The 71,477-nt window shown below is 45.8% G+C and overlaps 2 protein-coding genes across 13 annotated transcripts in view; both read right to left on the reverse strand.

Annotated features, from left to right (window-relative positions):
* Positions 1 to 2,788: 2,788 nt before the first annotated feature.
* On the reverse strand, positions 2,789 to 41,409 carry Kif3a (kinesin family member 3A). 3 transcript variants are annotated; one of them, XM_075992639.1, is made up of 18 exons: positions 41,247 to 41,399; positions 38,081 to 38,354; positions 29,708 to 29,852; positions 29,521 to 29,605; positions 27,188 to 27,293; positions 23,304 to 23,443; positions 22,567 to 22,764; positions 22,123 to 22,297; positions 20,078 to 20,176; positions 18,191 to 18,262; positions 13,116 to 13,272; positions 12,555 to 12,735; positions 12,273 to 12,383; positions 11,546 to 11,671; positions 9,024 to 9,077; positions 8,683 to 8,751; positions 8,106 to 8,230; positions 2,789 to 6,023 (listed from the first exon to the last, which is right to left on the reverse strand). In XM_075992639.1, the coding sequence occupies exons 1-18, from the start codon at positions 41,250 to 41,252 to the stop codon at positions 5,975 to 5,977; spliced, it is 2,172 nt and encodes a 723-aa protein (XP_075848754.1). In that variant the 5' UTR covers positions 41,253 to 41,399; the 3' UTR covers positions 2,789 to 5,974. The 3 variants fall into 3 exon arrangements, with proteins under 3 accessions (XP_075848754.1, XP_075848756.1, XP_075848755.1); XM_075992641.1 differs by lacking the exon at positions 18,191 to 18,262 and having other exon boundaries at positions 41,247 to 41,409; XM_075992640.1 differs by lacking the exon at positions 8,683 to 8,751.
* Positions 41,410 to 50,652: 9,243 nt separating this feature from the next.
* The window catches only part of Septin8 (septin 8), a 26,922-nt gene continuing 6,097 nt past the window's right edge, over positions 50,653 to 71,477 (reverse strand). For 3 of the 10 annotated variants that reach the window (XM_075992645.1, XM_075992642.1, XM_075992652.1), the window contains exons 2-10: positions 64,224 to 64,344; positions 62,807 to 63,002; positions 62,302 to 62,488; positions 61,303 to 61,464; positions 60,745 to 60,841; positions 60,167 to 60,335; positions 59,849 to 59,981; positions 59,545 to 59,735; positions 50,653 to 51,609 (exon numbers count right to left, since the gene is read on the reverse strand). In XM_075992645.1, coding sequence (XP_075848760.1) covers positions 51,444 to 51,609; positions 59,545 to 59,735; positions 59,849 to 59,981; positions 60,167 to 60,335; positions 60,745 to 60,841; positions 61,303 to 61,464; positions 62,302 to 62,488; positions 62,807 to 63,002; positions 64,224 to 64,344 — 1,422 coding nt within the window. In that variant the 3' untranslated portion in view covers positions 50,653 to 51,443. Of the gene's footprint in view, positions 51,610 to 56,527; positions 57,188 to 57,269; positions 57,370 to 59,544; positions 59,736 to 59,848; positions 59,982 to 60,166; positions 60,336 to 60,744; positions 60,842 to 61,302; positions 61,465 to 62,301; positions 62,489 to 62,806; positions 63,003 to 64,223; positions 64,345 to 71,477 lie in introns of those variants that run through there. The other 7 variants (XM_075992646.1, XM_075992644.1, XM_075992643.1 and 4 more) reach the window with 6 other exon arrangements.

Raw genomic sequence — 71,477 nt, forward strand, 5'->3', positions numbered from 1 at the left:
AACCGGGAGGGTTGTGAGTGAGCACACCACAGGGATGCTCGTACATTCACGATTGTTGTAGCTCTGTGAAGCATGGAGATATGGAACCAAGATATCTACCGACAGATAAACAGATAGAGGATATGCTGTTCGGACACACAGTGGATTCATGCTTAGGCATGAAGAATGAAATCATGGTGTTTACAGAAAGCAGATGTAGCCCGAGATTATGTTAAGCAAAATAAAGCCAGATACAAATTTTTCCGTTTTATGCAGAATCTGGATTTAAATCTGTGTGTATTCAGAGTGTGTGCACATGTGTAAAGTGAAAGGGAATTAAGGGAGGGGGGACCTACAGGGGTGGGGTGACGTGTGAGAAGCATAAGCCAGGACTATTTGGAGGAAGGATGGAGGAGAGGGCGATGAGAGCTAATTAATCACATTATGACGGTGTTTGAGCACAAGGGTGCTACATAGAAACCAACCATTCTGTATGGTAACTTAACAACAGAACGGAGGCCGCCTGTCCAGGGGGGGTGGGTGGGGCAAGACTCTAGGTGGAGATCAGAAGTGAGGCCAGCATAGGGTTTCTGCAGCCTCTCTGGCACTTTTAGGTTGGGTTAGGCAATATCCTCTTTGTTCAGATTGGTATCAGACTCTGAGAAAATTTTATTCAGTTGTAAAGTCCCAGTTAAATTCTTAGCTACAATCGGAGAAACACAGCCTTTGATTACAACTCAAATTTCCCCAGTCCTCTGAGAGGCTGGGGGAGGGGAGCAGGTGTGGGAGGACATCTGATCTGTCCCAGGCTTCAGAGAGCCACACCGTGTCTGGGTGAGACAGCCCGATGTTCTGATAACACTGATAAAAGTAACCTGAAGGTTGGGTCGCAGGAAGCCCAAGATAAATGCTGAGAGGAAACAGGTTGTTTTTGAAGTAGCCTCTTCACCTCCACTTTCCCACACAAGGGCTCAGCTTCCGAAGGAAGACGGAATACCTGATTTGCTTTGCAAATCAAACGGTTTAAGGAGCAATTCTGCTAGTCCACTAACAAATGTGCCTGGAGGCCCTGCCCCTCAGCCTGAAGCTCAGACCCCAAAGGCTTCAGAGCCCCTGGACTGTTCCTGCTGGACTTGGGCTCACGGTAATTCCCACTCGTTCAGATACTGCCCGGTTTTACAATGGAACTGAGTGATTCACTGGAAAAGATGAGGGCAGGAAACAGCAATGGTGGCTAGCCTTTGGTGTCTACTGCCCGTGATCTCAGCAACCAGGTGGAGTCAAGATGATCAGAAGCTGAAGGTTACTCTTGTCTCTGTACAGATTTGGAGGCCAGCCTGGGCTAAACAAGACTGTCTCAAACAAACAAAAAGCATTGGGGTGGGGGGCCCCTAAGAGATGGCTCAGCGGTTAAGAGCACAGACTACTTTTCCAGAGGACTGGCATTTAGTTTCCAGCACCAATGCTGTGTGGCTCCCAAATGTCTGTAGCTCCAGCTTAAGGGGATCTGACGCTCCCTTCTGGCTTCCACTGGCAATTCCATTTATGGGCAAATACCTCCCCACCCTCACTCCCACCAAACACATAAATAAAAATAAAATCTTAAAAGCGGAGAAGGGACATGGCTGAGAAGACAGCTCAGCAAGTGAAGTGCTAAGTTTGGCCCAGCACCCATTAAGAAGCAGAGCATAGCAGCATCTGGCCTGGGGAGGCAGAGAAAGGACCATACCTGGGACTCCCGGGTCCACCAGCCTGGCCTAACCAGTGGTCCCTTGGAGCGTAAGAACACTGCACCTGCACACACGCACACACGAGGTGTACTCATGTGCCTCCCCCCAAACTAATGCTATTCGTCTCAAAGAAAGGAGTAGGGAATGGTCAACCAGGCCAGAGATAGGGAGGCCATTAGATCATCTAGTTCATTAAATTATCTAATTCATTAGATCATCTAGCAATCGGAAGAATTCTTGAGGGCTGTGCAGACAGCTTGGCTGGGCAGTTAGGAGCACTGGCTGCTCTTGCAGGGCTGGAATTCAGCTTCCAGGACCCAAGTTCTAAGGGATCTGATGCCTTCTCCTGGGACTGTAGGCACCAGGCGCATTTACAGTGCGCAGACATAGATGCAGGCAAACATGCAAACTCATAAAACAACTTAGTCCTTAAGAAGGAAACCGTGAAGCCATCCATTCCTAGAGGACATCAGGCTTTAGAGAACTTCGCTCTTGGGGCTTGTCCTGGAGTCCTCTCAAGTGCCCAGTCATTGCCTCCCTCCCATAACCAAGAGTAATTCTGCCCTAGTTGTCTACGGCCTCAGACTCACTGGGGAAGTATGAGGGGAGATGGTGGCATCGGCACAGCCATAGAGAAGCCGGGACCCCAGTTGGGGGCGACATTCCCTGCACCTCCTTTCCAAGCTGGACTCCTGAAGATGGCCGCAGTCTGGCGCAGAGGGGGGCTCTATAAAAGCTAGCAGAGAGAAGATTATCTGGGTAGAAAAGGGGGCCACCGAGGCAAGCAAGGGGGATGAATGTGAGCAAAGCCTAGTGAAATGCATGTCTGAAAATGGCAAACAACACGCAGTCACTTTGTATGTTAACTTGGAATAAAAAAAGTTCTTTAAAGTAATCATTAAGTCAAACCTTCTCAAGGCCCATGTTGAACTTCTTTAGCCTGTCTACCACACACATGGCAACTCATAACTGTAACTCCAGTTCAAAGGACCCAACACTCTCTGGTCAACACAGGCACACAGCACACACATGGTGCACACATGTGTAAGCAGACACAACAAAATAAAAATCTCTTAAAAGACAGTAGGCATTGGGAGGAATTTTATTTCTCATCTTATCATGCTGCATGTGCACACAACACTGATATATACAACTTAAACAAATACAATTTATACATAAAATACAACCCAAGTGTGGTTTTTGAATTAACACAGCCAACTTATTATACAGTTTGTGTCCTGGTTGGTAACAGCAATACAGCAATGCTGCTCAGGTTTTCACGAATTCTAATTAGTCAAAACTGCAGGGTCAGCTCAAAGGCACTAGGAAAAACTGTGTTTTCTAGTAGTTAAAAGAAAAAGAACAAAGAAGAAAACAATTCTATATATTAAGACATGGGGGAGAGGGGTTGGGGTGTAGTGGTGCATAAATGTAATCCCAGCAATTGTGAGGTGGAGGTAGAGGAGGATCAGGAGTTCAAGGCCAGCCTGAGCTACATAGAGGGTTTGTGGCCAGCCTAGGCTAATGGGAGTCTATCTCAGAATGAAAGGAGGGAGGAAAAACTGGGTGGACACGGTGTGTGCAAATGTAAACATCGCCCATCCATAACTCACAGCTCTATAGGAAAGAGGGTGTTCCTTGTGTTACGCCTTAAAAGGGGGCAAAGAGGACGGGACACATTCTAAACCTAAGATGAAAACAGAAACATTAAAACTGTAATCATGACTTTAAAACCATGTCGTAGATGAAGCAACACTTTCCCCTGCAAAACAACCTTGATATTCCAACTGCCAAAAACACAAACTAGAAAATCACCTTCTCCAGAATGTAAACATCTTGTGAGAGGATCCTGTTGTCAGGGAAACACTGGCTGCACAGCCTTCCCTCGGCTAAGCCTGAACATCACAACAGACAGAGTAGAGAGCCTGGCTGTCAGAGCCAACTTCCTACTAGGGTTCCTTTCAAGTAAATAAATATTACTTTATAAATTAAGGGGAAAAGGATACTCATCAATACCCTATTTATAGGTCTGTCCCACTCATTTAAAATCTGTACATTTATTTTAAACATTAAGCAAGTTTGTTCTTCATCTCTATCCATTCAAGAAATCATCACTGAAAATACAAACTCCTCCTTTGTGGACAAAGACACAGGAAGTGAGGAGCAGTCAGTGCTGCTGTGACAGAAGTGGGTGTCCTACCGTCTTCAAACGGACCTCCCAACCCGGCAAGAATCTAACACGGTTTTCAGGAAATGAACCATGTCCGCCTGGTCAGAGCAAATGCTTTCATGAACACACTGTTTGGTATTAGGACATCACCTGTAATCATAGCACCTGGAGGCTGAGGCAGAAGAATCCTGAGTCCCAGGCCAGCCCGGGCTAACACCGAGAGATCCTATCTCAAAACAAGAAACAAGCAAGCAAACAAAATTTCTAAGATGTTTAGAGAATTTTCTCAATATTTTCAGTTTTTATGGAGTTATTTTGTTATTGTTATAGGTTTTAACACACATTAGAGAATCAACATCTCTAATGTTTTAGTTTAATTCACAGCAGATATTCCTTCCAGGCCAACTAAACTGTTAGATGATAGAAGCACAGACTTTAAAATGAGAGCACATAGATTAATTTTCCTTACAGGTTAAATTAAGATTCTGTCATTACTAACAGTTAAATTTACACCATGAAGAAATTAGACATCACCAAGACGCTTGGCTCACATGAGCCTTTATGAGACACACACTCTGCTCAGTGTGCCACAGTACCCAGGCCACTCACTACCTTGAGGACACTGCCACCGTGGCTACGGTCACATCAGCACACACTGCACATACAGGACACTCTCTTTCTGGAAGACTCCACATTTTCCATCACCTCACCAGGCTGCACCTCTACTCAGTCAATCACAGCCTACACACAGCTCTGTAATTATAAGCCATTATTTACCCAAACTACTAAAATCATACTAACCTAGTTAATCCTAACTTGGGAAGTCTCAAAACCGTTGTAATCAAGAGCTTGGAGTGGTCGCACAATTTCAAACTTAGAAAGCATGATAGGTTTCCAAAGCATAAGAGCTCATAACCTTAAAAAAGTTTTATCGCCGGGCAGTGGTGGCGCATACCTTTAATCCCAGCACTTGGGAGGCAGAGGCAGGCGGATCTCTGTGAGTTCGAGACCAGCCTAGTCTACAAGAGCTAGTTCCAGGACAGGCTCCAAAACCACAGAGAAACCCTGTCTCGAAAAACCAAAAAAAAAAAAAAAGTTTTATAAGTAGACACCAAAAAAGTAAAAACATTTATTATAAAAATTTATTATAACTTATTTTACTATATATTGAATATAACTTTTTCGGAGAGGAATATGGCCTAAGTGGATTAACCAACAGAAGAAACTCAGAACAGCATTTTCTATGTATGTAAATGCTATAAAGAAAATTAAAAGGTATTCTTCTGGTTTAGCTTCATTTTCTGAAAAATGAGACTGGTTTCAATTTGTATACAGTCATTTCCATCAAAACTTAAAATGCAGCAATAGAGTGTCTGTAAGCCGTATGTCCAGGGAAACCTTTAAAAACGTGTGTGAGCAAGGGTAGGTGGTCAGTGTTAGCTTTGGGAGGGAAACCAAGCCAGCAACAACAAGAAAGGCTAATGTGGGTGGAGTTAGGGTGAGAGAAACTGGTGGAGGGTGGCCAGATGAAGCACATGCTCAAACTGTACCTTTAAAATGCAAACTGCAAAGCTGTCAAATTATACAATTTCTACAGGAGATCCATAAAGTCAGTCATCTCATACCTAAATGCAACGAACATCAGTATAAAGTCAGAATGCACTGAGACAGGCCTACAGGTATTAGGAGAAGTTACTGTTTAGATGAGCCCCCAGGCATTTGCACTGTGTGCAAACAAGACAGACTTTCTTCTACTCTGAGATTCTACTTATCTAGATACACAATAGCTGAGTACAAAGCTAAGAGACACACATTCACGTACAACCACAATGTTCTGTAAGAACTGCGCCCTTCCTTCCACAGAGCATTGCTGCACAGCGTGGCATCCCCAACAGTCATGACCTATGCACACTTATATGTTACAGAAACTTCAAAGTCTAAGAATTATTAGGAAAATTACTATTTCCAGCCTCACTCCATAATTTACAGCTTACATTATATGAATTACACAGGTGTCCTCAGAGTCTTAATTAAGGATTTCTGTCCAGGCATGAGAATATCGCTCTTTTTTATTGTAACCTTAATTCTGTAACATTTACTGAAGTAAAGAATCAATTACGGTCTCAGGCTTTGCAGAACGCTTTCTGTTAAGAGAAGAAAAAAAATGCAAGGTGAGTGCTCTTCCCTAACAGACTGTCAACACATCACATGGCCGGAGTCCACAATGGACCAACACTGGCCATGCCTGACCACAGCAGTTTGATCAATACCCAGAGTAGGTAAGGTTACCAAAAGCAAATACAAGAACAAATTGCCACAGTACAGTGATCCAGAGTGGTGAGGAGCTGAGCACAAGGTCAGGCAAGGTGCAGACAGGTGTCCACTAAGCTTATCAGGGATGTCCCTTGGTCATCTCCTCCGAGGCTAACAGTACAGAGAGCCTCAGAGAAGCAGGACTCCCAGTGTCTGAGCCTACAGCACTCTCATGTGCCTTCTCTGCTCTGTCAGCACACTGACCTGCACGCCTCTCACAAAGCACTGCATGGGCCCTCACAGAGAACACAAGCACATCATCTAGCGCACATATCTGCTTCTTTCCCACGAAGACTAGTTTTTGATTCTGTTACAGAGTTGAGTCTGGATCACGTTGGCCCACAAATATTTTCTTTAAATTAAGCTAAACAAAAAGCGTATTTTATAGTGGTGCACTATAGAAACTATATCTAATAGTTTATCAAATTATTTGTTTTAAGGTCTATACAATTTAAAAAATGTAGCTGAACTTGAGAGACCTCATGAAAGCAATCTGGATTCTCTTTATAAAGACACTGGCCCAGTAATAATGGGGCCTCTGTTCCTACACTAATGAGGGACAGAACCACTCACCAGCTTGCTCCACTGCCCTTCTCTGCCTGGCTCATTACCATCTGCCACATCTGAAATGCATCTTCCTAACGACCACAGAGCTCAGAGGAGGATCTACTAACCCTCTAACAGGGAGGGACCACTCAAGAGCTGTTTTTCAGGACAGATTACTTTGTTCCCTGATATTACACGTGTGGGGTTGCAGAGATAGCATGACACTTAGAGCACTGTTGTTCTTCCTTAGGACCCGAGTTCACACCCCAATACCCATACTGGTGGCTTACAACCAACTATTCCGGGAAATCTGACACCAGTGCACATATAAACATGCAGGCAAAACACTCACATAAAGATAAAATAAATACTTATATATTATAAAGATTCCATGTGAAGATTCGGCTAGCATATGAAAATCTTTAAATCACTTCATCTAAATGCTAAAAAATGCAAAAATATTATTATACATCTTAGCATGTAGCTGTTTCTTTCTAGCCATAGTTTAATGACTCCAACATTTTTAGTGTTATATTACATCTAAAAAACTATGTAACATAAAGACATAAAACCCATTAATGTCACCTTATATGTAAAGCAAAAGTCTTGCAACTGGTGCAAATTAGCTCAGTGTAGGAACACGAGGAGCACTGCCAGCCCCGGCTTCCCATGCGCTGACGAGATGAAGCACTGACTACTCGACAGTCTCAAGCGGTGCTAGAGAGAAACACACGCTTCCCTTGAGAAATCAACGTCCCTGAGGCAATATCTTTGTCAGAAAACCACCCGGATGAATATAGTATTTGAGGAGCCTAACTAGGCAACTTAGTAGGAGAATTAGTGTGAAAATTAAGACCCTAGACAAGACAGTAGGTGGTAGGTAAACTCTAGGAACGAACAAGGCAAGCTGAAACTAGCTCTGCTCCTCCCATGGGCAGAAGTCTGAAAGAATGCAGTTCTGTTTCTGTTTTGTTTGAGATAGGGTCTCATTTTGCAGTTTTGGCTGTTTTGAAATTTGAAATGTAGACAAGAGCTCTGCCTGCCTCTGCCTCTCAAGTCCTGAGATAAAAGGTGTGTGCCACTACAACGGTCCCAGAATGCAATTCTTTTTGTTTGTTTTTTGAGATAGGGTTTCTCTGTGTAACAGCTCTTGCTGTCCTGAAATTTTTGCTCTATAGACCAGACTGGCCTTGAACTCACAGAGTACAATTCTTTATCCATATTTTGCTTATCAAATTGTAATTGCATAAGAACGTAACTTCAAACCACGCATCATGTTAACTAAAGTTTGGCTTCCTTGAGATATATCTAACCATAGTATCACAACACAGTCACTTTAGGACTTTAGGCCTTGGGGCTGTCCTCACCTTCTCCCAGTCTTTGGCCTTGCTTTCCCCTTGGAGGTCCGTGGCCTTTCTAGCTTCATCAAAGACTGACGCAGACTCTCCTCTGTATAGGCGAGGTACACGTGGGAAAGATCTACTTCAAAAGGCTACAAGAACGAACACACGAACACACACACATGAAGTTAAATCAGATTTGAGGAAGATTTAAAACACAAACTGACACTGGGCAAAAGACAACAAAATCAAATACCCTTTTGAAGAGAGTCTTCTATCCTACCCTGTAAATGCACTCTAAGCTGGAGAATTACGAGCCCAGACGTAAAGAAAACTGTCTTCCTTTCTCTAAAACCAGCAGTTTGGATGACCTGAGACTGAGGGAAGCAAGGCATCCTAGTCTCCCGCCACATCCCACAGCCCAGACGGTGAAGAGGGCACAAGAGAGTGACAACAGCCAGGAGTGACTTTTGCTAAGTGCATGCCCAAGAGCAGACCTGTCCTAACAGCCCCACCAAAGAACGGCTCAGCCCACACACTAGGAACAAGGCAGCAAGCGACCCCCATTCTAGTAAAGACAAACAAGTGTGTAAAGTGCTCTCACGTCTCTCTCCTTCTTGTCAGGCACTGGGGTTTGTTTCCTCATGTTATTTCCTGTGTAGGCCACACATTTCTCAAAAAAGGAAAAGAGGGAAGAGAAATGTCTAAATCAATACTGAGAACTGGGAAGGCCGCTGTAAGCCATCCTGACGGCTCACTAGCAAACATGATGTGAACCCTGGAGCAGAAAGGCTCCAATGTGCTGCCCAGCACCCAGAAGCACCAGGCCTGATGCACTGCCACGAATGGTCCACCGAGTTCTGATATGATCCACCCAGCACCACCTTCCTCCACAGCAGCCCGCACAGGCTCCACGCCATAATTTCATGCAGGGTGAATACTCACCAGCTGCCATTCTCCTATGTCTTCATTCCAGTGGACATAGTTTTCAATCATTTCCTTTAGAAAGAGTCAAAGCCAACTTTTAGTCAACAGTTACAACACTGAAAACTAGGACCAGAACTGACAGTAGAAATGTGTGGCTCTCCTGTATCTGTCACTAATATTGCTCATGAGAATCCCTCTGACCTCCCCATGCCTTCAACTAAGCTCTTTTTAAGGGCACTTCTCTCTCTCTCTCTCTCTCTCTCTCTCTCTCTCTCTCTCTCTCTCTCTCTCTCTCTCCCTCCCTCCCTCCTTCCCTCCCTCCCTCCCATACACACACACACACACACACAGACACGCATGACAGGGGTAGGGACAAGTCATGGAAGTCATGGTCCTTATGTGGCGGTCAGAGAACAACTCTATGGAGTCAGTTCTCTCTTCACGTGGGTTCCGGGGATCAGACTCAGGTCATAGGTTTACAGAATAAGCCTTTATTGCTGAACAATTTGACCCATTAGACCTACACTTCCATCAGTGTTAAGTGAAAAAAGCTGTTTCTAAACATGACATACTGCATCAAGCATTTAAAAATATACAGTCCTTGGGCTGAAGAGTTAGCTGAGTGGTTAAGACCAACTTTTCTGGCAGAGGAAATAGGTTCAGTTCCCAGCACTACACAGTGGCTCACAACAGTATGTAACTCTAATTCCAGGGGACCCGACACCTCTTCTGGTCACTGTGGGCACCAGGCATGTGCATGGTACGTACATACATACATACACACACATACAAGGAAAACATCCATATGCATAAAATAAAAATAAATTTAAAGACACACACTTCTTAAGAACACATGTGGATACTATTCAACTACATAAAAAAAAAAGCCAAAGTTGAATCCTGGCAATCAGGAGGACGGGCAAGCTGGGCTGGAAGAGGCCAAGGGTAGAAAGGCTGGGAAAGGACTCAGCTAGAAACAGGTCACAGTCTAGCTTTCAGCTAACTTGGGTTATCAGTCACAACATGGAACTGGGACATCCAGGAGTGTACCAGAAACCCAGCACAGACTCAGGGAAACTGAGGTCTGAAGGGAAAATTTCAGAAAAATTTCTCACAGCTTTTCTGAGATTGACAACATTGTGAATCTACTAGAAGGTGGGATGGAGAGATGGCTCCAGGGCCGAGTGCTCACTGCACTTGCACACACCTGTGGCGAATCCCAGCATCCACACTCAGCAGTTTGAGGGGACCCAATACTCTAGCCTAGACTCTGTGCACAAACTCACATTCCCATATACTTAAAGAAAAAGATAAGATTTTAAATTATGCTAGTGGTCAACAACTGCCCCGTTTGAAAACGACTAGTGCTGACGGCTGACTGCACAACCAAGTCAGTGTCTTCAGTGTTACTGAACTGTAAAGATGACTATAATGAGCATTTTCATGTTCTATTTTATGCACACACAGAGAACAGCAGCATATTCTGATTTTTTATTTAAGAAAGTAGCTATGCATATACTCCATGTACATGAGTGTTTTGTCTGCATGTGTGTCTGTGCACCACACATCTGCCTGATGCCTGTGAGGACAAAAGAGGGTGTTGGATCCCCAGGGCTGGAATTACAGATGGCTGTGAGTTGCCATGTGGGGTTAGATCTGGATCTCTGAAAGAGCAGGCAGTGCTCTTAACCACTGCCACCTCTCCAGTTCCATCTCTACTTTCTAATAAAATATGTCAATAAATCAACAGGACCTTCACCTAGATTTCATGCATTTACATGAACCAAGATTCTTCCTTTCAGTGGACTGACACATTCTTATTTAGATATTTAGATACTCACAAAGAGAATTGCATTTTAAAGAAAACTAACACCTTTTGGGCTGGCTCGTCTTATGTCAACTTGACACAAGCCAGAGTTATCTGAAAAGAGAGAACCTCAGTTGAAAAATGACTCCGTATGATCCAGCTGTAACACATTTTCTTTGAGACAGGGTTTCACTGTGTAGCCCTGGTTGTCTTCTCAAACTCACTCACACAGACCTGCCTGCCTTTGCCTCCTGAGTGTTGGGATTAAAGATGTGTCCCATCACTGCCTGGCAGGTATTTTTCTTAATTAGTGATTGATGGGAAAGGGCCCAGCCCATTGTGAGTGGTGCTATACGTTGTTTGGTGGGCCTGGATTCTATAAGAAAACAAGTTGAGCAAGCCAGTAAGCAGCACTCTTCCATGGCCTCTGCATTAGCTCCTGCCTCTAGGTTCCTGGTGTGTTTGAGTTCCTGTTCTGCCTTCCCTCAGTGATGAACTTAATGTGGAAGTGTAAGTTGAATAAATCCTTTTGTCCCCAAGTGGCTTCTGTTATATTGTTTTAGTACAGCAATAGTAACCCTAAGTCACTTTTATATGATGGCGTTAGTTCAAGAAAGCTTTACAGAGGACAGCTGCAAAGTGAACATGTAACATCTTAATTAATTACACGGGCATATTCTTTATTCTTTAGCCCTTGCCAATGACCAATGTCTAAATCAGACTCTCCCCTCACCTGGTAATCCTGAGGTATGAAGTTATCAATAATGAGCATCTGAAGCCGAAGCTCACGGCTGAGCTGCCGAATGTTCTCCAGGAGGCCTTCAATTTCTCTCTGATGCTCTTGCTGGAGATCAGCCATCTACCAGAGAACCCATGACAGTATAAAGCAAACAAGATTTTAAGCAATAAGTCAGGCGGCAGTGGCACATACCTTCAATTGCAGCACTTGGGAGGCAGAGGCAGGCGGATCTCTGTGAGTTCGAGGCCAGCCTGGTCTACAGAGTGAGTTCCAGGACAGGCTCCAAAGCTAAAGAGAAACCCCTATCTCAAAAAAACAAAAAACAAAACAAGATTTTAATCACAAATACTGCACCTAGCCCAGGACAGGGGTCTATAAGGCCTGGTGAGAACTGGCCAGTTCGTGCACAGACCGACACTGTCACTGGCTAGGCTGTGTCACTTAGAGCCGTGCAGGACAACACTGCAAACACACAGAAAGGAGTGTTTTAGTGCTTTACAACTGTAACCACACAAAGCTAGGTTGTGGGGGCGGTGGTGGCAGCAGGCAGTAGTCACACTTTTAATCCCAGCACTCAGGTGGCAGAGGCAGGCAGATCTGAGTTCAAGGCCAGCCTGCTATATAGAAAAATTCTGTCTTAAAAAACAAAAACAAAACAAAAAACCCATAAGCTCACATTAAGATTCTCAACTGCATTGTGGGCAGTTTCTAAGACACAAACCTCTGACTTTGCGGCCATCAGCATGGTCCAGACTTTCTTTAATTTCTTGGTCTTTCCCTGCGCCTCCTCTTGCAGACTGGTATATTTTTCCTCAATGTCCAAGCGTTCTTGCTATGATAAGAACAGGTTAAGTTCAGAAAGTTTCAAGTCACAAATTCAATGCAACAAATGATCTAGATGTTTCCTAACTACTGTCTTCAAGTCTGCTTCCACCCTATTTCTGGAAGTTTCCCTCTGGAAAGGGCAGACATGCCTCACACACCATACTCAACATGGCGTCACCTCTTTCTCCTCGAGTTCTTTCCGAAGTTGCTCAGCTCTCTTCCTCCTCTCCTCCAGCTCCATATTGGACTCCTCAAGAAGCTTCTCTTGCTCCTCAGCTTTGGCCAACAAGTCCACACCACCAACAATGACCTTCTTCTCCAAAGCAGAGAGTTTTTCCAGCAAAGACTGGTGCTCTTGTCTATAAGGAAGAGGAGAGCACTCTAAATTCCTGTCTGCCGCTCTAATCTCACTCCCCCATTGAAGGAGAACTGAAGATGCACTTAGAAAAACTCAGTCATGTGATTTATCTCTCCAAATCACACCACTACATGGCATTAATTCATCAGCTAAGGTATCATTCACATGGGCCAATATTTTCTCCTACAGAGATTAAATGATCAGAAAGACCCAAGCTTTAAAAATATCACACACGATGGACCCTCTACCCTAAAACAGCGATCTTGGAGACAAAGATCAAGCTTTAGATTATTTTTTAATTGCTTGACTTTCCTGATGCACAGTCCTATGAAGAACACAGAAACTGCAGCCACGAGCCTGTCTGGACCCCACCACACTCACTGGGCTTTCAGAAGGTCCTTCTCCCGTCTCTCCAGTTCAGCTCTAGCCTTGTTTCTTTCTTCTTCTTCCATGTCAAGTTTTGTTTCCAATGCTTTTCTCTCCTCATCAATTTTCGCTTGCATTTCCACCATCTTATCTGGGGAAACTTTCTTTTTACCTATTTGAGTCATGTAATTGCAGCAGTCACTAAAAGCAGTCAATGTTTCAGACATAAGAATTAGCTTGGTATAACACTGTCTATACCCAGTCAGCAAATGTTAAACTTCCGTTTCTACTTCGTAGTTCCTAGACTTTTTAAATTCATTAATAAATTCAAACTGTTGTCCAACTGTATAATGATATGTAAGGGGAAAACAAAAAAAAAGAGAGAAACAAAGTAGATGAGCAGAAAAATAGGGAAAGAAAGTAATAGGAAAGCCAAATAAAAAAGCAAAGCTTGTGGGTCCCCAAATGGCAGAGAGGCTAAAAGGGAAAATGATTCTTCAATCATTTTCACAGCCAGTATGTAAGTTACTCATTTACAGCAGGTGTTTTACACTGATAAGCTGCACTGGTAAATCACATATGAGCCTCCAAAGTAACTTACTATGTCAAACTAGACCACCAAAGTCCCTAACTCTGATCAAATATGCTAAGAAACAACAGTCAGTAGAAGCAAAACCAACTAATAAGATGGAATGCAGCTTCCAGCTGACTGCAATGCCCAAGCATGCGTAGGTGTATGGACGTAGCCTGCTCACACAAAGCTCATCCGTGAACCTCAACGCCATCAAGTTAGATGAAAAAAATCAGAAAGAGAAAACAAACACTAGCTTATTAAAACGGTTCTGAAACTGAGCCAATGACAGTTCATTTCTGGCTGATGCAAGTTCTTAGAAACGCGCTCCCTCGGAACAACAAGCATTTCACAGAACTGTCAGACCTGAGGCTCTGCTGAGAGTCTGCCATTCTCAACTTCCTTCCCGAGGGACGAGGATGGAGGATTACAGATTAACGTCTCCACCCCAAACCCAGCTCCTCCTGCTAAGAAGGAAAAGGGACTGAAAAACAATCATGATTGCACCACAGATCTGAGTATATTCTTGTAGGAATCATGAAAGGCAGGGTCATGCATAGGCTTTTTCAACTCAACACAAAATCTCATTAGGAACTCAAGGGTTTAATGGCATCCTTCCTTCTACAGAACCAAAGTCTAAAGCAAAATCTAGGCACAAAACCAAAGAGGAACTAAGAGCTGTGATCCAGGCAGTTGGTGTGGTGTGATTCACTGCACTCCGTGTCAGCGGTGGGCCTCGGTCTACTGGCACAGCCACCTGCCTTTAATGTTCTAAATTACGCTGTAGAAGAAAATTTTTCATAAATAAGTTAACTTCTATTCCCAATTGAATTACTTGAAAAGATTTTTTATCCATAAAAATTTGAGGAGAAAAGTCTAAGTTGAGGTTTTCAGGAAGTATATGCAACAATAAAACATGTATGTAACCTCCACCTCAGGATTACAAATGTTTAGAGAAAAATTGCAAATACATTAAAACCAAAATAGTGTGTGTAGAAGGCATGGGTACTAAAGGTACAGACAGGTCAATAAATGAATTTTGGACTTTTAGTCTTTTGTTTTGCTAGTGTTATAAAGAGCTCCAAAAACCCATCAGGAGGGAGTAATACAAAAGGGTTGCCCATAAAAATATATAAACACTGTCTCTTGATGAACTGATTGCCTTACATAGTAATCCCTTCAAACCCATGTTTTAGAAGCAGGTGTCTCACTGTGCACGAGGGTTTCACAAAGACACTCTCTACACATCTAGGGTCAGTTCAAAAGTCCACACATTCAAGTCCCATGTGGCTCTAGGCAGAAACACCGTGACAAGCCATGGTATTATTTTTCAAATAACACTTTAAGTTAAATGTGACTGCGTAAAAAGTAAAAATTTGGTGACCCATAGTTACTTGTAAGGTACCTTGATGCCTTAATCCTGAGCCTGTGCTCCCCTGTGTACAAGTCTTAGCCTCCACTGGGAAGGAGCTGCAGGAGCCTGAAGTGGTCTGTGCCCCTGTGCGCCACTGAGCATGTCCATCCCTCCAATGGGATAAGAGACTACATGTGCTTCTAAAGACATTTTTTTTTTTTTTAGGAAGGCTGCCCCAAGTTCAAAGCCAGCCTGTTTTTTTTTAAACTTTTTATTTATTTATTTATCTAACTTTATTATGTTTGTTGGTGTGAAGGTGTCAGATCTCATGGAACTGCATTTTCAGACAGTTGTGAGCTGCCATGTGGGTGCTGGGAATCGAACCCGGGTCCTCTGGAAGAGCAATCAGTGCTCTTAACCGCTGAGCCATCTCTCCAGCCCCTCTAAAGACATTTTTAAAAGGAGATGGGGGCGTAGCTCAGTCCTTGGCCACCAGGTGCAAAGCCCTGGGTTCCTTCCCAGGACAAATATATACATACACAGTCTCCTCAACCAAATCAACTTAAAAAACAAAACAATCTCAGAAACTTTTCTAGTTCCCCATGATAAAACTTTGCACAAAAATTTTAAGTAAATAAATCTAAAAAGGCAGCTGGGTGATGGTGACACAGACTTTTAACCCAGCATTTGGGAGACAGAAGCAGAAGGATCTCTGTGCGTTCAAGGCCAGCCTGGTCTACAAATTGAGTTCCAGGACAGCCAGGGCTGTTACTCATAGAAACCCTGTCTAAGGAAAAAAAAAAAAGAAAGAAATCTAAAAGGGCATTCTGATGTCAAAGGGAGGTAGTGAGCCTTTCCCTTCCCCTTTCCCAGGTGCTACCTGAGTGAAGGTGACCTGGCAGGAGGGTGTAAGGTAGCACTAATGTACCGGCATCACAAGCACCCGTGGTGTGGACTCTTGGCCTGAATGTCAAATCAATTATAAGTGTATTTTCAAAAATTGGTTTAGTAGATCATTAAGGATTTAGGGGAAAAGTTTTTTAAAATAGTTAAAATGGAATTTTAAAAAAAAAGACAGATACTTACCTTGTAAAAATTATTAAATTAAAAAAAATGTGAAGAACTTAAATAAAAGGTCTTGAGAGAATGAGTAGCTGCACCACGTGGAGTGCGAGCCAATCACACCAACCTGCTTGGTCTTGCAAAGAAGCGGTAAGCGAGTCGCAGACAGGAAGCATGTGCACAGAGATGAGGAGGGAAGAAAGGAAAACATTATTTCCTTTGTAAAACAGAGAAAACGTGTAACAGCATTCACTTGGCATGAGCAAAGACATGAATCAAATAATCAAAACTGAAATAGAGTCCACAGAAAAAGAAAGCATGTTCCATAAGAAGACACCACGAATGCTAGACGCAATCAATCCCCTCTGCGGTTCCCACACAATCCCAGGTGCCCACAGTGCCCCTGCAAGTGGACCAGCTCAGTGCATATGCTGATGGATTACAGACATGGAATTGGGAACCTACTGAGACCTGCAAAAATATCTAAAAGGGCAAAAACAAAAATGAAGTCAATTTTTAAAATTTGCAAGTTAAAAGCAACAAAGCTCTCACTGTCCATCTCCAAAACTTCCCAATTCAATGTTTCTCCTATAAAGACAAATTACAGGTGTTCCCCATTTTAAGAAAATCCACCAGGTAGACCTGAAGCAACTACACAGATAAACTATTTTGCACAAGTTTATACTGGTCGTGAGATTAACAATAGGGTTAATGAATTTTAAAGGCAGTAAGTTCACAATATTTTATTTCCTAACTTGATTTGTAAGCAGCCCTCTCTAAATACGTAAAATGAAGTGCACCTGTATAGTAGCAAACTTACATTCAGCCTACGTGTTGATTGTTCTGGGTGATTAAATAATGACTAGATAAATAAATGACAGCTGATGATTCAAGCAAGGGACATTGAATGGCCATTCATATTTAATGGGAGGGTAATACACACAAGTTACACACAGCAACCACATGCTGGGACGATAATCTCTCCACCTCCCCAACGCATCCCTGTTATGACAACAAAGTTAAATGCTAGGTATGAAAACAGCAATTAAAGCTTCTTGAATTGGAAAAAAAAAGTCTTGAATTGAATAAGGTACAACTCATTTTGTAACTTACTTTCATATAACTACTCTCTAAGAATGGTAAGTGTTAGAACAGAAAACTAAATTACAATGCTTCCTCTCATATATTTTCTCTCATTTCACAGTTTATAATACAAAACTGTGCTTCTATGTGGTGTCTGAACAATGCCATGTATTTTATAAATTATCCGGTGAGGTCAGCTGTTCTGGTAATTTGCTTCAACAGTGTCAACAGACACAGTGTCTTGAGATTCCTGAGATTTTCCCTAGTAAAGCTAAAAGCAATGGCCTTTGCCATTAGTCTGGAAAAGGTAAGGACACAGATAATGCTTTAAGAGACAGCAAGCTGCAAGGTGGTGAAAGCAAGCATCACTTCCATTTTCTTCTGAAAGTAGAAATAGACAAAATTAAATAATGCTTTTTAACTTACAGTTAAAAAAATATCTAAGACTAAAGAAGTCTAGACAGACTTTATGCACTCTGTGTGACTCCGAATTTTCTAATCACAGAAAAAGTCTCAAAATTGACCGATATCAGGAGTGGGGAAGCATCCAGTTGGGATGAAGCGCTACTCGGTCTTCTTCACCTGCCTCAGGCTTCGCTCATCCTTTATTTGGAGCACACACGGCCTGTTACACTGGGCGCCGCTGCACCAATAAACATTAATTTGTACTCGTAGAGATTCAAGATGTGTTGTTCACATCTCTTACACTGACCAGAATTAAAAACATATAATGAAGCATAAAATAGAATCCTGAGAATTATTCTTTCACACAGCTCACTGGCTCTCTTGACATTATCTCAGCAGCAAAAGCATGAATCTTTCTTCTACTGTCTCAAACATAGGCTCTGGCCTATGTTTCACAGTTAACTGAAGCCATGGCAGGGTGGGGCCACATGCTTTCCTCCTGGGAGCCCAACATGAACCAGTCATGACAGGGAGTGGGGCAGCATCTCTCAAATGAAGCCCATGAGTGATGGAGAAGCCAGAGCTCTGTTAGAGAAGGTGAGGGCCGCCACTCACGAGGCAAGAACTCATCCAGAGGCTTCTCTATGACAGAACATGTGGAGTCTGAGCTACTGCTGCTGCTACTGCCTGGAAGACAAAGAAACGAGCCCACGGAACCAGAGAGAGGGAACAAGAAATGAACAAAAATACACAGAGAAAACTTGAGTTCTGTAGGAAGAATTTAGAGGACAATCAAGCTTTGCATTCAAGAGCGACTCACTCTAGCTTACAACTAAGTCCAGCTGCTTCCTTGTCACAAAGCCATGCGGGATTATAACTGCATTTCTTTACAGATCTGCAGTAGTGCAAACCCCACTACTCATCTGAACATAATTATTCAGAGGGTTGAAATGACCAAAATGTCACCTAGTGACATGCAAGTCTGTCTATACACACTGCTAAGAAAAAGAAACAGCTTTAAAATGTAAAAAATCACACAATTCACATTACTGAAATCAGCCGCCCTTTATTATAGACAAGGCACTGTCTCCAAGTCCCCATCCCCCCAAAACACGCTACCAGATTTTACTTATGTCTAAAGCTTGACAGCATAATTAACAAGGCTCAGAGAAAAATGTTAAGCTTCTCAGCACAAGTTAAAACATATTTAAAATATTTTAATATATTAAACCGTGGCACTTTTTTCTATATAAATTTATTTTTAGTAAATCTACTCTCAGTTCAAGTCAAAAAAAACATTATTTTACTCTGAAAAACTAGCTATGAATAAAAACACTTTTTTTTGTTTTGTTTTGTTTTTTATGTTTTTTTCGAGACAGGGTTTCTCTGTGGTTTTGGAGCCTGTCCTGGAACTAGCTCTTGTAGACCAGGCTGGTCCGAACTCACAGAGATCCACCTGCCTCTGCCTCCCAAGTGCTGGGATTAAAGGCGTGCGTCATCACCCGGTTAAAAACACTTTTTAAGTCAGGGACTGATAAAGAGTTTTTGTAAAGGACCAGGTCAAGTGTTTTGATGTGAAAGAGCCATAGATCACACGTAAACAAATGATTGTGGCTGCTTTAAGAACACTTTAAAAAAAAAAAGGCTCCACATGGATTTGGCCAGCACACTGTACTCTGCCAACTTCTGCCCTACTTGGTGCTTTTTCTGTCTTCTGGATGTACAAAATCTTCAGTTTTTAGTTTGGGCTCCCACCGAGCAGTGATGGGCTTGTTTTCACCAAGACTGATTAACTATGACTGTGCAGCAGCCTGCAGGAGCTGAGGAGCGCTCGGGGTTTGAAATGAGGCAGGGGCCTTCTTTTCTCTATGCCCTCTGTAGCCTCAGCAAAGCAGTTCATGCTGGAAGCTGCTCCAAAGGGTGAGGATGCCACACAGTTTACAAAGAAAGAACTTGGGGGGGGGGCAGTGGTGGCACACGACTTTAATCCCAGCACTTGGGAGACAGAGGCAGGAGGATCTCTTTGAGTTCAAGGCCAGTCTGGTCTATAAGGGCTAGTTCCAGGACAGTCAGGGCTGTTACACAGAGAAACCGTCTCAAAAAAACCAAAAAAATTAAAAAAAAAAAAAGGATGGACTTCAGTGAAAAACTGTATTCCTCACACAAGCTCACCACCTGCAAATTATTTTTAAAGGCTAACATCACTTTAAGAAAAATCTCACGTTATCCTAGTTTCAAAAACCGATAGGGACCTAACACAGATGTAAAACTGGAAGACAGTATATCTCCTACCACAGTTTCACAACTTAAAATTTTACAGGAGACGATATGGCATCCTGGGTAAGCAAACCTAACCAGAGAGAATGTTTACAAAGTTAACCATATACAGCATAAGTTCCCTGCTGGAACCAATACCATAGTTAAAAATGCCAATATAAAGTGGACATCATCAGGGAACAATTCTAGCCAGCTGTGAGCGATCAGAACATGAAGAGAACTTACCCCTTCTCTTCTTCCTCTTCTCTCCATCTTCTCCAAGTTCACCCTCCTCATTATCATCCTCCTCCGACCCACTAACGTCAGAGCCTGAAACTTCTTCCCCTAGGACAGAAATTTAACCATTTTTAGTCTGTACCAAGTCCCTGGCTATTTAGAAAAGGCCTATATTCATTCAATTCATTACATTTTTGTTGCTCAAACACAAATTGAAAATCTACCTAAATGTTCACAGTGTACCTGACAAGCAGGTGTACACTGGTGATCTCTGGGGTTTGCTCACAGGCCAGCCCAGCCTACTTGGGGAGTTCCAGGTCCATGAGAGAGCCTGTCTTCCCCTTGCCCACCGAAACAATGAACAGTATTTGGACACATTCTGTTATCGTCTCTAAGCATGCACACATGCACATATTCACATGCAACCTCACACACATGTACACAGAAATTTTATTTTACTTTCTTAGAAAAATTAATTTTTTTTTATTTTTTAGACTTTTGAAATCTTTTCAAAAACAAAACAAACAAAAAAGTCCTTTAATGCCTTTGCCTACCGAACATAGGGTCAGAAGAATAAAAATGAAGTCAAGCACATCACAGAGAATATGACGATACGACTACCTCTGGCTGCGTGCCCAGCACATACACAGGGACTAGAACATGTCCACCCAATGTGCACAGCCACACCATCACAAGGACTAAGAGAACTCCTGGCGGTGGTGGCGCACGACTTTAATCCCAGCACTTGGGAAGCAGAGACAGCACGTGGATCTTTGAGTTTGAGGCTAGCCTGGTTGGTCTACATAGTGAGTTCCAGTACAGCCAGGGCTACTGAGAGATACCCTGGGGAGAAGGAGAAGGAGAGAAAGAGGGAGGAAAGGAGGGAGGGAGGAAGGGAGAGGCAGAGAGAGGGGAAGGAAATGAAATCATCAAAATGAAGGCATGCATTCAGCACTAACTACCCCTAAATAAAAGATCTTAAAAACAAACTGGCTACAAATGCCACCTAGTGGCCATTTAAAAACACAACTTTACTATCTGTGAAGTGGTTCTCAGGCTTTTTCCCCAGACACACCAGTGGTCTCTGGGTCTTCCCCCAGAGACTCCAATGGCTTAGACTCCAGGCCCTTCACCTGCTGTACAGGGAGTCTATACCAGTCAGAGAGGGTTCATCCCCCTGTTAATGGCGTGGGAGTTCCAGAACTGATCAGGAAGCTCCTCATCACCATCCGTCGGACTTCAAACTTTCCTGTTTTTGTTTTGTTTTGTTTTCTCAAGACAGAGTTTCTCTGTGTAGCATTGGCTGTCCTGGAACTCACTATGTAGACTGTATATGTAGACTGTATATGTCCTGAACTCACTATGTAGACTTGGCTGTCCTGGAACTCACTCTGGCCTCGAGCTCAGAGATTGGCCTGCCTCTGCCTCCCAAGTGCTGAGAATAAAGGTGTGCACAGCCGCCACCACCATTAGGAGCTGGGACTTCAAACTTTGTAATCTAGATGGTCTTCGAAAACATTTTCTTGGCGGGCAATAGTAGTGCATGCCTTTAATCCCAGCATTCAGGAGGCTGAGGTAGCAGGCGGATCTCTGTGAGTTTGAGACCAGACTGATCTATAGAGCAAGTTTCAGGACAGGCTCCAAAGCTACACAGAGAAACTCTGTCTCGAAAAACCAAAAAGGAAAAAAAGGAAAAAACAAAAAACATTTTCTTAGAAGACTCATATTCCTCAGAAATAGTATTTTTAAATGTCAATGTTATAATTTAACAAAGGGCTCAGGAGGTAAAATATTTGCCCTCTAAGTCTGCCATGAGTTCAATCTCAAAAACCATAATGCAAGAGAGAATCAGCTCCCACAGGCATCCTCTGACCTTCACACATACACCATGGCATGAATGTGCTTGCACTCACACATGTCCAACACACACAGATGCACATGCCTAAGATACCTTAAGTGTCAATGCTAGAGGCTAGTGCTTGGCAGGTTGTTCTGGAAGTAAATGCAGTGGTCACCAGCAAGCCTCAACTACAGTAAGCTTTGTGAGAAGTTACCTTCCTCAAGCTTTCTCTTCAGCTCTTCTATTTCTTTCTGGAACTGACGAAGCAGAGCGTCCTTAGGGTCTTCGTTAATTCTCGCTTTGTTTTTAATGTTCTTGGCTCGGTTGGCATACCGCAAGGTACTGATGGTTTCATCGTAATTATAATCTGCTGGCCCAATATTTGCACACTGTTGAATTAGAAACGTAAATCATTCTACACAGCTACTAATATCATCATTACTAAAACAAATGCCCAAACTAGATAGACGGTTTAGTCTTCGAAAAACCGGTATCAATCATATAGGTATGGAAACAATACAACCACAGGCAATTACATTTTGTAATACACAAAGAAAAGGAATTGATTTGTAAAATGCTATTCACATCAATTATAGAAATAAATTAGAATCTTAAATTTGCCTTAGACAAATTAACTATGCCATGACTGAAGTCTTACCATCATGGTTTTTGAGTTCCCTCCCAAGGAATCCTGCAGAAGACGCGTCAGTTTAGAGTTCCGATATGGCACATGCGTGCTTTTTCCATCCACCAAGGCAGAGATGACATTGCCCAGGGTGGAGAGTGAAAGGTTGATTTTTGTAGCTTCCTTGAGGCGCTGTCCCGTGGCTCCAGTTTTCGCTTGTCTTTCTGACCCCTAGCAATAAACAGATAAAAACTAAAGTTTTTTTTTTTTAAACCAAGAAGTACTTTTCTAAAATATGGGTTTTTAAAAGTAATTTAAAATATCCCATGTAGCATCTGGAATTCACTTCAAAACAATAAGGGAAGAAGGAAGAATAGACAAAAAAAAGTCTAGGCAGTAGGTGAAAAAAAGCGCAGTCATAATGCTACTGTGTCTACTGTCAGATATCCCACAATAATAAGCAATTTAAAATCACATGTACACCATGCCTTTTGGCTTTAATTTTTATTAGCAGATAACTGGAGCACAAGAACAACTCTCCCTTAAGTAGTAGCATCCTGTGGGCTAGAAAAATGGCTCAAAGGTTAAGAGCACTGAATGCTCTTCCAAGGGTGCTGAGTTCAATTCCCAGTGCTAACACAGTGGCTCACAACCAGGTGTAATGAGATCTGGTGCCCTCTTCAGGTCTGCAAGCACACATGCAGGCAGAACACTGTATACATAATAAATAAATCAATCTTTAGGGGAAAAAGTAGCGTCCTGTTACTTACAGCGAGATCCACAAGATGGAGCTTCCCCATCCTGACATGCATGTTTCCATCAACACCTTTCTCGCTACACTCTATAGTAATTGTAAAAATAGCATGGGACCTTGAACTGTGCTCATTCATGTTAGTTGCACCAACAGAACCTTTAACAAAGAAAAGAAACCCTTAAAAACTGTAACAGAATGCCTTTACGTTTACTTTTTTTTTGTTTCCACAGGGTGTTCTGTAGCCCAGGCTATCCCTGAACTTTGATCTCCTATCTCTCTACCTCCTGCACCACCACACCCAGCTTAAGGAGTGCTGGGGATTGACCCAGGACTCTGTGCATGCTAGATAAGCACTCTACCAACTGAGTTATCCTCAGCGATCTACAATGAGATCTGGCACCCTCTTCTGGCCTGCAGGCATACATGCAGACAAGAATACTGTGTATATAATAAACAAACAAACAAATAGATAGATAAATAAATGGGAAAAGAATTGCTGACAACTCTTTCCAGAGAGAATTTTGTTTGGGACTCTAAACCACAGACTGATTTGCACACACACATTAGAAATCAGTACAACACTATTTAAAACAGTGAGACCAGAAAGATCCAATACAATATTGTTTAATCTACTATAGAATAGTTAAGTCACTAATCGGTCATTAAAAACATGATGTGGGGTTGGAGAGATGGCTCAGAGGGAGAGCATTGTCTGCTCTTCCAGAAGTCATGAGTTCAATTCCCAGCAACCACATGGTGACTCACAACCATCTGTAATGAGATGTGGTGTCCTCTTCTGGCATTCAGGCAAACATGCAGACAGAACACTTCATATATAATAAATAAAATAAATCTTTAAAACACACATACACACACAGGGTAGATCCATATCCACCAGTATCAAAAGATGCCAATTCCACAGGAACTTTGTTAAACCATGAAGAGTTTGGCATGGATAGTGCATGTCTTTAATCTCAGTGCTTAGGAGGCAGAAGCAGGTGGAACTCTGTGAGCCAGGTTCATCTAGATATCAAGTTCCAGGCCAACCAGAACTACCTGTGAGACTTTTGCTAAAATCAAAAGTAAACAAACAAAAATTTTAGCGCAAGCTAAGCAATCAGTGTAGAGGTTCATTCTTTTAATTTAGTACTTAGGAGCCTGAGGCAGGAGGATCACAAGCTTGAGGCCAGTGTGGACAAGACAATTCTGTCTGGTCTAAAACTCCCTCCATAGACAAAGCTGGCCTCAATCTCAGAAGCCCATCTCCTCCGCCTCCTGAACACTGGGTGTGGAAGGCCATGGGAATGTAGAGCAGCGACAACTAACTAGTGTTTAACAAGCCAACTCATCTAGAAAGGCCATGGGAATGTAGAGCAGCGACAACTAACTAGTGTTTAACAAGCCAACTCATCTAGAAAGGCCATGGGGATGTAGAGCAGTGACAACTAACTAGTGTTTAACAAGCCAACTCATCTACAAAGGCCATGGGGCCACCGGCTCTGGAAGCCAATGCTCCTGTCTGTAGTTTCTCATGAGTCACTTCATTTCTTCCCTAAGAACAGCTCTGGGTGCATTCCCACTGCTTGTGTGTTTATCTCATGAAAATATTCCATCCACTGGGCACACATAGCTGTGGATGGTCAGGAAGATGACTTCTACTATTGTATAATTCTGATGAACAGAAATAATACTAGAATATTTTACATTACTCAGACTGACACAGGGTTCTCAGTCACAAAGACAGCCTTTTACACAGTAACTTTAGACTTCAGAGCAGATTCAAAGCAGGCTAGCTGCCCCTAGAGACTATCTGGTTGTCCCTAGAGACAAATACATGAGGTCATTTTCCCAGGTGTTGTTTTACTGAGTCAAGACCAGAGCTTGAAGCAACTTTGGTCTGCATGTACTCCCCAGCCTCAGGGTTCAGTCAACTGTTTACTGTCTGGGAACCCTCACCAGCTTACAGCTACGTGTAAGGCCACAGTTGTTCACTGGCCAGTCACTGTGACATTCTAGCCCAAGAGAAACTACATGACTTATCTTGGGTTTTGAGTATGAGTCGGGCCCTGAAAATGTAACTTACAATTAACTGTCCAGAGTTTGTCTGTGGGAGAGGAGAGGGCAGCAATGCAGAGAGAGAAAGAGGGCTGAGAGAAGTGTGAGGAAATGAATGAGTGCTGAGTAACGAGCGAGCGAGAACGATACAGAAGTGTGTGTGAGTGAATGAGTGTGAGAGTGGGTGTGTGTCAAGAGAAATATGCAGCAGTAAAGAGATGTAACTGAATATAAAATATGTAACTTAGCAGGACAGGGACATATTATGTAAAGAGAGACTGTCAAAAACAGATTATTTAAGTTGAAGTTCCTTTCTTATTAAGCTACCAGCAGAAAGCTGGTGTTTCCCCAGATAGAAAAGTCTAGCAACCCTCAGATCAGAATCTTTCCTATGTCCCTGCTACTCTGAGGCATTCTTTTGGCTACCCTGAGCAGATCTAGGAGCTGGCCTCCCACAGTCTGCGTCAACTGGGATTAAAGAAAGGTATATGCCATCATACCTGGCAAGACTTTTATTTTTTAGATGAGAAATCTATAACAATTATAGAAGAAAATGTTGGTTTAATTTTGCTTTTCTTTTCAACAGAAGGGAAGTGGTATATATTCTAGCTAACTCTCACATTACCACGTAGCGAATTCCTTAGACATGGTATTTAAACTACATCTCAGTTTCCTCATTCATAAAGGAGGAACTTTATATCCCCACAGACTACAGTGACGATTGATCATCCCGATAAAGCACACAGCACAAGCACTTCCTACTAAGTGCTCAAACAAAATGCTTTAACTATCAAGCTCTGACAGTATGACAGCTTCAAAGTCTGGCACTATTAAAGGCTGGTGGCACACACGTTTTATACTAACACTTAGAAGGTAGAAATAGGCGGATCTCCATGAGTACAAGGCCAGCCTGGTATACAGTGTATATACAGTGAGTTCCAGGACGGCCAAGGCAATGTAAAGAATCCTATACCAAGAAAACAAAAAAAATGGCCGGGCGATGGTGGCGCACGCCTTTAATCCCAGCACTCAGGAGGCAGAGGCAGGTGGATCTCTGTGAGTTCGAGACCAGCCTGGTCTACAGAGCTAGTTCCAGGACAGGCTCCAAAGCCACAAAGAAACCCTGTCTCGAAAAACCAAAAGAGGCTGGAGAGATGGCTCTGCAGTCAAGAGTATCTACTGCTCTTCAGAGGACCTGCGTTTGGGTCCCAGCACTAGCACAACTGATCACAATTATCTGTAACTCCAGTGCCAGGAAATCTTTTGCCCTCTTCTGGCCTTTGTGGGTAATGCATACATGTGGTACACTTACATGCATACAGGCAACATACTCATATACATATAATAAAAATAAATAAAGTCACTGGGTGGTGGTATTGCATGCCTTTAATCCCAGCACTCAGGAGGCAGAGGTAGGCGGATCTCTGTGAGTTCGAGGCCAGCCTGGTCTACAGAGTGAGCTCCAGGACAGGCTCCAAAGCTACACAGAGAAACCCTATCTCAAATAAACAAACAAACAAACAAACAAACAAACAAACAAACAAATAAGTCTTATTAGGACAGTAAGACCCTGCCTCTAAATAAATAAATAAGGAAGGAAAGGGAAGGGAAGGAAGAAATGAAGGAAGGAAGAAAGGAGAAGACTGGTATTAATGAAAAGAAAGCTTCAGTCAGCATAAAAACACTATATGCTATTGTTCACTCACATATGCTCCCTGGATAGTAAATAAAAAGAATGGACTTTAAAAAAAAAATTCAACCTCTACTGGACAAAGGCTGTGTTTATTTGCTTCTTAGCCAGCATTAGAATACAGGCATTTCATCACAGTTATGTAGCACACTTACGATTTTTGTGGCCCAGTGTCATGATTCTATCCATATCGTCAGCATTATTGACCACATAAGCTGACAAATCTTTGATATACACTCCCACATCAGGCCTTTCTTTAACCTAAAAAGCAAACATAAATCATGCCTAAGACTGTATTTATGATGTAAAATTTCCAGTTATTTACATGGGAAGAAAGCGAAGCATGGCTATGAACGGGGACCACACTCACACAGATGATAATGCAGCAGCACAAATGAATGCTGCACACAAAGTACTTGTGATGCCATGAATAAAACACAAGACAGCATGAGACGATAGTTTACTAAAAACTGTACGCGTGTGTGCGGTGCACACCAGGGCACACGGGTCAGAAGACAACACGTGGGAGTTGGTTCTCTCCTTCCACCATGTGAATCCTCAGGCTTAGAGGACATACCTGTTGAACCATCCTGCCACTCTGGGAATGTACTCAAGGACAAGCTAGTAAAAGGCCCAGGGTAAGCTTCAGCAATGTGATCTTTAACCTAAAACTTGCAAAACTAGAAGGCAGACTGGTTTGGGGTAGGAGAACACTGGCAAGGATCTTCAAATAGGAAAATCAAGCCAGGCACTTACAAAATTAAAAAAAATATATCCAATACTAGTATTTAAACGGTTCATTCTTCCTTGTTTGTCTTGTATCTTAAAATATTTTTAAGATGGCACTATCCCCCAAATTTACCACCTGACTCAGCAGCTGTGCATCAGTGACTTATACTCAGATGGGTTTATATTTGTGGCAGATGCAGGTAATTTTTGTTAGTTCCCTTTGTACAAAAAAGACCTTAGTCTGGCAAGCACTCTATTCCAATTTGTTTTCATGTTTCTTTTTTAGTTTTTTCTCATACAATACATCCCAACCATAGCCTCTCCTCCCTCCACTCCTTCCAGTCGCTACTTCCCACCTCCTCCTGCCCCTGAATCCTCCCTTCTCCTCCTCCCTGCTCCCACTGTTCCTCCCTTTCCCTTCAGAAACAAAGCAGGCCTCCCAGTGATATCAACAGAACACAGCACAAGTGTGGTTGTTTGAAAGAAAATGCCCCCCCAAAGGGAGTGACACTATTAGGAGGTGTGGCCTTGCTGGAGGAAGTGCAGCACTGTGGGTATGGGCTTTGAGGTCTCTCAGTGTGACTGTCAGTCAAGTCAAGATGTAGCCAGCACCACATCTGCCTGCATGCTGTCATGCTCCCCAACATGACGATAATGACTGAACCTCTGAAACTGTAAGTGAGCCACCCCAATTAAATGTTTTCTTTAGCCAGCTGGTGGTAGCGCACGCCTTTAATCCCAGCACTCGGGAGGCAGAGGCAGGCGGATCTCTGGGAGTTCGAGGCCAGCCTGGTCTACAAGAGCTAGTTCCGGGACAGGCACCAAAGCTACAGAGAAACCCTGTCTCGAAAAAACAAAAAAAAAAAATGTTTTCTTTATAAAAGTTGCTGTGGACATGGTGTCTCTTCACAGCAATAAAAATCTAACTAAGAGATGCAACAAGACTAAGCACAAACCCTTATATCTAGGCTGGAGAGGCAACCCAGTAGAAGAAAAAGGATCCCAACAGCAGATAAAAGGGTGAAACATGAGCTGGAGAGATGGCTCAGAGGGTAAGAGCACTGGCTGCTCTTCCAAAGGACTCAGGTTCAATTCCCAGCACCCACATGGCAGCATAACCACCTGCAATTCCAGTTTCAGGAGATCTGACACCTTCATACAGACATACATACAGGCAAAACCCCAATGTACACTAACTGAAAGCTTACTTGTGTTACACCTCCACTCTCACTCCCACGAACACCCCAGGCTAAACTAGCACAGCGTGTGTGAAGAAGACCTAGCACCCATGCAAACTCCTTGATTGTTGCTTCAGTCTCTGTGAACCCCTATGAGCCCAGCTTAGCTGATTCTGTGGACCGTGTTCTCCTGGTGTCCTCAACCCTTCTGAATTCTATAATCCTTCCTCCCCATCTTCTGCAGAGTTCCCCAAGCTCTGTCTAATGTTTGTGTGGGGGTCTCTGCATCTGCTCCCATCAGCTGCTGGAGGAAGCCTCTCTGGTGACAACTGGACTAGGCACTCGTCTATGAGTGCAGCAGTCTGTTCCAATTTTTTTCCTTTTTTTCTTTTTTTTTTTTTTTTCAAGACAGGTTTCTCTGTATAGCCCTGACTGTTCTGGAACTCACTCTGTAGACCAGGCTGTCCTCGAACTCACAGAGATCCATCCGCCTGCCTCTGCCTCTTGAGTGCTGGAACTAAAGGCATGAGCCACTATACCCCACACTCCAATTTTTATCTTAACTCCAATTTCATCGTTACCTCTAAGCGTTGTGTCTGATCCTTGCCCAAAAGGTCTCGAACTTCTTCATTATATATCTCCAAGTATGACACTCGAACCAAAAACCTGCAAGTACAAAAAATATTCAATGTAGTAAGTGTGTTTATAAATTTGATGCTGTTCCCAGGTCTGAACCTTTCAATATTAGGAGAGGAAGCACTCGCTCACCTTGTATCTCCCTCTGCTTTTGCAATGTGACCAAATATGTGAGCAAATGAGTTGGGGATGACTCCTCTGAGCCCTGGCACAGCACGGACACCTTCCATGGTGAAAGTCTTGCCTGTCCCAGTCTGTCCATATGCAAAAATGGTCCCTGAAAAAGGTGCAGAAAGCCTGTTACTTCCAGAATCTAATGATCTAGAACAATGAATCTTAAAATTAAGCTGTTGACACTGTTATGTAATGTAATATTTCATGTGTATTTTAATAAATAAAGCTTGCCTGAAGATCAGAGAGTAAAACAGCCCCACTGGTCAGCCTCACAGTTCAGGCAGTGGTGACACACACCTTTAATCCCAGTAGACACACTAGTTTGCCATAGAAACCAGGTGGTAGTGTTGCACGCCTTTAATCCCAGCCCTAGAGAGGAATATAAGACAGGAGGAGACAGTTCCCAGTCTCATTCTGAGATTCTTGGAACCAGGATCATCATTTCAGACAGAGGTAAGAGCTAATGGCTGGCTGTTTTGCTTTTCTGATCTTCAGGTTGAACCCCCCATATCTGTCTCTGGGTTTTTATTAATCATGCTACAATGTAACATACTCCCTCAACTAAAACTTCATTCAAAAGATAGGCACATTGGCACACATCTATAATCTCAGCACTGGAAAGGAAGAGTGATAAGATCACTGAAAGACTGAGGGCAGCTTGGGCTACATAGTGAGACTGTCTCAAAAAGGGGGGGGAGCTGGTTGGTAGTGCATGTCTTTAATCCCAGCACTTAGAGGCAGCAGCAGGTGGACTGTTGTGAGTTCCAGGACAGCCAGAGTTATACAGAGAAACCCCGTCACAAAAACAAACAAACTGGGCAGTGGTGGCAAGTAGATCCTCCTCCTGCTTCCAGCCTGAGCTCTCTCTTTTCCCCACTCTCTCCTGAAGAGGTAGCTTCTCCTCTCCTCCCTCCCGTTTCTCTCTCTCTCTCTCTCTCTCTCTCTCTCTCTCTCTCTCTCTCTCTCTCTGTGTGTGTGTGTGTGTGTGTGTGTGTGTACTTTTCCCTCTTCTCCCTCCATAACCCACTAAATAAATATGCAACCTCACTCTGCATGGTGTGCCTATCTATCTTTCTCTCTCACCCGCCGAGGTCTCTCACCTGCCCAGGTCTCTCATCCACCACCGGGCTCCCTACCTGGGACCCGCTGCCCACTACTGCCCCTTGGGGAACGGCGCCTTTTTATTTTTACCATTACACTAAGTATTGTTGAAGCACCAGAATCAACAAAACACTTCTAATAACTAATCTTTAGAAAGTATCCTAAACCCTAAATGCAAAATTCTTATGTTGGCTGGTTGAGGTAGCCCCTGCCTTTAATCCCAAGGAGAGAGAGGCAGATGGGATTTTAAGGCCAGAATAGTCTATATAGTGACATCCAGAATGGCAGTGGTTACACAGTAACACCTTGTCTCAAAAAAAAAAAAGGAAAATTTACATTGTAGTTAATTCTAATTAAATTGGAGGCCATTAAATTACAGGCTGTGAAGGACAGCAAAAGCATGCAGAACACAGGCTACAGAGAGGAAGCATCTGTTTGAGTCTACCACATCTAATGCCTGACATTAGATTAACTTCCAGAGAAGTCTGCACAGTAGTAAACAGGGTGAGACGGCCTATTCTACACAGAATAAGAATCAAATGAAGACTTTTACAACCTCTGGTATTGTGGTGAGAAACAAATCTAGACGAAGGAGGGACATAAACCAGGCTTGGGGATAGCTGGGAGAGGAAGAGGACAGAGGTCAAGGAGAGGTGAGTTTACACTAAGATTCAAAATGTACAAGAAAGAACCAGAAGGGAGACAAGGAGAAGAAGAGAGACTTCTAGGAACTGAAGCCACCAGGATGGAAGAAACAGAGATGGAAAAGGAAGATGGATTTACAGAAAGTCAGAAAAACCGGCAGACCCCATCACACAAGTTTATGGAAGCCATGGCCTAAAGCAATGTAAAACCAGAGAGGCTGTTCTCTCAGAGTTGCAGCTTCCAGATAACTGTGGCTCCAAGTGCCAATACTGGAACAAGCAAGGAAGCTGTGCAGACATCAGTGAGAGAGCAGAAGGCCAGGACAACATACAGAACCTGAATGTCAATGAGGGGTTTTAGGTGACGATGATATGGTAAAGCTAGCACACTGGCTTCCGTGCATTTATTTGCATTTATTTGGCTCTGGTGGAGACAGCTCCATTGAGGAGGCTCTGCACAGTTCCACCAGAGAGGTCTATATTTTGCTGTGAACCTAAAACTACTCCAAAAATAAAGTCTATTATTATTTCTTGATAGGGTCTCATTGTGTTTCCCAGGTGAATCCTGAACTTCTGGCTTATGTGATCCTCCTATATTGGCCTTCCAAGTAGCTGGTACAGGCATGCATTAATGAACCTAGCTAACAGCATTTTAAAACAGGTAAAGATTAATACCTGCCCCCCAAAATCCAAAACATTATACCTAAATTACATTTCAGCAATGGAGAACAAACTGCACTAAGTGTTACAGCATTCCTAAGTGTTATCTCTTCCAACTTGTTCTACTGTTATTACAATTTCCAGAGCTGGCACAAGACAATGGAAAATAGGTGCAAACTCTTGATAGTCAAACACCATTCTTCATTATATTTATTTTTTAAAGTACATAACTTTGTTAACTCAAAATTAAAGCAGTGACACTTTTTATTTCAACCAAGAAGGAATAACAAGGACTAAATTAACCAACCACACTGGCTAGACCTGAAAGTAGAAAAAATGAAAGCAACAGTTTTTAAATCAATTAATTAAAAAACTACCTAATCCAGGTGTGGTGGCGTACATCCTTAGCTCAGCACTCAGGAAGCAGAGGCAGGTGGATATCTGTGAGTTCAAGGTCAGACTGATCATAGTGATTTCTATGCAGTCAGAATTATATAGAAAGACTCTGTCTCAAAAAACAAATAAAATCCTGGTCTCCATGCTCCTGCCCTTAACTGAAACCCTGAGGAAACTTCCCAATCGTGTTATATATATATATATATATATATATATATATATATATATATATATATATATATATTTGGTTTTTCGAGATAGGGTTTCTCTGTGGCTTTGGAGCCTGTCCTGGAACTAGCTCTGTAGACCAGGCTGGTCTCGAACTCACAGAGATCCGCCTGCCTCTGCCTCTCAAGTGCTGGGATTAAAGGTGTGCGCCACCACCGCCCGGCTCCCAATCGTTATATTTTAGTTATGTTTTAATAAATAAAGTTTGCCTGAAGATCAGAGGTTAAAATTAAGCCACTAGAGGCCAGGCAGTGAAGTCACACACCTTTAAACCCAGAAGACAGAGGCAGGTGGGTCTCTGTGAGTTCAAGGCCACCCTGGGCTAAACAAGACCAGTGCAGAAACAGAGCCAGGTGGTGGTGACTCACACCTTTAATCCCAGTACCAAAGAGGAATATAAAAGGGAAGAGGATAGAGGCTCAGGGTTCAAGCGGCACTTGTCCAGTCTTGGTAGAGGTTAAGACTTCTTTAGTGGCTGGGTGTTTTGCTTTTCTGATCTTCAGCTTGAACTCCAATATCTGTCTCTGTGTTTTTATTATTCATGCTACACTTCCCCATGCTGAAAGCCAGGAACTGGCCTGGGCCTCAGTGGGTTTATGGTAGGAAGCTTATGCTGTCTCTTCAGCCTCACCTGAGGACTGAGACTGGGGCCTCATTCACCTCAGTTCCTCAACCTACAGCAGACACAGGCAAATGCTTGTTGAATAGGTCAAATACAGATCTTAGGAAAGATCAACAAATCCAAGTCACAGAACAAGAGAAGGCCACAAATAGAGACTGTCCTGTGAGAACTTCAAAGTGAGACTAAAATGACCAAAGTCTGGAGGAGGCAGTGTCCTGGGGAGAGAGATGCAGAGAGAGCTCTGGACACTGGCAGAGGATCCTCAAGCATCCGGTTGAGTACCCAGACACAAGAATGAGGAAGAAAGCCATCTAATGGGGGCAGGGAGAAGTACGTGGCAAGACTGGAAAGAAGAAAGGTCAGTATTCACACTAGCCAAGAACAGATAGACCGGAAACCCCACAATTCACAGGATGTTCAATACAACCCACGAAAGGATCTTACCTCAACAGTGGGAAGGAGGGAGCACTGTGATCTTTTTTAGTTCTTTTTTAGTCCTATAAACATTGCCACATTTACAAAAAAAGCAAAATTACATAAAGTCTATTAAAAAAATCAGTTGGGACTGGAGAGATGAACCAGGAGTTAAGAGCACTGGCTGCTCTTCTGGAGGACCTGAGTTCAATTCCCAGCACCCACACGGTAGCTCACAACCATCTGTAATGAGATCTGGTGCCCTCTTCTGGCATAAAGTTGTACATGCAGATAGAGTACCCATATACATAAAATAAATCTTTAAAAAATATTGTATAAAATAAAAAAAGAAAGAAATCAGTCAACTAAAACTTAGTCAAACCGAGAACAGTCAGAATTAGTGCCAAAGCACAGCAACAGGGCTAGAGACACGGATGTGAGACACACAGACCACAGTGTGAGGGACGGGAACTGCAGTGAGAGCGCTAAGGGCAAACGGTGTCACAGAGAGAGCAGTAACTAGGAAACAACCATACAAGCAAAACAGAGAAGGCAGACAACAAAAATGGAGCAGAGTATCAGGCAGCCAAGACAGTTTCCGGTGTTCCTACATGTCTCTGGAGTTTCCAAAAGAAATAAGGATGAGGACTACAAATATTTGAAGAACAGCACAAAATGTCCCACAATGGATGAAATTTATAATCCACAAATCCAAAAAGTTTAACACCACAAACATAAGACTCAACAAAGCATGTACAATCAAATAAAACCAACAATAAAGCAAAAAGTCTTCAAGACAACTGAGAAAGACATACTTGGGATGATGGTGGGGCAGACGCCACTGCAGCTCTGTTAGAATTCCACTTTCAGTACACTGAGATGCTCTGTGGGCAGAGGTAACCCGGCCAACTGAGTTTGAGCCCTGAACTACTGAACCAATTCCACAGAGGTGTTCTCTGGCCTCCACACAAGCCCTGTGGTATGTACACACCCTTCTCCCTCCCCCCTCATACACATACATACACACACACACACACACACACACACTTTTTTCTTTAAAAAAAAAAGGTACTTTCAATATCAAAAACACAAATGAATTAAAAGGATGGAAAAAGGACACACCATGCTAACACCAATCAAAAGACAAACCACAATATCAATATATCAATACCAGACAAGAGTCAGTTCCAGAGCAAAGAGTAAGGGGAATGATTTCATGGGGTTGAGGCTGTAGCTTAGTGGTAGAGCACTTGCCTAGTAAGCACAAAGCACTGGGGCAGGAAAAAAAAAAAAGTCAAAAACAGAAAAAAAATTTCACTATTAAAACAAAAGTCACCAAGATGGCAAACATGTGGGTAATACATGCATGCATGCTGGCACAAACATAAAGGTACAAACACATAAACATGTGCACATACATATACAAAGTATAATAGAGAGCATCCTAAAATGGGTGTAAGCAAAAACATGGTCTATATGTCAAAGTCTTTTAGATGACATGAAAGAAGTTATATGGCAGATAGACACAGGCTCACCAGCCCACCAGTCAAAGGAGTACATTTCCCCAAGATCAGGAGGAGACAACAACGTCCACTCTGTGCTCACTGGAGTTCCTGGACAGAGTATCAGGCAACAAGTTGAAATTAAAGGCAAAAGATTGGAAAGAAAAGTAAAAACTGTCTTTACTGGCAGACAACATAATTATGCATGTAGAAAATCCTAGAGATTTTTTTTTTTAAGTATAGGATCTGAATTTGATCACCAACACCACCCCAGGGGCAAACACTAAAAATCAACTAGAATTACTAAGTTTAACAAGGTTGCAGAATACAATCTTGCTGAATATATAAATCTATAAAATCAACTGCAAGTCATGAAACAGCACTTTGTGCTACTAGGTCAACACTACCAAAAGGGCAACAGATGCTGGCAAAGACATGGAGAAACTGGAACGCTCACATTGCTGGTAGGAATACAAAATAGTGATGTGACTGTGAAATACCATTTGACAGTTCTTCAAAAGGTCAAGGAAAGTTACCCCATGACTCAGCAACTACACTCCTAGGTGTGTATGTTCATAAAAATTAAAAGCTTGTATAAGAATATGCATAACAACATTATTCCTAACAGCTAGAAACGACCCAAACGTTCAACTGATGAAATATACAAACAAAATGCATCTATACAGGCAATATTATCCAGAATTGTAATGAATGAATCCTGATACATTCTACAATAAGAATGAACTTAGTGGGGCTGGAGAGATGACTCAGAGGTTAAGAGAACTGACTCTTGTTCCGGAGGTCCTGAGTTCAATTCCCAAAAACCACATGATGGCTTACACCCACATCTATAATGAGATCTGGTGCCCAGAACACTATATACATAATAAATAAATTTAAAAAAAAGAATTAACCTAGCAAACACTGCTAATGAAAGAAGTCAGATAAAAGACTTCTCGGTAAGTGAGCCCCTTTCCCTGAACCGCCAGGGCAGGAAAATTCCAACAGAGGAGCGGTGCTGAGAGGGCTGCTGAGCTGACACTGAGATCCAGAATCCTTGGGTTGCTGGGAAACTGTCTTAAGAACATGTGATCCACTGAAAACCTAGGAATCTGATACTATAAAATGATGAGTGAATTTGTCACTGGAATTTTATCTTAATAAGAAAAATACTTAAAAATCAAATGTATTTCTGTATCTATATATACATGTATATATCGATATATGTGTTTATGCACACACACATATATACATACATACAAACAAACACATATATATGTATTATGTATTTTGTTGTTGTGTTTTTGTTTTGGTTTTTTTCTGAGACAGGGTTTCTCTGTCTGTCCTGGAGCTCACTCTGTAGACCAGGCTGCCCTCAAACTACAGAGCTCCACCTGCCACGGCCTCTTGAGTGCTGGGGTTAAAGGTGTGCACCACCACTGCCTGTCACATTTCTGGATATTAACAATACTTAATCTCAAAATGAAATTATGCAAACGATTCTATTTACAATAGAATGCAAGAGAGAGGCTGAGTGGGTAAGACACTTGCCACCAAACCTGACAACTAAGTTTGATGCTTGCAATACCCATGGTGAAAGCAAGAAATGATTCCTCCAAGTTGTCTTCTGGTTGCTATATACTCATGGCCATGGTACATATGGCCTCATATAAATAAGTAAATGTAATTTTTTAAGTTTGTAATAATAACATAAAAACTATCAGAAGTGAAAGGGTTAATTAAGCAAGACATAAACAGAAGACTCAATAGTGTCAATACAGTAATTCAACACAATTGTGACCAAAATCTATTTTATGAAAACAGATAAAATGGTTATAAAATCTACATGAAAATACAAAGGGGAAAACCAACCAACCAAACACATATAAGTAGGGGGTGGAGAGATGGCTCAGTGGTTAAAGTCCTTGCTGCTCTTCCAGAGGACCTAGGTTTGATTCCTAGAACTGGCATGGTGGCTCACAGATCTGATGGCCTCTGAGAATACCAGGCATGCACATGGTGCACATACATACGAGCAAACACTCACTCATACACATAAAATAAAAAAATAAATCTTTTTCTCATTAAGTCACAAAGAACTGATAATATGCAAAGACAGGTAAACTTCAAAAACATTACACAAAAAGAAAGAAAATGGTATTAAAAAAGAAAGTACTTTAGCCGGGTGGTGGTGGCCCATGTCTGTAACCCCAGCATTCAGGAGAAAAGGGATAGGCAGAATTGTGGGTTAGAGGCCAGCCTAGTCTACAAACTGGCTGTCCAGCGCTGCTACACAGAGAAACCTGTCTGGGCCCAGGTTGGACTCTCAGCACCCAGACATGGCTCACAACCATCTTGAACTCCAGTCCCAGGACTGACTGTCTTCTTCTGTCTTCCATGAGCACTGCACACACGTGACACAAGCACACACTTGGTGCCTACACATTGGTGAAATACACATACATATAAACTGAAAATAAATTTTTAAAAATAAAGAGATGGCATTTTAAGATGTCTTAAATGGAATTTCAAAAAGACAAAACTATTGTGACATGAGGGCAGACCGAAGGATGCAGGGTGAGAGGTTGCAAAACCAGTGGAAAGGAATGTTGAGGACAACGCTGGGGTCTAAAATGACATCACGTGGTGGGCCGCACAGCTGCATATGTTTACTGTCACTCACCACGCTGTAGCTGCAACAGGTAAACCACTCATCTTACTGGGTGTTACTTCACAACAACAGAGCAAGCTGCACACCACTCACCATTGTAGCCTTCCAGAACAGAGTCAATAATAGGTCTTGCAGTTAAGTTATACACATCAAGTTGTTTACTTTCTGGTCCAAAAACAGTATCAAAAGTAAATGTCTTTGGAGGTTCATTGGAAGAATCGGTCTTATGGACGGTGATGGTTCCCCTCATCTCATCCACGCTGACGGCCTGTCTGTAGCACATTGATTTCTCTCTCTCATTGAGGGGCCGGCACCTAACAACAACCTTCACATTATCGCAGCTTTCTGGCTTCTCGGATTTATTGATCTGGTAGAGACAATGTTTACAAAGAGTAAGAAGAACATTCATTTTACCCTAAATTTATAACTGAAAAAAAAGTTACTTTTTCACCTCAGCACCCTGAATGTGATCTCAGCACTCCGGGAGACAGAGGCAGGTAGTTTGAGATTGGCCTATATAATATGGTGAGACCCTGTTTCAAAACAAACCCACAATGTATGAGGTCCTCTGCTCCCCCAGGAAAATGAAATATAGTTTCATTTTCTAGAATGCATTTGTAAAATTTTTATCTTGGCAAAAATCCATACGTGACTTACCTTCTCTACAGAAGACAACAATAAGGACAGAAAAGGCCAATGACACACAGGGGGAAATGTCATATGAATGTTTGTATCAAGTTTTGATTTTCAAAATTTTCCATGACTAAGGAACTAACTCAAAACAATGCTATTACTGTCAATATGCTTCTCTCCAGCTCAGCCTTCACCACCTTAGGCCAAGTCACATCACCTGGGCCCTGCACTGCAGTCTCCTAATTGTGTTCCTGCACCTGATTAAACTGTCCTTCAGTACGTCCTCAAACACAAATCAGGACACTCCCACCGGAAAACTCTCCCACAGGTGACAAGCCCAAAATAAACAATGTCACAGTCATCTAGAAAGGCCTCCCCCTCAGCCACAACGCCCTAGGCTCCAGGGTCCTTCCCTGGAGTCCTTCTTCACTCAGATACTATCTATTCCTCCTTCAGTGTCCAGCTCAACAGCCACTTCCTCTGGGAATACTTCTCTCACTAGGTCAAACGCTTTTTTTTATATATAATTTAAATAGACAGAGAGCACATCCTGCTTTTGAAGGACAGTTTTACTCTTGTTTGCCCCTTGATTGATGTCTGTCATTCTACCTTCACTTGAGTTCCAAACAAGCTGTCAAGGGGCTGAATTCAGTCCATAAAATTCTTTTATTTGGCTCAAAGGTTTTTTTTTTTTTTTTTTTTGGTTCTGATATAGGGTCTCATGAAGCACAGGGAAGCCTAGAACTCACTATAAAGCAAAGGATAAACAGCCTTGGATTATTTTTGTGTTTGTTTTTCAAGACAGGGTATCTCTGTCTAACAGATCTGGCAGTCCTGGGATCAATTTGCAGACTAGCTTGGTCTCGAACTCAGAGACCAGCCTGCCTCTGCTGGCACGCGTGTGGTGTCATGCGCCACCAATGACAAGCTGCAATTTAAGTCTTTTGAAAACAAAAGTAGATCTGATATCTGTAGTGATATTTCATTTGTATTTTAATAATTAAAGCTTACCTGAAGATCAGAGAGTAAAACAGCCCCACTGGTCAGCCTTACAGGCCAGGCAGTGATGGCACAAACCTTTTTTTGTTTTTTTTAATTTTCGAGACAGGGTTTCTCCGTAGTTTTTGGTTCCTGTCCTGGAACTAGCTCTTGTAGTCCAGGCTGGCCTCGAACTCAAAGAGATCCGCCTGCCTCTGCCTCCCGAGTGCTAATGGCACAAACCTTTAATCCCAGTAGCCACACTAGTTTGCCACAGAAACCAGGCGGTAGTGGTGCACACCTTTAATCCCAGAGCTAGAGAGGAATATAAAATGGGAGGAGACAGTTCTCAATCTCAGTCTCATTCTGAGGACTCCTGGAGGCCAGGATCACCATTTCGGACTGAGGTAGAGGTAAGAGCCAATCCTTAGCAGTTTTGCTTTTCTGACCTTCAGGTTGAACACCAATATCTGTCTCTGGGTTTTTATGAACAGCGCTACAGATATCTGTGGCCAGCATTCCTTTATGGCAACAGTTTCCAATTTACCAGAGTCTGTCTCTATCATATGCCGCTCACTTCATTTATTCAAACTGTCTTTTCTCTGTTAGTGTGTATGGTTTTCACTTCTGCCTCAAAAGGCAAGCTTCTCTTTCTCCAAAGTCAAAAACTTGGCAAATGAGGCTGGAGAGACGGCTCAGTGGTTAAGAGCACTTACTAGCTCTTGCAGAGGACCTGGGTTGGGTTTCCAGCACCCAGACAGTGGCTCTCCACTGCTTATAGCTAGAGTTCCAAAACAGGCCCACGCCCTCTTCTGCCTTCCTCTGGCAGGTGGTGCACATGCATGCATGCAGGTAAGCACTCATACATATAACATAAAATTAAATTTTTAAAAAATGCCTGGCAAGTTTTGCTCAACGAACCCTACCATCTACATGATTAGCATATACACGGGTGGTGCCCAGGATTTATTGACTGCATACTGTGAAAGCAATAAACAGAAACAAGCATTGAGCATTTTGTGCTGAATGTCAAGCCTTGTCCTTCCAGTGTCCTGATAAAAACCACAATAAGTTTGTGTGGGATCTAAGGGTCCAGACAATTTGAAGAGCCGTCAGAGGCCTCATAACCGATAAATACACTTCCACAGCTCAAGTCTTCTCCAAAGAGACTGACAACCACCCCCATATTATGGCACGATAACAATCCGTGAAATTTTAGAAGGTAACCAAATCGCCACCGCATACTCACACAAAGACACCTACGGGTTACATTTTGCACATAAGCTAAGGCGCCCGACCAGCGCAAGTCTGACAGCTTACACCCAGGGACTGAGAGTGGACTCGGGTCGCGGGCATCCGCACGACCCTCGCGGCCGCGCGCAACCACCAAGCCCCGGCAGCCGCGCGGCGCTTTTCTGTCAGGCAGCGCGAGCCCGACGGGATGTAGCACGCAGTGGGGCAACAGGACGGGTCCCAGGGGAGATCCGTGCGAGCAGGACCCCGGCCCCGCCGCCCTTCCCTGCCCAGGCCTCGCGGCCCCGCCGCCCTGCCCCGCCCGCCCGCCGCACGCTTCTATGGCAACGGCCGCGCCCCCGAGCAGGGCCGCCACGATGAGTGGGAACCCCAGCGGTCGAGTGGCCGTCCTCACCGGCATGGTGGCCGCTTCCCGTGCTCCGCCAACGTCCCCGCTCGGGATGCAGCCCAACAACACCGGGTTTGCGGGCGAGGCTGGCCGTGGACGACCGAAACACCTTGGTGCTCTAGAGACTGCGGCTCACTCAGCGACAGAGGACAGTGCGCAGGCGCACTATGAGCTCGCCCCGCCCAATCTCGGGTGCCCCCGGCTTCTTAAAGCGCGCGTGCGCAGGACTTTCGCGTCCATCTCTACGGACGCCAGACTGAGGCGGCGCCTGCGCAGCTGTGCCCTTCCTCTGGGTTGCGAAGCTGGGTCCTGCTGAAGCAGTGGGGATACCTGGCCAGCTGAGATCGCGAGGGCCTTCTGGCTCTGGCACTATCTCAAATAGTAAAAGTTACAGGAGAGTGCCGGTGGTGGTGCACACTTTTAACCCCAACACTTGGGAACCAGAGACAGGCGCATCTCAGTGAGTTTGAGGCCAGCCTTGTCTACAAGAGCGAGTTCCAGGATAGGCTCCCAAGCTATAGAGAAACCCTGTCTCGAAAAACAAACAACAAAATGTTCCTCAATACATCACACAATTGGCCATGAATGTTAGTAAAATGTTCTGTATTTCTCAAAGATGCTGAGTAGGAAAGACCCATTTCTTAGGATAATGTAGATCATCGTTGCACAGATATTGCTAATATATGATAATCCCTTATCATTTCATTGAAGTTTTATATTTCTGTGAGTGTGTGCTCCAACACTCGTATGCCATGACTCAGACGTGTGGAGATCAGAGGACAAGTTTTCAAGAGTTGGTTTCTTCTTCCAGTGTGTGGCTCTCACCAATGGAACTAAAGTCAGGTTTAGTGGCAAGTGCCTCTACCCACTGAGCAATCGAGCTGGCCCTGAAGTTTTTAAGAGATGCCTCTATTCTAAACTAATCCAGTTTCCTAGCTATGCCTCTTTTACCTTATATAATCCTGCATTCAAATGCATGTGATATCACATCAAACTACATTGAGATATAGAGGCCACTGTAAGTAGCTCGAAGCTAGAGGCTTTAGATATATTTTCTCTTTGTGTTCCATCTCGGAAATGCTAGTAAAATGTTTGCTGAAAGAGTGAAACTAATCTATCCTGCGTGCATTGCTTTGCATTCAAATACCTTCTACTAATGTAAAAGGTTTGTAGTTGTATAAAATCAAATTATTAATACTACACAAAAATAAAAAATAAAAGTGCCCATTGTACATTGTGTCCCAAAATGGTGAGCAAAAGATCTTTCATAATGACCTTGTTTGAAAATTTATTTCATGTACCACAGCAGAAAGGGAGCTCCTTAGGAGCTAGCCTAGATTCTCACCGGTCTTGCCACAGCCTAGCACGGAACCTGGCCCAGAAAAACCAATTGTGCACCCCTTCCAGCCCAGCACCAGTCCACTTGGATGTGTCACAGATATTTTATCATGTCAAAGGTCAAATCCCATTCCCCAGACCAGTGTGCCTCCCTTCTACACTGTCCCTGTCACACACACGAGGCTCACCTTAGACTTCCCTCATCTCAACAAATAGAAGTGGAATTCCAGCAATTGCTCTGCTCAATCCCCAGTCTCTTTCTCCCATCCCGCATCAATCCTCAAACACTGCCTATTGAGGATCTGCCATTAAAACCAGGATGTGGTTCTTACCACCACCATCACTAGGATCTCTCACGTGTATTACTACACTCAGAGCCTGTTTCTGTAGCATCCTTGAAGGATAACAGGAGTAGCTTGGTTGATAGAGTCCTTGCCTAGTATGCTTGAACCCCTGGGCTCCATTCTCAGCACCTCATAAACCTGGTACACACAGGTGAAGGCAGGAGAATCAGAAATTCAAAATCATCCCCAGCTTCATGTTGAGTCTGAGACAACCTGAGATCCATGAGACAGGTGTGGTAATGCCAGCACTCAGGAGGCAGAGACACGAAGATACCTGTGAGCTCAAGGGCAGCCTGGTCTACATAGTGAGTGTCAGGCCAGAATTACACAGTAAGACCCTGTCTCAAAAACAAAAAGCAAGGAGGCAGAGGAGCAGGAGAAAAAGCAGAACAGGAAAAAGGCTCAATCACCCACAGATTGGGGCCTGGGAGGACCCTGGATCCAGTCTGCCACTGGATATGCAGAAAGGACTGTATTTCCAGCACAGAGCCTACAGGGATGCTGTTAAAACACGAATCAGATCTTGCCTTTTTCTGCTCCAAAACATCCTTTGATTTTCCATCTCAGAGTAAAAGCCACAGCCAACCCTCTGCCTCTCCAATTCTTCCTCTTCTTTCGTCTGAGTCAGCCCCAGTTGGCCTCCTTGTTTCATCCACATCCCATATACAATTTCATCTTCGCAGACAACGGTTATCTTAGTAGGAACTAATGGACATAACTATAAAGAATTTTAGCTGGGCAGATGGCTCATGCATGCAATCGCAGTATTCAGGAGACAGAAGCAAGAGGATCATCTATGAGTCTCATTCCGGGCTCCAGAATGAGACTCTATCTCAAGCAAACCAACTTGATGCACTGAACTGTTTTTTCCTTTTAATCATGTAGCATTTTTAGTATTCATTTTATGAATATGAGCATTTTGTTCCTGTGTGTATGTGTCTTAGGGTTTTCTATTGCTGTGAAGAGACACCGTGACCATGGCAACTCTTATAAAAGAGAACATTTAACGGAGGTGGCTCACTTACAGTTTCAGAGGTTTACTCCAGAATCATCAGGATGCTGGGGAGCATGGCAGCCTGCAGGCAGACGTGGTGCTGGAGCTGAGTTGAGAGTCCTCCATCTTGACTCAGAGGCAAAAGGAAGTTGACTGATTGCCACACTGAGGGAAGCTTGAGAAAAAGACCTCAAAGCCCACCCCTACAGTGACACATCTCCAAAAGAAAAAGGTGTTCCCTCTAACCTCAAGGTCTGGATTAAAGGCTTGTGTCCTCCAGTCTCCTCCAACAAGGCCACACCTCCCAATAGTGCCACTCTCTATGAGCTTATGGGGCCCAAAGCAAACTACCATGTATTTCCACATGCCTGGTGACCTTGGAGGTCAGAAGAGGGCATCAGACCCCCTGGGATTGGAGTTACAGAGAGTTGTCAGCTACCATGTGGGTGCTGGGAACCAAACCCAGTGCTCTTGAAGAGCGACCAGGGCTGTTAACCTCTAAGCCATCTCTCCAACTCTTTCTTTTAGAAATCACTTGATGTGAGTGGACATGATGAGTTAGCACATAGAGACGCTGACCACCATGTCTGACCATCTGAGTTTGATCCTTGGGACCACACCGTGGAAGGAAAGAACTGACTCCAGCAAGTTGTCCTCTGACCTCCATGTGCACATAGTGGCCCACGCTAGCACGTGCAAGTGCGCACACACACATACATGAATAAATGAGGAAATGTAATAAAAGCACATTTTTCTTAGTTGTTTGTTGTTTTGTTTTTGAGACAGGGTCTCATTACGTAACTCTGACTGTCTTGGAACTCACTATGTAGACCAGGTTGGATAAGAAATGACAGAGATCCACCTGCCTCTGCCTCCCAAGTGCTGTGATTAAAACTGTGTGTCTACCCTCAACTCTGAAACTATATTTTAAAAAACCACCTGGGACCTGTGAAAGGTGGTACCTCTATCTCTACCTCCCCAGAGATAGAGGTAGGCATATTTCTGTGAGTTTGAGACCACCCTAGTCTACATATCAAGTTCCAAGACAATCAGGGCTATGTAGAGAAACCTTGTCTTTAAAAAAAAAATGATTTGAGCTGAGCGATGGTGGTGCACGCCTTTAATCCCAGCACTTGGAAGGCAGAGGCAGGCGAATCTCTGTGAGTGCAAGTCTATCCTGGTCTACAAAGCAAATTCCAGGATAGGCTCCAAAGCTACACAGAGAAACCCTGTCTTGGAAAACCAAATGTGTATATAAAATTTGATCCACACATTAACCTTTTGAAATAGGTAGTAATTGTTGCCCTTATTCTATAAATATAGAAAACTCTTTCAGGATCAGGTACACTAAGGATGAAGTCCAGATATAAACCCAGGCAGGCCAGCAAGCTCTTCCCCTAGATGTCCACCTGACTCAAAAAATCTTCTCAGTGAGTTCTAACATCATCCTAATTAAAATGTCCCCAGACCCAGCCCTGCATATCTCCTCTTAATTCCCAGCAACCACATGGTGGCTCACAACCATCTGTAAAGAGGTCTGGCGCCCTCTTCTGGCCTTCAGGCATACAGACAGAATATTGTATACATAATAAACAAACAAACAAACAAATAAATAAAAAATAAATCCCTATAGTTATCTGATAGTCAATATATATGTTATATGCATACAAGTCTCAAAATTACATACATTTATTTATTTTGGTGGGAGCAGGGAGGCCAGAGGACCACAGTGCACACATGGAGGCCAGAGGACCCCTTGGGGAGCTCAGTTCTCTTCTACCACATAGAGCTGGAGATCCAATTCAGGTCATTATGCCAGACGTCATGGCCCTTACCCACTGAGCAATCCTGCTGATCCTACGTACAGACTTCATTAAGATGTTATCAATACCTTGCGCCGTCCAATTCATTGGTTTAAATGGATTTTATTGGGTTTTGCTAGCATGAGTGGAAGGGCATGACTATACCCACAATCAACTTAAAATATTTTCTTCACCCTAAAAAGACATGCTGTGTTTATAGGAGTCATTTTTGCCCTGCTTCCTTCATGGCCCATGTTCTCCCAGTACCCTGAGTCCTAGACAATCATTTTCTTCTCTGTCTTTATTGTGGATAGTTCATACAAATGGAATTACATCATATGTGTCTTTTGTGAATGATTTCTTCCACTTTTTTTTTTAGCATGATTGATGTTAGAATCTTTGCTTGCCTATATGTATGTATGTATGTGCACCATGTGAGTGCATGGTGCTCACGGAGGCCCGAATAGGGAAACAAAACAAAATAATCCAAAGCATTGCCAGCTCCAAGGTGAGGATGTAGCTCAGTTGGGAGAGGGCTCGCCTGAATGCATGAGACCCTGGGTTCATTCATAGCACCCTCTATTCCTAGCACTTGGGAAACAGAGGAAATTCAGAAGTTCAAAGTTGTCCTGGGCAAGCCTGAAATACACAAGATACTGTTTCAAAAACAAAAACAATACCGGCTCCCAATAAATTCCTTGTATACTTTTTCATCATTATTCAATATCCCAAGGCTACTGTTGTGGTTTGAATGAGAATAGCCCCCATAGGCTCATAGATTTGAATACATGGTCACCAGGGAGTGGCACTACTAGGAAGTGTGTCCTTGTTGGAGTAGGCGTGGCTTTGCTAGAGGAAGTGTCCCTGGGAGTGTGCTTTGAGGTTTCAAAGGCTCAAACCAGCCCCAAAGTCTCTCTGTCTCTCTCTCCCTGCTGCCTGTCAATCTAGATGAAGAACTCTCAGCTCCGTCTCCAGCACCACGTCTGCCTGTGTGCCACCATGCTTCCCACCATGATGATAATGGACTAAACCTCTGAAACCGTAAGGCAGCTTCAATGAAGTGTTTTCCTTTATCGGAGATGCCGTGGCCGTGGTGTCTCTTCACAGCAATAGAACATTGACTAAGACAGCTAGTGTGTAAACGGATAAATGCAGAAATGACTGAACTACCCTGAAAGGGAGGGATTATCGCTTTTTCTTTGAGACAGGGTCTTGTGTAGCCCAGGCTGCCCTCAGATTCACTATGCAGCTGTGGACGACATTGAACTTGTGATCCTCCTGCCTCTACTCTCAGGTGCTGAAATTTCAGGCATGCACCACCGCACTGGGTTTATGTGGTGCTGGGAACCAAATCCAGGATGTCGTGTATTGTAGGCAAGCACTCTACCAACTTAGCTACATCCACAGCTGGGATCAACACCTTTTTGGATAAGTAGAAATCAGATCCTGAGATTAAGGTCTAGTAGCAATGTAGGCTGTAGGTCAGGGGCTATCCCAAGACCAAGAGTACTTTCTTGATTCTCCTCCCGCTAGTCTCCTGCCCCCAGATCAGTACTGCGAGCTAAAATGCGGGATGTATGGTTGGACACACCAGATATCCTATGAAAGGGGGATTCTGGGCACAGGACTGTTTAGAGAAGAAGTGAACCATAGTATAAGGTAGGAAGGGGTTCAGCTAGTTAATGAGAGACACCCCGCTCGCTGTGATAAGAGGCAGTAGGCACCTAGGACGTTCACAGTCCGAGGTGCCTGCCACCTAGTATCATAGCGAGGGCTAAGACGCAGCCGCCCAGGAGCGGCAAGTGAACCCACCAAGCCTACCCCGTCCTCGTAGGTGTCCCAACTGTAGGGTCACAACACGTGACTGAGAAAAGCCAATTGGGTCACAAGCTGGATGTAGACCATCATGCTGATGCCGAGGGTGAGAGGTGTCTGCCCTCTCTGAGTCCTGCATTCCTTTGTTCTCCTGGCACCTTCCTTCAGAGGACCCCTGGCGGCCTTTCGAGTTCCACAAGTCTAGGCCGGGCTCCAGCATCCAGCGACCTATGCTGCATCTCCAGTGGCTCCTTCCGCAGTGCCCAAGGCTAGCCCTCCTGATGTGTGTCCTGCGTGGAGACACAATGCGCACCTGTGGCTTGGTAGCAACCCATCATCTTTTCTGCGGTACCCGGGACCCTGTGCTCCAGCGCTGGTTACCTCACCTAGCTAGCACGTGCTTCTGCCTTAGAACAGGCCACCACCGAGAGGTGCCTAATTCCATCTGGGTTTAAGATCTCCTAGCCTCTTTGGTCTCCTGGATTAGGCACCCCCGACACTGCTGAACCAAGCCTCCCCGAACCTCTGGCCACCCTCCTCCGTTCTTTTTCCAACAAGTCGAGATATGCCATACCTTGCATGAAACCTTTTTTGGTTCCTAAAGCTAAGAATGTCTTCTATTTTTCGAGGTGGGGGTGCGCGCTTAAAATAGTTATTTAAATTTCTTAACTATTTTTAATTATGTGGAGATATATCTATATCTATAGATAGATACTATATCTGTAGCTATATTTCAATATCGATATATATACATATGTATATATATATAAAGAGAGATGTAGATATAGAAATATAGATGTTGATATAGATATGTGAGCTTGTGCATATAAGTGCAGGTGCCTGTGAAGGTCAGAGATGTTGGATCCCCTGGGAGCTACAGTTCTAGGCAGCTGTGAGCAGCCCACCCCACGCGGGCGCAGGCAACCAAACTCTGGTCCCTGTAAGAGCAATGTGTCCTCTCCACTGCTCAGCCACCTCTCCAGCCCTTCCTTGCAGGTCACATTCAACCTGGCTCTTCCTGCTATCTTCCTACAGCCACGTGGTTTCAGGAAGGTAAAGAGACCTATGTGGGACGGTGACCGTTGCTAGGACAAGTGACTTCAAGTCTACTTCCAGAAACGTGACCTGGTCGTTCCCATAAACTTGGTCTTTAGTGACTCTGAGCCCCTTCTCTGAGAGGAGCAGGAGGCCCAGATGCTGGAGGAAGAGCAGAAGCTCCAGATTCGCTGCAAGTTGACTTGGCCATCAGAGTTTCCCAGCCCTTCGCACTGCCCTCTTACCTCTTCCACTTTGAGGACAGATGGGGACACTACCGCCATTTCTCCAATGCCTTCCTTGGCCAGTCTCAGTCTCCAAGGAAGCAGGAAAATATGGCTTGTGTATCCAGTTCCAAACCTTCAATACAAATGTTTATTATAATATCATTTGTGAACTGGAGAGACGGTTCCGTGGTTAAGAGCATAGTCTGTTCTTGCAGAGGACCTGGGTTTCTTTCCCAGCACCCACGTGGTGGCTCATAGGGGACCTGCCGGACTCCTCTGACTTCCTGAAGCACCTGCACTCCTGTACATAACCCCCACATAAACACTATGCATATACACAACTTTTAAAATAATTTTTAAAAGATATACTTTGTGCCTCTAAAATTAGTTTTTGTCCAACTAAACCTCAAGTGAATGCCTTTAAAATAAGTACTTCTGGAGGTTATGGTAATATTTTGCTTCTCTAAAAATGTAGGACTGTCAAGGAAGTTTACAAAGATTTCTGAGGATAAAGCATACTTGTTTGGGCTTGCTTTTGTTATGATTTTGGTTTTGACTTTCTGAGAGACTCAAATTCACTAGGTAGCCAAAGATGGCTTTGAACTCCTGACTCTCCTGTGTAGTAATAGAGAGCGGCAGGGCCAAAGATGGCTTTGAACTCCTGACCCTCCTGCCTCAAAGTGCTGGGATTGTGTGTGCGTGTGTTCTGCCACACCTGACAGAGACATAGTTTTCTCAGAACCGAACCGTCTTCAAGAATGACTGAAGGCAGGGGTGGGCCTATGGATCAGTCGGTAAAGTACTCGCTATGCAAGTAAGGACCTGTGTTGGATTCCCAGGACCCATGTTATAGAAGAAAGCCAGGTGTAGTGGGGCATGCTTATAATCCCAGCGTGGGGAGTTGGCGTGGAGATAGATATATCCCTAGGGATTGCTGACCAGCTAGCCTTGCTACCTGGCAAGTTCTAGGAAGAAGAAATGAGAGACCCTGTCTCAAAAAAAAAAAAGGTAGTCAGTACCTACAGAATGACATGTGAGGATAGCTCTGCCTCCCCATGCTTGTCTACATACGTGTACACACACTCACACATACACACACCAAAGGGAAAATATGGTGGAAGGAAAACATGAAGGAGCAGGGCTGTGAAGGCCATGGGTAGTTTGTCACAGTGCCTGTCCACGAAGCTGGGAGGCATCTTTTTTCTTTCTCCAGGTAGCTATGCTGGGATTGGGAGGAGGAGTGAGTAAAACCCACAGCTCTTGAGAAACTCGGGGTGAGCTCTTACCCTGAACCCAGATGGCCCAGCCTGGGGAGCACCTCTGAGTCCGAGCCAGCAGGCAGAGAGCCTTGAGAGCTTTTGCAGAGAGAGCTCATGTGATGTCACTTCCTAGTGACGTGCCAGACACACAAGATGTGGTTTGGTTTTTCTTCCAGCAGTATTTTCGGTGGCAGGCCACTAGAAGACCAATCTGCTCGGTTTGTGGATGCCCCAGTCCCCATGGAGAAGAAAACAAAAGCTACTGTCATGTGATATAGGGCTTTGGCCTCTTTTATTTTCTTTTTACAGTCAATTCCATGTGTAAAAGACTTCATAAAGCATGTGGCTCTGGCTGGACCCCGGGGAGGGGGGAGCTGCGGAGGAAGGGGCTGCCTCTTCTGGATGACTTCACTAGGACCTCCACGTGGGAACATTGCTGGGCTTCGGGGTTATAATAAGCAGGAAGTTTATGGAGTCTCCCTGAGACTCATCTGTGCCTTTGGAACAGCTGCTTACAACACAGAACAGGCAAGGCACAGGCGTGCAATACGTCCTTGCACATGCACCACGGCGAGGTGACTCACAACATACGGAAGAGTGAAGAAAAATGTTCTCTTTATATCCCACACCATTCCACCAGACTCTCACATCTAAAGGACACAGAATTCACTTGACAGACATTTGGACGGCACTATTATGGTCAGTTGCTCTCTTAAAATATACACTGCAAAAATATTTAACTTTCCGTTCTATGAATGTCGTATAGAAATATCTGTCTGCCTTTGCTATACTCTACACACATTCATTAGCTGTCTTTATTCACCTACACACAATCCTTATCGAGGCGTTAGACTGTATTGATCTGGCACTTAAAAAAATATCAGACACCGGGTTCGTGTTGGTTTTAGTTGGGGGAGGGGGGATGGAGGCCATCCTTCAGGATGTACTTCTGTTAGTAAGGCAAAATTATGCAAATGAGGAAATGGCATGGTGTTTTGGTCTGTTATGAAGCATGAAGGTTAAATCGCTACGGGCAGTTTCGTTATGGTAAAACTGGTGCTGTTGACAAGGTTGAAGGTTTCTCTTCAGGTCACGTCCCTGCTCCCTTTATCTTGAACAGTGGGTCCACATTTCTCAGAATCCAAGCATGGCCACCTATACGCTGTAGCCTCAGAGTGACCATGTCACGTATCGGACTATCTGGGAATGAAAAGGGCTGGGCCACACCGGATGCTCCCCGAAGGAAACAGAAACTGTTTGCACTTTTGGTTATTGATATGTGAAAACGAGGGGGTGAGGGTGGGGCTCTGTCCTAACGTCAACAACCATGGTCTCCAGTTCCACGCCCTGATGGTCCTGAGCTGGCCCCCGTGTGGCGGGACTGCAGCCTCAGAGGAATCCTTCCCTCCACGTCGCGTCCCTGACCAAGCAGCTGCAGCACTGGATGGCGGGCCACCAGCTGCTGCAGTTCAAGGGTTCCACATTGGCTTTGGTCATCATCACCTTAGAGCTGGAGAGGCTCATGCCCGACTGCTGTGCTCCTATATCTGATCTGCTAAAGAAAGCACATGTAGACATCAGCTTGGCCCTTCTGGCTGACACGTTCTGTGCTCAATGGGGTACCCATGGCCCTTGTTCCTTTGTGGGCTCCAGAAGACGCACTGAGCACGCCAGCTACGGCAAAAGGCTGACCGTAGGCCATGCTCTGTATATGATCATGCTCTGTGTTCCCCGGTATGGCAAACCTTGAACTCACAGGGAAGGGGTTTTTGGTAGTGAGGAACAAGAATACAGACAGTCTGATGGCCATGATCGGGAATGGGCGGAGGATCCGGGTGCTTAATATTGAGGATTATAACATCCAGACCTTCCTTCTACATGAGTGTTTGGTGACAGGCACGGAGTGGGGGCCGTGTCAGCAGCTTTCAGGACAGATTAGGATGGAATGGCAGATTAATGACAGTTAACTGAGGTTGGAGATGAAGGCTCCTAGGATGGCAGTTAGTGCTATGAAGTAGGGTAGCCGTTAACATGCTCGAAATGACCCACGTGATCATCCTGGCACTGACCGCTCCTGTACCTGTCACCCGGCTCCCTCTAAAAGCTGGGAAGTCTCTGGATCTGAGCGTCCCCACATGGTTCTGATTTACACCTCCTCAGGTCCGGATGAGAGAGCAGCACCATTTCCCCCGTGGACTCTGAAGCCCCTCGTGCAGAGGACTTCATGCTAAGGATGCTTCTGTGACACATGCAGAAGGGATGCAGTCCTGTGCTGCTGGCTGGGTGACTGAGCCCAGCCTGCCCTGCAGCCAGGACACCTGCACAGATGGCAGGGAAGAAGCCAGCTGCCTGTCTGAAGCCAGTCTTAAAGCTGTGGAGCCCAGCTGGCCAAGATGCCGGCTGGGTCTGTGTCAGTCCCCAAGCTGGGGACTTGAATGACTGGGCCATAAATTTAGAGGTGGCCCATGAAACTCTGTCCCTGTGAGCAGCTCTTTTATAAATGTGCTAAGCCGTTGGGTGGGTACAGTGTGTTGCCAGAAGCTCACTGTGTGGTCAGGGACCAGACAGGCCACACTGTGAGGCAGGGTACCATTTTGCCTTTCCTCTGGTTTTGCTTATTGGCGCTTCCCCACACATACACTTATTTATTCTGTGGACATCAGAGGACAATTTGCGGGAGTTAATTCTTTCCTTCCACTTCATGGGTCGTAGGGAACCCAACTCAAGTTGGCAGGCTTACCTGGTGAGTCATTTCACCAGTACACCCCTTCCTCCCCCCCTTTTTTTGAGCCCAAATTGCAGCCCGGGCTGACCTCAAAACTAAAATCCTCCTGCTTCAACCTCTGGAGTTCTGGGATTGCAGGCACATGGCACCACATCTGTCTGAGGTGTCTGTAAAAGCACACTTCAAATGGTTTCAGTGCTGCTGGAGACCTTTCTATTAACGGACTCTTGTGCACCTCTTGCTAGTCATATATACCTGGAGCCCTGTCCTCTGGACCCTGTCATAACTGTCCTCCAGGTAGGTCCTGGGAAGACTAGGAGAAAACAGGGATAAGGGTATTTGCTGACAGTGACCAGAAAGCTGACATTCAGATGTCTCCAGCTACATGCGGCAGGCCGCCAAGGTAATATGCGGACTGGCCTCTTGCTGCTCCATCCAGAGGCCAACATGTGCAAGACACTGTGTGGATGGGACAGGAGTTCATCAAGGGTTCACACCAGTGTGGGTATCCTGTGGCACTGGGTGTCTGCTGCATAGCACCTAGGCCTGTCAACCAGGGGGCTCTAGCTGTAAAATGTCCCCCTGTTGATCCCATTCCTAAGCTCCTGGAGAAAGAAGGCAACCCTGAGAGCCCCGTGCCAGAGGAGGAGGTGGCCTGTTGCTGGCGTATCTACAGATGAAGGAGCTCCTCTTGGGCAGCAAATGCTGCCATTGCTAAGACTCCATCAGGGGTCTGTTTTGCTTGCCTTTTCGTTGTTTACCAGGAACTCACCTCGTCTAAACACACACATGGGAATCCCCATGGTTGGCTACTCTGAACACAATCCACCTTCCTCTGTCCCCACCTGGGAGGGCCAGAGGCTAGCGAAGGCCTGAGGCCGGAGGAGGTGGCGATGGGAGAAAGACCAGTGGCAGCTTGTTCTCTCCAACCACCAGTCCAGCCTTCATCCAAACATTTCTGTCTCCCAAGGCTTGCCACCTCCACAAAACCATCTAAGGCCCACAGCCCACACCACCACACTTCGAACAATGACCCCATTTCCACTCTTGCCCGGTGATCCTGATGGGATGTCCAGCATTAGCTCAGGAATTAAGGATACAGATAACCAATATTCAAATTGCAGCTCGTCCACTTGTTTGCTGTGCTGCCTTGGGAAATTATGGAACCTCTGGGACTTCCCCTACTAACTGGGGACAATACTAGTATCTGACCATAGGATGGTAAGGATTAGAGACGTTAGAGCATGTCATTACAAGAGCTGAGCACACATAGGGTGAGCTGTCTCAAGCCAAGCTTTCGGAACAAAGACGTAACCTCCTTGAGGACAGGGTCTGCCTTCCCTCAGTCTCAGACCTGCAACTCTTCACAGTGTCTGCACCATGATTCGCTAGGAAACGGTTCTGTCGGGAGCTCTGCCCCCACAGAGGTCACAGCAGAAGCAGGCTGTACAGGCCACAACTACGGGATATTAATATGCTCAAGAAACTTGAATCAGAAAAGCTACTGCCCAAAAATGACACTGTAAAAAACTCAAAATAAATGCAAAATTTAATGAAAACAAATGAGTACAAAGTGGATGGGAAGGAACAGAAACAAGTCAATGGGTGGAGGAGTAAATGGATTAACAACTGAAGTGGTTTTAGAGATGCATGGTAACGTCATAGACAAGCAAGCTGGTTTTCCTGGGCTGCTTACCCAGTAGGAGCCCCAGACAAGGGGAGTCCACACACACACACACACACACACACACGAACATATACAGGGCCAGTTTGTACAACCACAAGGTTCAGGCCTCCCAGCAGGAGGGGGAACACACACCCTGGCTGGCCTGGGATACAGCTGCTCGGTGGCTGTTGACTTGGGAGAGAAATCAGTCCCCAATCATGCTAGGCAAGCTGTCCAGCATTTTGTTTTTTTAAATTTAACATGGGGTCTTGCTAAGTGGCCCAGGTTGGCCTTGAATTTGTGATTCTCCTAGCTTAGCCTCCTGAGTGCCTAGGATTTGGCATGATTATTAACCGGATCTTTTCTCTCTCAGAAGTCCAGGTCTGAACCGTATCTTAACCGGTTACTCTACCACAACACGAAATGGCTCAAGGGAGACACAACAGCAAATGTCAACATGATCCTATGACAGTCCCATGACGCCAACAAACGACAGGGAAGAAAAAGGAGGGAGTCCCAGCTATACACGGGGGTCACAGCCTCGAGGGGCAAGCTTCACGTTTTTCTTGCACACCAAGGATTAATTTAACCTCAGCTAAAGATAACAAAATTCCACGCAGCAGGGGAAAAGCTTGCCATGACTGACGGGATCCATGGGGAGCGACTTAGACCCTAGAAAATGCAAGTCAAGTCTCCCCAGGGATGCCAGCAAGCTTTGGGCCAAAAGGTAGGCACTGACCATAACAGCTTTCCAGTATGCCTGAGTTGTGGCTGCTGCGCCGCAGGTGCCGGTGGTAGGATTTGTTGGCTCCAGAGTCCCCAGCATGGACTCTGAGCCAGCAGTGGACCCGATGGGTCATCCTAGTCTCAAAATAGACTGGCTAGGAGAGGCTGCTCTGAAGGTCAGGCTGAACCTAAGTGAATACACCTTCAGATATACAATTTCCCTAAGAGGAGCGGCTGGCCTGCAGTTCACCTCTGCCTCAGACATGAAGTTCAGCATCAGCTCTGCCATGACCAGAGGTGGACAAGCTGTGATGCTCACAAGGCTTCCAAGGCCTGAGCTGAATGTTGGGTACTTTTGCTTAAAACGGCCTCTCTAAATAGTTTGAGAGTCCAGACTTTTGGCCAGGATGCACCCTGATCACAGAGGACCTTTTCCTTAGAGCATCATTAAATGCATTTCTCCTGCTGTGTGGAGCCTCTCACAGCACAGCGGCCTTTGGGGAGGTATTGTCACAGTGCACCCACAACAACCTTCCCCTCCAGCTCACTCTGAATGAGCCATCATCTCAGGACAGGAAGAAGCCAGACTGGTCCTGGACGAATAGAGGCAGGCCTGGCAGGAAGGGGGAAACGGTGGAGGGAGATGGGGACGTAAAAATCTGAACGCAGCATGAATCAGTGTGGACCCCTCAGGCTCTCAGTGAGAAGCCCCTGGGTGATCAGCTCCTCGGGATGCAGCCGATCTTTCTGGGGAGCCTGGTGTCCAGCTGGTGCTGCACCAACAACCCCGAGGCTGGCAAATCACCAGGAGCAGGGCAGAATGGGGTTTCTCAGTACTTTCCTTGCTTTTATTTTTGAGACAGGGTCTCATGTAGCCCAAGCTGGCCTCAACCTCACCGTGTAACTGAGGCCTGTCTCTGGCTTCCCAGCACCTCCCAAGTGCTGGCATCAGAGGCCTGCACCATCCCACCTGGCAGCCACTTTCTCACAAGTGTTCACCTGGAAGCCAGAGCTGGAGGGGACGTTCTTAGCCCCCAAGCTTTTGTTTTTCTCCCCCGCCAAATTGTCCTAATACTTCAGACACTGTTATTTTCTTGCACCATGACTCGGCCAGGAAAGAAGTAACAATGACCTTGACATGGCAGCCCTTTCCCCGATGAGCTGAGCACGCTGGTCGGGAGCAGGTGGCTTATTTGGAGTCAGACACTTAACACACATGCACTTGGTCCCTGCACAGGTAGCACCTCGAGGGCAGAGACAAGGGTTTGGGCTGCTGTTCCATTTACATTCACAGTAAAAACGCTGGGCGTGGTCTTGTTCGGGATCCACTGCAGTCCAGAAAGAAGTTCCAAACACTGCCAGAATAGGAACTTTATTTCCCACCTCTCCCTATATGTTATAGGGCTGCTTTCTATGTAAGAAGGTTTAGAGATCTTTTTAGTTTAAAAAAAAAAAATCAGGGAATCTGTGTTACTTATAAAAATAATGGGAAAGATAGATATTATTTGTCTTTATACTGGTGCCAAAATAAAAATTTAGAAGTGTTTCAAAATTATTAAATTAAGCTCTAGGTTAGAAAAATGAAAATGAAGGGGAAACAGGCGAATTCTGCAGCGAGTGCGTATATACCGGACCACAGGCCACGCCTAGGGCACCACATGAGTCACCACTGGCTGGAGCCATCACTAGAGTGGCACATAGCTGCTCCGTCAGGGAATAGTGACACTGTAAATGGAAGACCAGCCACCGGCTCTGGAAAAAATAAACCTTGTCAGTTTGGGATTCCAGCATTCATGGCTCGGACACGTTTGCATAGAAAGGGGTGGCTGACCAGGCCCAGGCAGCCGGGGGCCAGCCGGGGGGCCAAGGCAAGGCTGTAAACACTGGAGTCTGTACCGGCTCCCAGTCCATCCTCACACCATGTTATGAGAGAAGGGCCACAAGGTGTAACTCAAGCAACTTAACACATGATAGTCTAAAGTCCGCTCTTGACATGTAAGTCTGTGCGTGCTTTAACTGAAAAATAAAACAAAACAAACAAAACAAAAACAGACACATTAAAAGATACGCAGACCAAATCAAACAGAAGCAAAAGACAGCAAGGTGGACACTGGGAAAGGGCAGTCAGTTTGGCATTTGTGACGAGCAAAGCAGGGAACTCGCTTCAGTTTGTGGCGTCCAGGGCTGAGGGTCAAAATCTGATTGGGAAGTAATTTCGCAAAAATTGATTAAAATTTAAAGACTGAGTACAAACCAAGTAAAGCCATGAAATGGCCATGAAAACACCCACTCCCCAGATGCAAGCCTGGCCCACCCTATCCCACAGGGCCAGTGACTCCTGAACCCCAACTCTAGTTTCACAGGTACAGAGTCCCCTCTCCCAGGGTTAAACTGACTGACGCTCTCTAGTGTAACCACCCAACAAAAAGCGCTGGCCTTTCAGACCCAGATCTGGGAAACAATATTCCAGGAGACCGGACAGCTGGGGCAGGCAGGCTTCTACTGAGAGCTGTTTCTTCACAATGGGGGTTCTACCCTAAGCTGCTCTGTAGTCTCTCTATCTCTCCCTTCCTCCCTTCTTTTTTTTCTTTCTTTCTTTCTTTTTTCTTTTTTGAGACAGGATCTTTGCTATGTAGCCCAGGCTAGTTAGCAACTCATTACATAGCCCAGGTTGACCTCAAAGTTAAGAGCAACCCTCCTGCATTTGCCTCCCCAAAGCTGGGAACAGAAGCATATGCTACCACACCTGGCTGGCGCTCTCCTAGTTTCTTATTTGGGGACACTGTCTACTTTCACAAGATTGCCTGGGCCACGCTGGCAGGGAGCAGGGCAAAGTCACTTTGAATATACAGACTCAGTCCCATGTCCCCCTCACAAGGAGGGTCATTTCTGCTGCCATCTTAAAGCCCACACTGGTTGCACCTCAACCTCCACACTCACCAAACCAAGGGCTGAGCATAGGACCAGGGCTGAAAGCAAGTGTAAAATTCTCCAGACTGAGGGCAAATGGGCCTAGGATCCTCTGGGAATAGGTAGCTGGGATGGGCTGTCAGGCATCAGGATGGGGAAGACCACAAAAGGGGAACCCCTGCCCCAAAGCAGAGAACAAACCTTGGGAACCACAGTGTGCATCTAGTCCTAAGTGCTGTGTCTGCCCCAGGGAGAAGCACTTCAAGTTTGGAGGCAGGAAAGTGTAAGAGAGAGAGAGAGAGAGAGAGAGAGAGATTGTGTGTGTGTGTGTGTGTGTGTGTGTGTGTGTGTGTGTGTGTGTGTGTGTGTGTCAGGGAATGCCACCTAGGGGTGAGGCAGGACATAGTTGAGTTCATGCACCCAGATGCTGAGGCAGATGGGACCACCTGAGTTTCTGAATGAAATAGAGCAGGAGACTGGGAGTCACCGCAGACAGGGTACCAGACTCCAGATAAGAACACGGGAAAGGACTGCGGAGGACACCAACATGGCTGGGATGTAGATCAGTGGTGAAGAACTTATCTAGCGTGTGCAAGGCCCTGGGCTTAGTCCTTACAATCACAATAATAATAATAATAATAATAATATAGTTTTGTTTTTGTTTTTTGAAAAAGAAGGCAAAGAAAAGGAGGCTGCAGGGGTGAGGGGTGGGGCAAGCAAAGATGACTGGGAATTCTGTGTCCTTAAGCTGACACACCTGGGAAGAGCCTCCTTGTCTCCTGTCACTCTCTACTCTACAGGACTGCTCCAGACCCTACAGCAGGAACAACCCCACTCTCTGCACAGTCCTGGAGCCCTGCAGGGAGCCACCACACTTCCAGTCCTGCAAGCCTTTCAAAGCAGCTGCATAGAGGAGATGACAGGGACCGGGGCAGTGGTGACTGGCCTGTCCTGATGAGTCCCTGCTGTCATGCGTTACCATCTACCCGCTAATATGAGTTCCACAACCCCAGCCTCAGAGGCCTAGGGAACATGTGCCACAGCTGCTCAGCAGAAGCACAGGGTCTTTTAGAAGCCAGCAGGAAAGGAGGACAGTCCCACATTCGTCCCTCTCCTGGCCAGACAGATTTGTCCCAATATCCTGTGGCTATACCTGCTTGGCTGTCCCCTGCTACTGGCTGCCCATGTGACCCAGCTCCTTCACTACAAAAGCAGGGAAGAGGACTCAGATGCTGAGGATGCTGGGGGAGGATGAGGGAGGGGAGAGAGAGATCCAGACGGTGAGACAGCGAGAAGACTAGTGCGAGATCAAGATGGAGGTGCACAGTGGAGAACAAGATGGAGGTGCACAGTGGAGAGCAAGAGAGGCGGTGAAGGCAGACCGCGGTGAGCGTGAGGCTGAGCAGTGACCCCGGGGGCAGAGAGTGGGTGTAAGGAGACAGCCCAGGGGAGATGCCACTTACTTCTTCTTGTCCTTGTCTTTCCTCAAGGGCTGCTGTGAAGTGGCATGCAAGGCCTGAGACTGCAGGGCCTCCATGGCTGCCTTCCTGCAGTTGAAGGCGTTGGTCTCCTCCTCCAGCTCCCTGCGCTTCTCCTCCACCTTGCGCTTCTCCTCCTGGTGGATTCGCTTCAGGTGCTCAAACTTCTCATGGAGCTGGGGAGGAGGGGGAAGAAGGGGCAACTGGGTATGGGCAGACTAGGTCCCCTACCTCCCCATCAGCCAGCCTGCCCTGGCACTTCCTCTCCGCAGCGAGGCCTGACACACACCTCCCGTTCTTTCTCCTTCAACTCAAGTTCTGTCTCCTTCACTTTGTTGACGAACATCTGTCTCATCTCTTCCTCCTTCCTCTGCAGCTCACTCAGGAACTCCTTCCTCTTGGCCTCGTATGTCTCTTGGAGGCTGTGGAGACCCAAAGGAGAGGCCAAAGGTAGAAGTGGGGCTGTCAAGAGCAATAGAGTCAGGGAGATGCTGGGGACAAGAGGATTCGGGGCTCCCACCAGCCTCTGCCTTCGGGCTTACAAGGCCTAAGAGAGCAAGTGCTGGCGTGACAAGAGTGGCTGAGGCAGCACAGCGCAGGCTATCACCTGAAGGGCTGGCTGTCACCATCACTGTCCTGGAAGCCCATCTCCTCCAACTTGCAGCGTCGGTAGAGCTCGTAGTGCCGACTGTGGGTCTGCTCCCGCAGGTCCTCCATGTTCACCCGAATCAACATCTCCCGCAGCTTCACGAAGTCGCAGTGGTTCTCGTTCTCCACTGAAAGCAGGGGCGTGAGAGGCATGAGACAGGCATGCAGATAGGTGGGGGACGGCGGGGCAGGACTTGGGTGACCAAAGCAGCATGAGGCAGGTGTGCAGATCGGCAGGGGGAGAGCAAGACAATGGTCAGGGGGCTTTGGTGGTTCCCCAGAGCAAAACACACATGCAGATGGTTGGCGATACAGGCAGACAGTGGTTGGATGCCTTCACGGTTCCACAGCATGAAACAGGCATGGAAACAGGCAGAGGAACAGCAGGAGAGTGGCCACGTGCCTCAGGGAGCTCCAGAGTGAGGCAGCCATGAAGATGGGCAGAGGGTAGCAGGACAGTGGTTAGGGCCTTGGCTGGCAGGACACGAGGAGACTGAGCTGAGGCCCCAGCTGGGGAGAGGCTCGCCCCACACTCACCCTGCACCACTCCCCAAGGGTACTGTCGAGCTCGAACCAGCTTGTTGCCCACCTTCACCTCCTCTGTGCTGCCCACCACAGCAAAAGGCAGGTGTGCCTAAAAGGGGGCCCAGGTATATATGTGAGCGCTGTGCTGAACAAGGGGGCAGACTTTCTCACACCCCTGCACCCTAGGGAGGGGCCACCGCCTTTGACAAGGCTCTTTTACAAGGGTTAGAGGCTCAGTTCCTGTCTCTCTCAGAGAAATGCTCTAGACTCCCGACTGGGTTTTCCTGTCTGTGGTGTGTTCGTCTCAGGCCAGCACAGCTCTCTGACAGGACCTGTGACACCTGGTCATATATGTACTTGCTCCTTCACATATCACATTCCCACCCTGAGTTTACCTGTGACACGCAGATCAGGGGACCCTTAGTGCAAACCCACAGAATTCAGGCCTGGGAGGCATACACGCCTACCCACGCTGTGCAGGATAACATTCTGGGAAGCTGAGTCCCGTCTCAGACTGGCGTCCTCAAGCCCTCTGACTCGGGAGCCCCGAGGCCCTTGCCCAGCACTCACATTCATGACTGCGTTGATCTCTGCAACAGCCTCGTCGTCTGTGGGGAACTGGTAGATCTGGACTCCATTGCTGACCAGCTCACCCATGATCTTGATCTTGAACTTGTGGAGCTCGCTCTTGGAGATGGTGTCGGCCTTGGCAATGATGGGAATTATGTTCACCTGTGAAGGTCGGGGGGCAGCAGGTTAGTTGCCTATCTTGAGTAATGATCACTGACCATGGACAAGCACTAAGAGCAGAAAATCAGGAAGACAGGGGCTCCGATGATCAGTTGCGGCCACTGTGATATCAGGAACCCTAACAAGTAGCTGTAATGCTTCTCTGGGCCCCAGCTCCCCAGTACAACTTCCCAGGACCCCATCTGACCACCAGGGGCATATTCAACTTGGACCCAGGATGCTCTAAAGGTCCAAATTGGCCTTGGGTCAGACAGAAACAGTAGTGGTGGCCAAGCCAACCACTAAGCAGGCAAGATGACCCAGGAATAGCAGCTATGGAAAAAACCTGGAACTCTCCCAGGCCAAGGTTACCCTATTTTTCATGGTGACAATTAAGTCCTGAGATGAAAAGACAGTCACAAGGGCTGAGAGAACTAAGAGGGCCCGGGTCCTCCAGGACCCCCAGACCTTGCTGACACCCCATGAAACTGCTCTCTACCGTCATTCACAATCCCATCTGAGTCATTCTCCTCTCCTAGTGGCTCAGAAGAGAGCCAGGGGGAGCCATGTCAGACAGGAAAGAAGTGAGGAGAGGAACTAGAGATGAGAGGCTGGATGGAAGAGGGACACTCTGGGCAGATGCTCTGCAGGAGGGGTTCGTCATTGTATAAGGAAAATAAGTAGACAAAAAGCAGAGCTCCAAGTGAGAAGGAAGTTGCTGAGAACGAAGCTCTGAAAAGCTCAGTGAGGACCAAGCTGACCACAGGGTGACCAACTGCAGTCACCACACTGCCTTTCAGAGGTAGATGGCAGAGGTCAGGTGACAAGGAGGGTACGTACCTTGCTATCTAGTTTCTTCATGGTCACCAGATCCAGGGATTTCAAGGAGTGCCCGGTGGGTGTGATAAAGTAGAGGCACACATGGATCCTCGTATCATGGTAGTCAAAGAGGGAACGGCGGATCTTCAGCTCCTCCTGGAGATAGTTTTCAAACTGCGCATCGATGTAGTCAACTATGGGCCTGTAACTACAGATAACTTCATCACCTGGGAGGCAGACGCTGGTTGCAGCAAGGGCAGCCTAGAGCCCAAGCCAGGGTATCCCCACTCTCCTCCCTGCCCTAACTAGTTCAGGAGGCTGACTGACCTTCTTATACCCTCCTAGAGGAAGAACTGGTCTGTCAATGGCCCAAGACCTCAGCCCTTCCCCCGCAGCCTTCCTAGGTCACCTTAGCACTATATATATGGGGCAGTTTGAAGCAGGAAGTGATTGGGAAGTTTTAGGATGAGGATCAATCAGTTTGGGGTGGCCAAGGCTAGGTGGAGCCGCCCTTCCCGCCTCTTGCCTGTCATCCTTATTGATCTGGTCCCCAAAGCCCACAGCATCCACGATGGTCAGTTTGAGATGAACGTTGCTCTCTTGGAGATCGTAGGTCTGAGGCCGCAGGCGTACACATTCCTCATGGTGACTGGCTTCCTCGGTCTCAAAAGTTGTGTTGAAGAGTGTATTCATTAGCGTGGACTTGCCGATCCCAGTCTCCCCTGGTGAGTGGAAACAGCAGGGAGAGAGAATATCAAAGTCTAGAACCAGGGCCATCTCTAGCCGGCAGCTAGATGAGGGGGGCTCAAAGACCCTCAACTCCAGAATGAGAGAAGGGAAGCAAGCCCAAAAAGGTCTGTGAAATGGCTCAGTGAGTAAAGGCACTTGCTGCCAAGCTTAGCAACCCAAGTGTAATCCCTGGGACCCACATGGTAGGAGGGGAGAAGTGACTCCAAGTTGTCCCCTGACTTCCACTGCCATGTGCTCCCTCAAATAAAATGAATACATTCTTAAAAGGGGTGGGGGGGAGAAAGGGAAAGGAAAAAAAGAAGAACGAAAACAATATTCAGAAGAAAGTCATAAAGGAAGCCTTTGATGTAAGACATGGCTAGGCAAGGCATGTGACTTTTCCCCAGGGAGTGGGAAAAAGGCAGTACCAGCCTATGGAGAGACCACTGTGTTTTGAGACTAGGCTTCAAGGGGACCTAGTCACAAAACACACAGCCTGTTCTGAACATCACCCTTCTTAGGCCAAGGTGGTCATGACTCCACAGGAACAGGACCTGAAACCACCAGGAGCTTTCCCTGTAGCCTCTTCCCAAGGGATACCTGCAGAAGGCCCTGCATAGTCTTTGTGCCTCTGGGAGTCCTGGGCCTTGAACACCTGGAGCCTCCCCAGTCAGGTTGTGTTTGTTCCAAAGTGCATATGAGATTTACCCTGTGATCTGGTGACCAAGCAGGGTCTCGTTCAACCCTGTATCTTTGTCACACAGTAAGGAGAAAAGTGTTTGAAGATTTATTTTTATTTATGTGTGCATGTGCGTGTATGTGCAGGTACCAATGGGAGCCAGAAAGAGGGTGTCAGGTCCTTGGAGATATAAGCAGTTGTGAGCCACCTGACATCAGTGCTGGGAACAAAGGTCCTCTGGAAGAGCAGCCATGCTCTTAACAACTGGGCCATCTCTCCAGCCCTGCCAGTGTTTGTTTTTTAATAAATGAATGAACTAGTGACTGAATTTCTATGATAAATACCCAGTGTAGGCAGCACTTTCATGGACCCACTTCTGTTTCCTCTTTGTGGCGACTGAGTCAGGTCATGGATCTAGTCCTGCTCTTGATCCTGGCAGAGGCAAGACCAAAGCCTGAACCCAAGGTCTCCCCAGCTTGATAGGTGGCCAGCACAGTAAGCGCCATCTTCTGCCCCTAGCCAGGCCACTACTTACCCACACAGAGAATGTTGAAGCTGAAGCCCTGGCTGACTGACTTGCTGACCAGTTGGTCAGGGAGGCTGTCAAACCCCACATGACCGCCCAGGGACAGGCTCCGGGGCTCAGGCTCTGCATTCTGCCAAGAGAAGCACAGCAAGACAGTGAACAACCTGGGAAAGGAGGTATCTGTGTCAGACTGGCCCTGACCCTGGTGCCTGAGTTCTCAGCACCACCCAGGACACACCTTGAAGTCACCAGGGTTCCAACTCCATGCCACACTCCCCAGTGGGCCCCTGAGTTCCCTCACTTTTGAGACTAGCTGGCCTTGAACTTACTACCCAACTGCTTCGGTCTCCAAGGCATTTAAGATAATGAGAATGTATCACCACACCCAGTTCCCTGGATCTATTCACTAAACAGGGTCTCACAGCATTCAAGATAACCTTGAATTTGCTACTTAACCAAAATGATATTCAGCTTAAAAACTCTGCTTCCACCACCGCCTGCGAGCTGATATTATAGGCATGCACTCCGTGCAGGTTTATGTGATGCAGGGGACCTCAGGGCTTTATGCATGTTAGGCAGGAACTGCCAACTGAGCTAGAACCCTAGCCCTCCCTTGAATCTTCAAAGAGACCAAGAGATACAGGTTAGAAAGTGTATATTCACGCAGCCAATTCTGAAAAAGGCAGAAATGCTACCCCCCCCATCGGCCCTTTCCAGCCCCTACTTGAAACATCAGAGAGCCCTCCCTGTCGGGATGGGCTGGTGGTCCTCCACATCCACTTTCCACTACTCAGTGGTAGTATCTGGAGACCTCAGGCTCTGGGGTCTCCAACCCTACCCGAGTCATGACTATTTAGAAAGGGGATTCTGGGAGAGAATGTGGAAGCCTGACCTCTGCAGAAATGTGGGCATCAGGACCCAGGTGATCAGGGACCACTGGAGTTGGGCTGTAGCACTCTCAAAAGAAACAATAAAGCCCAAAAGAGGGTCAAGGTGGACCCAACTTTGTGTGGACACTTTCTGTGGCTTCCCAGGCCCACAGAGCTCCGTGTTGGGCAGAACCATATCCCTTTCTTCCTCAGTGCCTATGCCCTAACCACCACCAGGGACAGCAAGGCACACAGGAGTCTCTGTGTCCGCAGCTCCACAGTGGAGCTCTGAGCAGTGTCACCCTTGTAAATGTGGACACGGCACAGTGGGCAAAGGAGTCGGGGGAGGGGGTGCCCTGTGGCTTCGGCTACGCAAGAGCCTCCTCAGCACCTAGAGGTCAGCTCTCTGCAGCCACACCCTGCTGCCTTGGCCAGTACCTCTCTAGCCAATCTGGGACAAAAACCCAATCTACTTTAGGATACTAACACCAGTCCCAAGCAGCCCAGACCCAGTGTGACTCTTCTACCCATTGCAAACAAGCCAGGTTTGCCCTAAACCTGTTTTCTCCAAAGACTCTTGGTGGAGCCTATTTTTCACAATGACCCTTCCTCCTCCCTACTACCATCCCCAGGGCCACGTCCCAATTTACCCACCCACAGGGCCCTTTAGGGCTGCAAATGTCTCCTGGTGCCCATATCAGAAACAATACATAGAGTCTCTCCCCCAACTCCTACCCCCTTGCCTGGCACTCAGGCCTCCCCCCAGGCTCAATTCCAGCCCCACTGGTTACTTCTGAATCCCCCCCCCCCGTGCGTGCGTGCGTGCGTGCGTGCGTGTGTGTGTGTGTGTGTGTGTGTGTTTAGAGTGGGGGTGTAGATGTTGCTGTTTTGTTTTGAGACAGGCCCAAGCTGGCTTTGAACCTGTGGTGCCGTGAATGACCTTGAACTTCTAATTCTCTGGCCTCCATATCCCCAGTACTGGAATCACTGGCATGTGCTGCCATACCTAGCTTTATGCCATGCTGGAGATCAAACCCAGGGTTCTGTGCATGCTAGGTGAGCAAGCTACCAACTGAGCCACGCCTACACTCCCCTTCTTTCACGCTGTTCAATCAATTATTTATTTAGTGGGGTGGGGTGGGGCTCACACATGCTACGCCTCCTGTAGGGGTAAAAGGACAGTCTGTCAGTGCTCTCCTTCCATCGCATGGATTCCAGTTCCAGACCCCGAATTTAGGTGGTCAGCCTGGACAGCACCTTTACCACTGAGCATCTCTTGGCCCTCAGTCGCCCTTTTAAGCTGAGCAGCTTCCCTGAAGTCCTGGACTCCCTTGGTTCTCTGCCTCTTTGCTGGCCTCTGACCTTACCTGGCCCCTACCCAGCACGTCAGGCCCTCCCAGACAGTGGTCCTGTTTCCTGGCACCAACCCCTAACGTTTTATGCATCTTGGCTCTCCACCTCCTCTCCTCTCTTCAGGAAGCTCTCCACAGGCTGGGGAAGCTGTGCTCCCTATGCTTCCCACCCTGCCTGCCATGACTCCACTGTTCACTTTTAAGTCCACAAACACCATCTTCAAACTTTGCTGCCACATCGGAGGTGCCACCTGCCCACCTTACACGGGACTCCATAGTTCGGTCTTCCTTCCTACTGGTGGCAGCCTGAGGATCAAATGCAGGACGGAACAATCTGGAGCTTATTTTTAGGTGAAACTGAAAATCACCAAATTGAAGGCATGCTGTGCTTCGCCGAGAAGACTGCGTATTTATCCACGCTCTCTCTCCAAGGGTGACGCAATCCAACATCCTGTAGTCTGCCGCCAAAACTGACCAAGTCAGCTGTGTCTACAATCCAAACCACACCACGCGCACACTACACACACACACCACACACACACACACACATACATCACAGCAGAACACTTAAAAAGAAGAAGGAAAAAACAGGCCAGCCTATGCCTCACTCCCCTCCACTTTCTGATAGTTCTGGGCTCCAGGGACTAAAGGCAGCACTGGGGACTGCACAGACCCACCCACCCACCCAGGCTTAGCAGCCCGACCTCTCTTCTTCTCTCACACAATGTGGTTCCCTCTGTGCAAGCATGTGCAGGATGGGGAGGTCATCACCCCCAAGTTATTGCCCAGGCTGCACAGTGTCTACCCAGGAACATCAGGGACCAGAGTGGACATCCATCTCTGGTACACCTACACACACGGAATAATGGGTACTGCCTTGACAGAGACAGTGTCCTTCCCTGTCCCCAAGAGACTGATGTGACCTTCTGGCTTTCCTGAGGGATGACTCTTGCTAATGCCAGCCTTCCTGATCACGCATTTGGCATCAATAACTCGTGACCCAAAGTGTCCTACTTACTGCAAAGAGTCACCCTCCCCTCAAATGTCCGCTAGCCTGAACAGTCATAGCACAGGAAGAATTAGTAACACCCGAGGTGTCTCCTACATGATGCAGTGACCAGAATCAGACTATCTGATCTCCTGCTGGCAACAGCCCTGCCATCTGGTGATAGTCAATCAGCATGATGCCAAAGCAAGTGGCCCGGGGGGGCCTTTGTGACTACCCCGTGATCATCTGCAGAGCTAGCCTAAGACTAAAGGGCAGCAGGGCCAAGAAAATGGCAGAGTAGCTGGGGAGCTCCTGTCTGCCCTCCCTATGGTCCCTTCTCTATGTGTCCCTAGCTGGGTGGGGCCTTAATCTCCACAGAACAAGCATGCACAGGACAGGAGAGAGTGGGGGAACTCCAAAGGGAGGCACAGAAGGCCAGGCATCTGAGTTTATAGCCTCAGAGAGGAACAATGCTCACAAGACAATACCAGCCATTTGCTAAGAACTACCTTGTAGCCTGGCAGCGGCGGTGCATGCCTTTAATCCCGGCACTCAAGAGGCAGAGAGAGGTGGATCTCTGTGAATTCAAGGCCAGCCTGGTCTACAGAGTGAGTTTCAGGGCAGGCTTCAAAGCTATAGACAAACTCTGTCTTAAAAAGTCAAAGGAAACCTACTTGTAGAAAGCCAGGCGGTAGTGGTGCACACTTGGGAGGCAGAGGCAGGCGGATCTCTGTGAGTTCTCACCAGCCTGATCTACAAAGTGAGCTCCAGGACGGCCAGGGCTACACAGAGAAACCATGTTTCGAAAAACAAAAACAAAACTAAACTAAAGAAAGAGAGAGAGGGGAAGAGAGAGAGAGAGAGAGAGAGAGCGAGAGAGAGAGAACGAGAACTATCTTGTAGGACTGGAGAGAGATGACTCAGAGGCTAAAAGCACTGACTGCTCTTCCAGAAGTCCTTCCTGTGTTCAATTCCCAGCAACAACATGGTGGCTCAAAATCATCTATAATGAGATCTGGTACCGCCCTCTGGCATACAAGCATATATAATAAATAAATCTAAATAAATAAATCTATCTTTTAAAAAACTTGGCTTGTGTGAACTAAACCAAAAGAGCTACAGTCTCCCACTTAGCGTTTCCCACCCTGTGTGGTACTAATCAAGGCCCAGTGCCCGCAGGGACAAGCCCTTAGGTCTGTCGGTCTGTGGCCTTGGAAGACTCCCAACCTTGTAGTCAGTCTGCTGTACAGCAGGTACTGGGACAGCCAGCAGGGAGAAGGTGAGGCCACCACATCCTTGATCCCAGGTTTTTTCTAAGCTCAAGTGCCACAGAGGTCAGGGAAGCTCCGCAAATGGACAAAGAATCAATATATAGCAATGCTGACTACCAGTTACAGCCAACACTTATGAGTTCTAAAATACACAGTTTCCATCTTACTTACTCCACACGGCAGCCCATGAGGACCACTGGGGCCCCGTGAGACAGAGTTATTTACAAGAGGCCAAGCTGCTCAGGGTCTGAATGGAGACAATTCACACTTCTGCCCTCTGATAGCAGCTGACATGGTCAATTTAGAATCCTTGAAGGAAGAGGTAGAAATGGCAGAACCCATGCTCAGACATGGCCCAGGGTGGCCAGAGGTCTGTGATTCCAATCAACTGTGGGAAGGCAGGTCTGTTGTTTAGAATTCTGATTCCCCTGCCCCCCAAGAGATCCAAGCAGGGCATAGTAACACATAATCCCAACGTTAGGAAGACTAAGGCAGGAGGATCGGGAATTCAAAGTCAGTCGGAACTACACATAGAGACCTGTCTCAAAGCAAAAATAAAAAACATAAGCAACTTTGGCATGTTCAGGAGGAAATGCTGATGAGGCTATGGGGGCTGGGATCACGACTTCAAAGCCAGCTTGGACTACCTAGGGCTGGGGTGTAGCTCAGCGCTAAAGCGCTTGCTAACCATCTGTGAGGACCTGATTTCTATCCTCAATACTTCCCAAACAAAACAAGTGTAAGTCAGGTACGGTGGAACACACCTGTAATCTCAACTCTGGGCTGCAAAGACAGACAGGAGAATCAGGAATTTAAGGTCATCTCAAGTACTTCGCAAGCCTGAGGACAGCCTGGGCTACAGGGCAATTCCGTCAAAGGAAAGAATGTGAAAATGAAAAAAAGGAAATAAAAACAAAAGAAAAAAAGAAAGAAAATACTGGGCCAAACATGGTGTTTTGTCATTTCAGAGAACGGATCTAGACCAAATCCATTACTGCACAAGCTAGAGATGATGCTTCCACTCCATTCTGGGGGCATGGAGGCCGTGGGAGACTTCCATGAGGATGAGCCTTTAGATTGGCAGGCCCTAAACAGGCACAGATCTTGCTGACTCTGGCCCTTCTCATATCCAGCAACCTAGGGTGCTCACTAGGGGCTCTAAATGTTTATCTTCAAAGACGCCCTGCCAGAGGGAGAGTTGGCAGTTTGTAGATCTGCACACAATAAGAAACTCTATGAGCCAAGAACCCCCCTTAGTCGCTAACAAGCTCCTGGATCCCGAGCCAAGCCCCAGATTTCTAGTCATCCTTTCCTCAGCACATCAGAGAAAACAACCGAACTAAGACGTGCAATCCTGCATGTCTGGTCATCCAGAACAAAGCAGAGGACCTTGTTTATTATACAGCCCAGTGGGTAACTGGGATACCCTCTCCTGGTCCAGAACTGCTCTGTCTGAACCCTCAGGATCAGCCCTAATTGACAGACACGAAGAACTGCTCGTTTTACTAAGAGTTGAGCGGCATCTAGGGAGAAATCAGGTCTTGAAGCTTGTCCCCACACAGAAGCAGACTATACTCCAAGGCTGGGAATCATCAGCTCAAATATCCACACTAACAAGGCTGCCAAAGCTGTGGAAGAATATAAACAACTCAAACCCCCTGGGACGGGGGGGCTGGAGAGATGGCTCAGCACTGGTTGCTCTTCCAAAGGACCCGGGTTCAATTCCTAGCACCCACATGGCGGCTCACAACTGTCTATAACACTGGTTCCAGAGGATCTGGCACCCTCATATAGACATACATGTAGGTAAAACACCAATGCACATTAAATAAATAAATCCCCAAACCAAGTAGGTTGTTGGGAGGAAATCAGAGTAGATACCCAATCTAAGAAATGTAGTTCCTGAATCCTGGATCAGGAATCCTGAATCCTGGATCAAATCTAGCCAGGTGGTGATGGTGGCACACACCTTTAAGCCCAGCACTTGGGAGGCAGAGGCAAGTGGACCTCTGAGTTCGAGGCCACCCTGGTCTACAAAAAGAGTTCCAGGACAGCCAGAACTATTGCAAAAAGAAACCCTGTCTCAAAGAAACAAAAAACAAACAAACAAAAAAAAAACCCCAGCTCCCTAATGCCAGCTCTTCCACAGACTGCTCTGGCCTTCTTGGCTATCTTAGGACTTGAAATTCCGAATACTTTGCCCTCTCATTCCTCTCAGGCATCCTCAGGTATACCCTGCTAATTAGACAGGAAGCCCACTCCTCGGGAGAACACTATCCCAGACTGGGTTGCAATGGACCCAGGACACTGTACCACTGAGCCTTCTCCATCCATGTTCCTGGCACAAAGTAACTTCAGCTAATCCCAAGCAGCCTAGGCCTTAAAAATAGCCAGAGCAGAGGCCTCTGGCCAGAACTGTGGTGTTAAGCACAACTGTCCTTGAGCCCAAGAGGAATCCTAGGAATTTTCCCAGGAAAGGCTTAGGCTCTGGTCCCAGGATTCCAAGCAAGCTTCTAAACCCAGGTCAGAGGTTACGAGAAATAACTGAAAGGTTTTATGTGGGAGGACAAAGATGGAGAAGGTGTCATCCCGGACCTAAGGAGAACAGAAGCAAGACACACCTGTTCTAAATCCAGAGGATACCTGGGCAACACTGTCTCTCTTCTACAGCAGCAACAGAACACCTGGAAGGAAAGCTCAGCCCCAGATCAATCTTCACAGTGCCCCAGTGTTAACAATGGGGAGAAGGCTGTTGGGCCACCAGTCACCCTCACTAGACCAGT

This window comes from Microtus pennsylvanicus, chromosome 11 (assembly GCF_037038515.1).
Source record: "Microtus pennsylvanicus isolate mMicPen1 chromosome 11, mMicPen1.hap1, whole genome shotgun sequence".
Taxonomy (NCBI): Eukaryota; Metazoa; Chordata; class Mammalia; order Rodentia; family Cricetidae; genus Microtus; species Microtus pennsylvanicus.

What these genes read in the sequence shown, in the direction of transcription:
- Kif3a (XM_075992639.1), bottom strand. An exon ending in TCCATCTTGTGGATCTCGCT is followed by an intron (nt 22,765 to 23,303) that starts GTAAGTAACAGG and finishes GTTTATTGCTAG; the next exon opens with GGGTCAGAAAGACAAGCGAA. An exon ending in TCATACCTCAGGATTACCAG is followed by an intron (nt 9,078 to 11,545) that starts GTGAGGGGAGAG and finishes CTCTTTCTAAAG; the next exon opens with GAAATGATTGAAAACTATGT.